The 72,089-nt window shown below is 43.5% G+C and overlaps 1 protein-coding gene across 1 annotated transcript; it reads left to right on the top strand.

The window, feature by feature from the left end:
• The first annotated feature begins 35,509 nt into the window (after positions 1 to 35,509).
• On the top strand, positions 35,510 to 71,621 carry LOC147718155 (lymphocyte antigen 6E-like). Its single transcript, XM_086919230.1, has 4 exons — positions 35,510 to 35,687; positions 46,421 to 46,540; positions 61,197 to 61,388; positions 71,373 to 71,621. The coding sequence occupies exons 1-3, from the start codon at positions 35,636 to 35,638 to the stop codon at positions 61,385 to 61,387; spliced, it is 363 nt and encodes a 120-aa protein (XP_086775356.1). The 5' UTR covers positions 35,510 to 35,635; the 3' UTR covers position 61,388; positions 71,373 to 71,621.
• Positions 71,622 to 72,089: the final 468 nt, after the last annotated feature.

Below are 72,089 nucleotides of genomic sequence, written 5' to 3'. Positions count from 1 at the left end.
TTTGTTAAAAAATGAGCAGAGAGTATGGGCACCATATTTATTACTGCTTTTTAATGAAATACTCCACGGCCTCCCAGTACCGTCAACATGGACAGGGGCGGAGATTGTCCCCATCTTCAAAAAAGGGTCACCGATTGAGCCTTCGAATTACAGGCCAATCAGTCTTATTGATGTCACGCAGAAAATCTATGGAAGGATATTATTGGGCAGATTACAGGAGTGGATTGAAGATCGAGATATATTAACTCCATTAAAAGCAGGATTTAGATCTAAAATGTCGACTACAGAATATTGTTTAGGCTCCAGTTAATTTACTGGAAGCACGTAGTCTTGGAAGGGGGGAGTTTGTATCTTACATTTGTGGATTTGAAGTCGGTGTTTGACATGGTGGATCGTGACCAGATGTGGAATATCCTGCTGGACATGGGAGTTCCGCCATATCTCTGTCAACAACTTAAACGCCTCCATGAGAATACATACGCTAGGGTAAGATACGGTAAGAATGGTCTATTAACAGCGGCTTTCCCCGTTGGAAAGGGGGTCAGGCAAGGCTGTGTATTAGCCCGACCCTCTTTTCTTTATTTTTAAATGGTCTAATAGATGATCTGCTTGCTGCTAAGGATCTGGACGCTCCAAGAATATTGTCATCTAAATTCCACGCACTAACGTTCGCGGACGACAACCTGCTCCTCTCAAAGTCATTGATGGGGATGCAGAGGGTGTTGAACGAGTTTGCCCAGTTCTGCAAAAAGCAAAAATTGGTAGTCAATATCAATAAAACAAAATATATGGGGGCATGTGTAGGTAATTTCCATTTTGTGATTCTGAAATAGCGATTTTTAAGGAATCGCTATTTGAGAATAGCAAAATGGAATGTAGGTAGGAATTTGCAATTTTTTTGTGAATCTCTAACATTCCTTATTTACGATTAGCAAATTGCAAATCACAATTAAGGAATGAGTGTCCCATTCATTCCTATGGGCCAAAAGGCCCATGGGAATGAATGGGGATACATTCTCAGATTGCGATTTTCTGTGTGAAAATCGCAATTTGAGAATCGCAATTCCAAGGGTGCCAGGTTGTCCAAAGTTTGTACATGCAACACTGGTCCCAAGCATACGCGAAATTTGACAAGAATAAAATATAGACAGAGTCAATCTATATTAGGAGTGACATGTCCAGCCGGACAGTGGTCTTCAAAGTTTACTCAATTTACGCTTCGTTACACCAAGAGTACCTTCCACAAATCAGCCAGTGTGGAACACAAGCCTGTGCCCAGCACTTACAGAACGGGTACAGAGGGTGAGTATAGAGAGCAAAGAAGGGCTTTTTAAGGCAAAGCACGTTTTTCTGTCATGAATGCAAGTGTACAGAATATTTAAACAAAGCACCATAAACACACATAGTAATCACGTTTTGGCATTTGGTGCTTAACCCCTTCAGTGCTGATGACGAGCCCAGGCTCGTCATGCAGCACGGTGCTCGTGTGCTCATGACGAGCCTGGGCTCGTCATGAGCCGTGGAACGCTCACACGCGGGGCTAATTCCCCCGCTGTGCTGAGCGTTCCATTGCGTTTGCGGGTTCATGACAAGCCCAGGCTCGTCATGAGCACACGAGCACCGTGCTGCATGACGAGCCTGGGCTCGTCATGAGCACAGCGGCGCCGTGCACGGCCCCCCTCCCCCCCGCACCGCAGGGAAATTAGCCCCGCAGTGAAAGGGTTAAAAGGTCGACGGCGTTTCGGACCCCCTAGTAAATCACGGGGACCATCATCAGGACATTTCAATGAAAGCCTTAACAATAATTTAGCCTCTAAATGCCGGAATTCCTAAATCGGAATTGGCGGTCATTAATTGTGGAATACGAGCGCCCACGATCAGGCGCAAGATCCCGCGGTACACAATGGTATCCGTCGGAGCCAGGGGGAACGGGTGAGTCGGTGGGCAGTAGTGCTCCTCGAGGGAGCACTACTGCCCACCGACTCACCCGGTCCCCCTGGCTCCGACGGATACCATTGTGTACCGCGGGATCATGCGCCTGATCGTGGGCGCTCGTATTCCACAATTAATGACCGCCGATTCCGATTTAGGAATTCCGGCATTTAGAGGCTAAATTATTGTTAAGGCTTTCATTGAAATGTCCTGATGATGGTCCCCGTGATTTACTAGGGGGTCCGAAACGCCGTCGACCTTTTAAGCACCAAATGCCAAAACGTGATTACTATGTGTGTTTATGGTGCTTTGTTTAAATATTCTGTACAATTGCATTCATGACAGAAAAACGTGCTTTGCCTTAAAAAGCCCTTCTTTGCTCTCTATACCCACCCTCAGTACCCGTTCTGTAAGTGCTGGGCACAGGCTTGTGTTCCACACTGGCTGATTTGTGGAAGGTACTCTTGGTGTAACAAAGCGTAAATTGGGTAAACTTTGAAGACCACTGTCCGGCTGGACTTGTCACTCCTAATATAGATTGACTCTGTCTATATTTTATTCTTGTCAAATTTCGCGTATGCTTGGGACCAGTGTTGCATGTACAAAGAATGTTCCCCGAGGTCCCTGCTGACTAATTTGGGGCCCCTTGTTGTTGTAAACTTAGGTTGTCCAAAGAACACCTGTTGCACCCCTGGAATGTGCCTGTAAGTACGTGTGGTGCATATACATGCCCTAAGGGCATGTCTGTGCGCCACATGACACTTTGAATTAAAAAAAAAAAGCTTTTTTGTAGGAAATCGCAAAATACCATCTACTTGAAGTAGGTGGAATTTTGTGATTCCTTATGCAAAAATCACAATTTTTAAAGCACCCCTACATAGCATTTAAGGAATCGCAAAATTGCGATTCCTTAAATGCTATAAGCAAAATAAGCAATTTTTGCGATTCCTTATTTTGATAAGTGGCACCTACATATCAAAAAGCCGTTTGCGATTCGCAAATGCCGAAATTCGCCAAATTTCGGCGTTTGCGAAACGCAAACGGCTGCCTACATATGCCCCATGGTCTTTACTGCCACTACCACTAAATGCCCACATCCTTTGATGGATGATAGACCACTAGAGCAAGTCAAATTATTTGATTATCTGGGCCTATCATTAAACGATAAGATGGGATGGGCCCCCAAATTGGGAAGGCCAATTTGAAACTGACCCAGGCAATAGGGGGACTAATGAAGGTTCACAAGTCTTGTGTGGCAAAGACCATAAGCACGTTGCTTGAGATTTATGAAGTCCAACCTTTACGGGGCAGAGCTGTGGGGACATTGTTCCCCTAATGCCCTACAACTTACGGAAAATAAGCTTTTCAGAAATATTCTAGCTCTCCCAGTAAGTACACCCCTCGTGCCATTATGAATGGATCCGGATATTCTCCCAATAGAGGACTTAACTTCGGCAAGGCCGCTGTTATATTGGCGGCGGGTGTGGAGTACACCAGAGTAGAGACACTATAGGGATGAATTGAAAGCGGTACTGTTATTAATGGGGGCTGTAGGCCGAATACCCTGGCTGTCGTTCGTCAGGGACTCCTTTCGTGCCATGGGCAGGGAGGTCTTATGGCCCACCCCTGGGGAATCGTGTTTAGCTATTTCCAAAAGTCAATTAGCTAAAGCTGTGAAAGTCCATAAACTTACTAGCTTAATTCAGGGAGTAGCAACGACCAGTCTAACATACGGGTTCCTTGATTTTCAGTCACTGTATCAATTCGAACAGGTTTTTGATCAGATCCAGCCACCTCTAGCTAGGAAGCTGTATCTGCAAATTAGATACGGGACACTCCCGCTCTATGCAGTAACTAATAATTGGGCTGGGGGTGTAAAGTCTTTCTGCCCAGAATGCATGGTGGAGGAGGAAACAGTGACGCATGTAATGTTATTTTGCTCAGCATACAAGTTGACTAAGGCAAATTGGATCATTCACTTGTGCAGAAATATGGGCATTAGAAATTATCGAGACTTTTTAAGGATCTTAAATTCTTTTACTCCATTGTTACATGTTGTGGTGTGTTCAAAATTTATTTTCGCCATGTTAAAGAAAGTTATTTAGCCACTAGTGACTGTTTTTTTTTGGACACCATTTTTAGCTCATCAAAGTGGGATGTCTTTTTTTTAAATAATGTTTGTTAGCTTTTTAAAGATTTTATATGGTCTTAACCTTAAATTGTTTCATATTAACTTTTAATTACTAAAATTGACCCCCTTCCTATTCTATCTTGATCCCTGTGTAAACTGTTTGAGTCAATAATGTAATGAAACTGCGATCCCTCATGCTGCTATTGACTATATTTTATTGTATTGTTCAAATTTACATGTGCTTTTATGGCTGAAATAGCCGCAATAAAGTTTGATGATGATGAGATGTCAACTCGTGAATTGGTATAGTCAAAATTAGTGGAGGGGCAGTATGACAAACAAAGTCAAAGAATTTGTTGTTCAGAAGGATTAAGATCCATATCAGTGAGATTGATGACGGTAGTATTATGACTGACTGTCCTTTCAATTTCTGTAGCCCCCTAATTATCCTGCTCTAGGGGTGTTATCTTTTCCTCCATTGTCCCCATCCTCTCACCTTTCTCTGGCTGCCCTCCTTCGTTGCCGCCTGTTCTTGGTCCTTCCTTTTTTGACGTTTTAGTGGCCCTGAGTCTGAGATTATCCCTGAGACTCATTCTGAGGCAGTTCAGTTCTTGACCCAAAGATGGTTTAGTTGCCCCTGGGGCAGGTCTGCCCCTCATGTTTTCCATCTCAGTTTCGCTCTCGACAGCAGAACTCAAATCCAACGCTGAGGTTGATAATGCACCTCTATTTCGTTCTTGCTGTGATTTGTTGCCTCTCATAGATTTATTTTTGTATACATCATATTTGCGAGCAAAAGTGAATATCTGTCAGTTGGCGAAATCATCTTTGTCTCTTTGAAAATTTTTCTTTGTTTAATTTTCTCTTCTTCTTTATTGAGCCTGATTGTCATTTCTTCATGATATTTTTCCTCAACTGTGTGTCTCCTTGTTGTTCTATTTTTTCACTGAGAACTTCGATTTTTTGCTGTTGCTCCAACCTGTCTACCTCCACATACTTTACCAGTATTTCCACCAATCTGCAGGAGGAGTCCAGTTGCACTCTGCCCACTCAGCCATCATACTTGGGTTAGGAGTATCATAGCTTGAGGCTAGAATGATTCTTAGCCCACTTGGGTTTCTGCCTGCCTCTAAATAGTTCTGGAGGGACTTTGCCTCCCACCACTTGGCAGTTTCCTGTTTCATTAGCTTCTCAAGTGTGCAGTATTTATCCTTCAATCCTTTAACAACTGTTGATGTTGCCGCAGCCCCTTGCTTTGCTGTTTCTGAGAAGGGTTGTCTGTAAAAATGTCTCCGCTGCACTCTCTCGATCTCTAAGAACTGCATCAGACATGATGATTACTAAGTTGTACACTGCAGTAGATTGCTAGAACCCACAGTCCCAAATGCTAATGTCCCTGGGACTAGAGTTTAGGCTGACACCTCCCCGCCTGTGCCATGCTGTTACGCTTGTGTGAAAAGAAATTACCTCGCTCTTCGGGCATCTGCTGGGGGCAGGGGGTTTAGGATATCCCTACCCTGCCCCTCTTAATACTTTGTTTTAGGAATAGGGACTGAATGTATATATATATATATACTAGCAACCCGTCCCGACCTTGTCCGGGAGCATTCAGGCTTCCCCTACCCTGGCCTCCCCCGACATTGCCCAGCAGCCCCTGGCCCCGCCCGCCCCATCCCCCGCCTGCCCCAACATTGCCTTTTCTCAGCCGATCTGTTTTCCCGCCTGGCCCGACCCCCGCCTGTCCTGAGTCAATGGAGGTCAGACCAAATGTTCCACCCGTCACCTTGTTAGTCCCAGTCCCCCGCCTGCCCCGACCCCCACCTTCCCCGACATTGCCTTTCCTCAGCCGATCTGTATTCCCGCCTGGCCCGACCCCCGCCTGTCCTAAGTCAATGGAGGTCCGACAGTAGTACGTGGAAAATGTTCCACCCGTCACCTTGTTAGTCCCCTTCCCCCGCCTGCCCCGACCCCCGCCTGCCCCGACATTGCCTTTCCTCAGCCGATCTGTTCTGTTGTAACTCAACTCCCCGTGGACAGTAGTAAGTGCAAAATGGTCCACCCGTCACCTTGTTAGTCCCGTTCCCTCGCCTGCCCCGACATTGCCTTTCCTCAGCCGATCTGTTGTGTTGTAACTCCCCGTCCTCCACCTGGCCCCACACCCGCCTGCCCCAACATTATCCCTGGAGCCTTACCTCAGCCGCCGCTCCTCAGTTCACCGCTCCTCGCTGCTCTGCTCCTCACCGACTGTCCGCCGCCGCTTTTCGCACCGCCGCCGCTCCTCCCCCGCACCATGTCCGCCTCTCCGCTGCTCACACCGCCGCTGGCCTGTCCGCTGCTCCTCAGGTCACCGCTCCTCCCCAGCGCGATGTCCGCCGCTCCTCGGACACCGCTCCTCCCCGTGCTCCTGACATCGTGGCCTGTGCTACTCTGGAGGGACTACTTTTTTTTTAATATAAAGTTTGTAAATAACATTTATTTTTTATATTCATATAGGCCCAGATCTCTGTACTGGGGTGAATGTATGACTGTATTTGCATTTGTCACCCCTAGTGGGACGGGTATGCTCAGACGTGAGTCCCGTGTTCTCCACGCCACTGGAGTCAAGCTATCCTGGCTGATGACGGCTGATAGCCAGAAACCGGTCCTAGGATGCTTGATTCCGGTCCAGGGAAGACATGGTTTGGCAGTTTGGTCTGGACTGTTCCCATGAGGCACAGGGTCAAGGCTAATTTGCATATGGCCATGTCTGAACTGGGTGGCTTGGTGAGCAGAAAAACGATGGATTTAGGCCCAGATCTCTGTACTGGGGTGAATGTATGACTTTTTTCTGCATTCTGTCCATCAACTGTTGTTTTTGCATTAATCGCTGTGCAAAGCAAAGCAGAAATGCGGAATGTGAGCTAACGCGATACACAGCCTCTCAAGGTGACTGCGATCGTGCAGCGTGCATCTTTATGCAAAGAAGGGCTGAACTTTCCCAGTGTGGCATCTCTCCTAGTCGGCATGAGAATAGCTGGAAGTAGTGTCCCCCTCAAAGCCCCACCAGGCAATTCCCACAAATCACATACATTAAGTAACAACAGTTAAAATTGTTAAAAGCAAAGGTATTTTCTTTTGAAAAAAGAGAAAAACACAATAGCACTCTGCATTTGCTGGAGTGGAGCAACGTTGCATAAAGTGTAAAAAAGTTCTTTACTATGGAGAGTAATTGGTGGATGCTTTTGTGGTTGCTGTTAAAAACCACCATTGTTATTTTTTTAATTTTGCAATGACTTCCTAATTGAATAATGATTCCAAAGTTTACTTCGCTCATTCTGGTTTTTTTTTAAACACCAAAAAATACATAGAAATTATGAAATGAAAAAAAGAAGAAAAATAATGGTTCTTATGAAAAATAGACACATTTGTATGTGTTGTATGAATTGCGGCAAGTATAATATATGGAGAAGTGCTTGGCTAGTGCATATGTGATTGAATGAGTGCATGCATAGTGCCTGGGTGATTGGAAGAGTGCATGGGTACTGGCTGGGTGATTGCATGGATGCAGGGGCAGTGCCTGAGTGATTGAAGGAGTGTATGGGTAGTGCCCGGGTTATTGCATAAGTGCTTGAGTACTGGCTGGGTGATTGGATGAATGCATAGATAGCGCTTGGGTGATTGGAGGAGTACAAGGAAAGTGCCTGTGTGATTGGCGGAGTGCAGGGGTAGTGCCTGATTGACTATATAAATGCATGGGTAATGGTTGGCTGATTGAAGGCGTGAATGGGTAATGCTTGCATTTTTGCATGAGTGCAGGGATAATGTGTGGGTGATTGGAGGAGTCCATGGGTACTGCCTGAGTGTTTGAAGGAGTGCATGAGTGATGCCTGAGTGATTGCTTGTGTACAGGGGTAATGTCTGGGTGATTGGAGGAGTGAATGAATACAGCCTGTGTGTTTGGAGGAGTGCAAAGGTAGTGCCTGAGTGATTGGAAGAGTGCAGGGGTAATGTCTGGGTGACTAGAGGAGTGCATGGTTAGTGCTTGGGTGATTGTAGGAGTGCAGGGGTAGTGGTTGGGTTATTGCATGACTGCATAGGTAGTGCCTGGTTGATTGCATGAGTACAAGGGTAGTGCCTAGTTGATTATATAAGTGCATGGGTAGTGGCTGGGTGATTGAAGTAGTGCATGGATAATGCCTCAGTGATTAAATGAGTGCAGGTATACTGTGTGGGTTATTGGGGGGGTGTATGGGTAATGACTACTTAATTGAAAGAGTGCATGGGTAGTGCCTAGGTGATTGCATGAGTACAGGGGTAGTGCCTGAATGATTGGAGGACTGATAGGTAGTGCTTGGGTGATTGCATTAGTGCAGGGGTAGTGGCTGAGTGTATGTATAACTGCATGTGGACTGCCCGAGTGATTGCATCAGTGCATGGGTACTGCCTGGGTAATTCAAGAAATGCATGGTTAGTACCTGGGTGATTGGATGAGTGGATTGGTACTGCCTGGGTGGTTGTATGAGTGCTCAGGTAGCACCGGGATGATTTAGGGAGTGCACACATAGTGTCTGGGTGACTGCATGAATACTGGGAAGTGCCTGGATTATTGAAGGACTGCATGGGTAGTACCTGAGTGATTGAATGAGTGCAGGGGTAGTGCCTGGGTGATTGAAATACTGTATACATAGTGTGTCAGTGCACAGATGACTGCATGGGTAGTGACTGGGTAAGTGTTGACTTACAATTGAGACATGTGATGGGTCGCTGCTTTATATTTGACTAGGCCCACATCCTGAGCAGTCGCAGAATACTGAAATTGTAGCACAAAAGTGAGGTTTATGACAAGGTACACATTTTTGTACTACAGCTTCACCATTCTCTGGCTACTTAGGGTGTTGGGGCTACCCAAATATAAAGCATCAAACCTTCACATAAGTCTGTTATGAATCTCACCATATTTCTGAAAGCGTGTATAAATGTGTCTGTACCTTTTACCACTACTACTATATACATTGAAACATACAAATAGAGATATATATCTCTTTAATACATTTACCATCTTCAGGAGTATAATACATATAAAAATACATATGCAAGTAGAGCCATACATCAATCACAAGACCATGCAGACCTTAAAACTCAACAGACTACAGTTCAATCAATCAATCACGGAATTTGTAAAGCGCACTACTCACCCGTAGGGTCTCAAGGCGCTGGGGTGGGGGGGGGGGGGGGGGGGGGGGGTCCGCTATTGCTCGAAGAGCCAGGTCTTGAGCTGTTTCCTGAAGGAGAGATGGTTCTGGGTCAGTCGTAGGTGGGTGGGGAGGGAGTTCCATGTCTTGGCCGCCAGGTAGGAGAAGGATCTTCCTCCGGTGGTGGTCTTGTGGAGGCGTGGGACGGTGGCGAAGGCGAGGCTGGCGGAACGGAGCTGGCGGCTGGGCGCGTAGAATGTGAGGCAGTTGTTGAGGTATGTGGGACCCACGTCGTGGAGAGCCTTGTGTGCGTGGGTGAGGAATCGAACGTGATCCTCTTGCTGATGGGGAGCCAGTGCAGGTCTCTCAGCTGGGGCGAGATATGGCTGAAGCGGGGGGTGTCCAGGATAAGACGTGCTGAGGCTTCTGTATGCGTTGGAGTCTTTTCTGTAGTTTGGCTGTGGTACCAGCATAGAGGGTGTTACCGTAGTCCAGTCGGCTGGTGACGAGGGCATGGATGACCGTCTTCCTCGTGTCGGTGGGGATCCATCGGAAGATCTTTCTGAGCATGCGCAGGGTGTTGAAGCAGGATGACGTGACGGCGTTGACTTGCTTGGCCATAATGAGGGAGGAGTCCAGGATGAAGCCCAGGTTGCGTGCGTGGTCCATTGGCTTGGGTGCGGAGCCCAGGGCTGGGGGCCACCAGGAGTCGTCCCAGGCAGAGGGGGGTGTTCCCAAGATGAGGACTTCCGTTTTCTCAGAGTTCAGTTTCAGCTGGCTGAGCTTCATCCATTCTGCAACATCTCTCATCCCTTCCTGGAAGTTGGCTCTGGCGGTGGTGGGGTCGTTGGTGAGGGAGAGGATCAGCTGGGTGTTGTCAGCGTAGGAGATTATGTTAATGTTGTGTTGGCGTATGATGGCTGCGAGGGGGATCATGTAGACATTGAAGAGGGTGGGGATGAGTGAGGATCCTTGCGGGACGCCACAGATGACTTCGGTGGCCGTAGATCAGAACGGGGGGAGGCGGACTCTCTGGGTTGTTCCGGCGAGGAACGAGAGGATCCACTCCAAGGCCGACCCTTGGATTCCGGTGTTGCTGAGGCGCTGTATGAGGGTGCGGTGGCATACGGTGTCGAAGGCTGCCGACAGGTCCAGGAGGATGAGGGCCGCTGTTTCCCCGTGGTCGAGCAGGGACCTGATGTCGTCGATGGCTGCGATGAGGGCGGTCTCGGTGCTGTGGTTTGCTCGGAAGCCGTACTGCGAGGGGTCGAGGGATCCGTTGGTCTCGAAGAAGGCCGAGAGTTGTTGGTTGACGGTCTTTTCGATGACTTTGGCCGGAAAGGGGAGGAGAGAGATGGGGCGGAAGTTCTTGAGGTCCATTGGGTCTGCGGTGGTTTTCCTCAGGAGGGCGCTGAGCTCGGCGTGTTTCCAGCTCTCAGTGAAGGTGGCGGCTGGGAAAGAGCTGTTGATAATGTCCCGGAGTTGGGGTGCGATGATGGAGTCAGCTTTGTTAAAGATGTGATCTGGGCAGGGGTCAGTGGGGGAGCCGGAGTGGATGGTGTTCATTGTGCGTATGGTATCTTCAGTGCTGACTGGCGTCCAGGTGCAGAGGACGGTGGTGGGAGGCTCTGGAGTGGTGGTAGAGTGCGTGGTATGTGTGCCGAAGCTCTTGTTTATGTCGGCGATCTTGCGGTGAAAGAACGAGTTGAGGTGAGAGAGGGAGTGATGTTGTTGTTGCAGGCGCTGTGGCTGGAGAGCTCTTTGACGATGCTGAAGAGTTCTTTGCTGTTGTGGGAATTGTTGTCCAGTCGTTCTTTGAATGTGGTCCTTTTGGCGGCGCGGATCAGTTGGTGGTGCTTGCGGGTGGCATTCTTAAGGGCTGTCATGTTTTCTGTAGTCTAGTCATGATGCCAAGCTTTCTCGAGGGTGCGGCAGGTTTTCTCTGAGCTTTTGAGGTCGTTGGTAAACCAGGAGGCTTTCTTGCTGCCGTGTCTGTTGAGGGGGGTTCTTCAGTGGTGCAAGGGCTTCGGCGCAGTTGGTGAGCCACTGTGTGAGGTTGTGGGCTGCTTCGTTGGGGTCTGCCGTGTAGGTGGGGGGGTTTTGACTGAGGGAGGTGGTGAGATGGTCGGCGGTGATCTTGCTCCAGCTTCTGGGGGGGAACTGTTGAGGGTGGTGGCGGGTCGTGGTTCTTCTGAAGTTGAAGTGGACGCAGCTGTGGTCTGTCCAGTGTAGTCCTGTGGAGTGGCTGAAGGAGATGTGCTTGCTGGAGTAGAAGACGGGGTCAAGCGTGTGGCCAGCGTAGTGGGTGGGGGTGTTCACCAGTTGCTTGAGTCCGAGGTTGGCAAGGTTGTCCAGCAGGGTGGCGGTGTTGCAGTCATTGTTGTTCTCCAGGGGGAAGTTGAGGTCTCCTAGGAGGATGTAGTCGGAGGAGGTGAGGGCGTGCGGGCTGATGAAGTCTGCGATGGCTTTGCCGAATTGTGCACGTGGTCCCGGGGGTCTGTAGATGAGGGTGCCTCTGAGGGTGGTCTTGGGGTCGGTATGTATCTGGAAGTGAAGGTGTTCGGCGGCGGTGAGGGTGTCGTCGGAGTTGGTAGTGATTTGGATGGTGTTTCTGTGGACGATGGCGAAGCCTCCTCCGGTTTGGTTGGCGCGGTCCTTCCGGGCGATCTTGTATCCCTCCGGGATGGCTATCGCGATGTTAACATTTTAAACAGACTAGATGTATGTGGCATACTTAAAGTAAAGTTTTACACAGACTCTTGTAAAGCACCATAGCCACTAATTCCTCACACAACATATCTCAAACATCACTTTTCTGTTCCTGCTTCTTCACAATTCTACTACTACTCAGATGTAGACCCAAACAAAATACAAAGCAGCAACACTTCACATATCTCTTTTGTAAGTCTCCACATATTTCTAAAAGCATGGATGCATCTGTATATACCTTTCCCTAGTGCCATCATATATAAAAGAAATATACAAATATATATATATATATACATGTATTGTATACATCTAGCATCTTCTGATGCATAACACATATAAAACTACATCTGCAACTACAGACATGCCTCAGTCACAAGACCACACAGACCATAAAACTTAAGAAACAACACTTCTCATTTCAACTATAGACCTAAAATCATGTGGTGTATTTCAAGCATACCTTTCCACAGACAAATATAAAACTGCAACCCATCACATGTCTGTGCTGTTAGTCTCACCATATGCCTGAAAGCATACATGCATATGTTTGTACGCCGCTTAGATGTAAGTGTCTATGTAGATATTTGAGAAGTGAGGACAGCTTTATTTTTCATCCGCCTGGAGTAAGAGATGATCTTAAACTCATGGAAGCAGTCAAATCTGGGACTCGTTTTGATCTAATCCCCTCAATATTCGTACTGCTAGGGACAGAAGCAATTGCTCCGGTTCTCACCAATCTTTTGAAGTTGTCTTTCCGTTCGGATCAGGTTCCTAGCAATTGGAAACATGCCATGGTGGTACTCCTGCTAAAGAAACCTTCCTTAGACTGCTCTCCCAGAAAACCTGAGATCTGTATCTCTGCTACCCTATGCTGCTAAAATCGCAGAGAAACATTTAAACAGTAAACTGTCCATGTTTGTAGAAGAGAGACAGGTTCTTCAAGAAACCCAGTCGGGGTTTCTGCCACAACACAGTACCAAGTCGGCCCTTCTTCTAGCTTCAGAGGCCTTGAAAAACGCAGTGATGAATGAAGAACTACTGCACTGATCCTTCGGGACCTGAGTGCTGCATTTGCCATGGTCTCCCACGGCCTTCTGATGGAACGGTTGGGGGAGGCCTGGTTTGGTGGAGGGACATGGAAGTGGATTAAACATTTTCTGGAGAATAGATCCTTCCAGGTTCTACAACATCCTTTTAAATCCAGAGTCTGTCCTCTGTCTCATGGAGTGCCTCAGTGTTCGGCTCTCAGCCCTACCCTATTTAATATCTACATGCGCCCCCTGGCAGATATTGTACTGTGACATGGGGTAAAACTTGTGTCATATGCCAATGACACACAGTTGATCGTTACCCTGGAGCAAAAGGAGGCAGGAATGGCATCTGATTTCAAGGTCTGCCTGGGGGAGCTTGCCAATTGTATGAAGCTAAACTGTCTGCAGTTGAATGCGGAAAGACGGAGGTGATGGTAGTTGGTAAGCAGCCCTCTCTTTGGTCATATTTGTGGTGATGGAGGAACTGGGATTGACTCCGATCCCTAAGGCTAAACTAAGGTCAAGAATCTAGGAGTATTGTCAATGACACCCTCTCCTATTCAAAGCAGATATCAGCTGTGGCTGGTGCCTGCTTTGGCATTCTTAAAATGCTACGAAAAATCCTGGACCTACTCCCATTAAATGTCAGACGTACTGTTGTACAGGCCCTTGTTAAGTCCCATCTCGAATATTGCAACATCCTGTATTTAGGGTAGACCCAAAAAATTCTGAACATCCTGCAGCAGGTTCAGAATGCTGCAGCCCGGTTAATTCTGAATATTCCTAGGCGGGTCTCGGTGGGGTAGGCCTTAATAAAATTACACTGGCTCCCCATACAGGCTAGAGTCAACTTTAAGGCCTTGGGTTTTAGCCACAGGATCTTCAACAAGAAAGGTCCAAGCTTTTTGCACCCCGTCTTACCACGTATAGATCTGCATGTTACCTAAGGTCCTTGGGCACGGCAAAGTTGATTGTGCATAAGGTTTAGAAGGTCCGGGCTGGTGGGAGCTCTTTTGGCTTCCTTGCAGCTCAGGCCTGAAATGACCTACCTGTTGATTTAAGGATGTGCCGTCTGAGACTTTGTTCCGGAAAAAACTTAAGACATGGATCTTCCAGTATCCCACTGGTGGCCGGAAGTAGGCATCTGTAGCTGTTCCTTGGGGGACCTAGGCTGTAGGGCGGGTGGGTGGCTGGCTCTGGCCAGCTGTCAAGGTACTGTTGGTGTTCTAGTGCGGGAACACTAAACGTACACATGAGTCTGTTATAAATCACACCATATTCCTGAAAGCATGTTTGCATGTGTCTGTACCTTTTACTACTACTACCATATATAATTAAAACATACAAATAGAGATATATATCTCAATTATGCGTTTACCATCTTCAGATGCATTATACATATAAGAATACATATGCAAGTAAAGACATACACCAATCACAAGACCACGTAGACCTTAACATTTGAGAGACTGCACTTCACATTTCAAACAGACACCTACATTTATACGTCGTACTTTAAATTTACCATTTCACATACTCATACTAAATTGAGTAATCACTAATCTGTTACTAACAGGTCTTAAAACTCCCTTTTGTGCTGCAGCTTTAACCTTCTGCAACTACTTATGGTGTTGGGCCTAGCCAAATATAAAGCAGTAGTCTATTACATGACTCAAATGGAAGTCCCTCCATATTGTTGAAAGCATGCATGGATATGTCTCTACCTTTTGAAAGCATCATCATATCTAAAAGAATTATACAAATAGATGTACACCTATATTTTACATGTCTAGCATCTTTACATGCATAGCAGACATGAGAATACATGTGCAAGTATATACATACAGCAATCACAAAACCATGCTGACCTTAAACTTATACTTGACAGACTGCACTTTACATTTCAAAGAGAGACCTACATTTCTGCGGTGTACTTCAAGTGTGCATTTCTCCAGACTCATAGAAAGTACCCTAATCACTAGTCCCTCTGCCAACATATCTTAAAACTCACTTTTGTGCTGCAGCTTCATCATTCTACGAATACTCAGAATGTTGTGCCTTGCGAAATATAAAGCAGCAACCTATCATATATCTCTGCCATATGTCTCACCATAGTCATAAAACCATGCATGCTTGTATCTGTACCTATTGAAAAAAGCATAACAAGTAGAGGAATACCTCACTCACAAGAACATAAAGGCATTAGAACTTGACAGACTACACTTAACATTTCAACTACTCACCTAAATTTATGCAGCATACTTCAAGTGAAGTTGTACACAGACTCTAATAAAGTACCATGGGTCAGATGTAGCTATCCAAATACCGGTCGGTAACGGCCTAAAATACTGATTTTCGGTCGTTACCAACCGGTATTTGGATACTGAGATGTAGGGCATCTTAAAATACAGACTCTGTAATTTTACTGAATCTGTAAATTTACAGAATCGGTAAAAATACCGAATCTGTATTTTGAGATGTAGGTGGCACTGTAAACAGTGCCACAGGGCTCTAAGGATTCGTTATTTACCACCAACTATTAGTTGGTGGTAAATAACGAATACCTCTGTTTATGCAAATCTGTGCATGTACACCTGTGCCATACGGCACATATACATGCCCTTAGGGCATTAGGATACTTTTTATAAGTCTCCAGAGAGGTACAGTTGAAATATACCACATAATTTATGGTGTTTGCTTGAAACGGAAAGTGTGTTCTGTGAATCTGTGAGGTGTGCAAAGTGTTGTGATTGAAGAAAGTCTTTACATACATAACACACATCATATATCTCTTATTAAAGACTTTCTTCAATCACACCGCTTTCCACACCTCACAGATTCACAGAACACACTTTCCATTATAAGCAAACACCAAAAATGATATGGTATATTTCAACTGTACCTCTCTCGAGACTTATAAAAAGTATCCTAATCACTAATACCTTACGTTAACATGTTTTAATCCACACTTTTATGCTACAATTTCACCATCCTACTACTACTACTACTCACAGTCTTGAGCCTAGCCACATACAAAGCAACAACACCTCTTTGTTATACATCATGCATCTTCAAATGTATAAGACATATGAGAATATATATACAAGTAGAGACATACTTCAATCACAAGTCCATGCACAAGTCCATGCACACAAACATATAACACTGCAAATGCTTCTTTATAAAGTGCTATTCCTTTTATATTTCTTGCACTATTCCTCATAAGATGCTATGTTGTTAAAGTGTTCATACATAAAGTGCTCTAATGCTACAATTCCATTATATTGTGCTTTTTAATTTTTAATATTTTTAATATTGCACTATTTCCATTCTTTAAAGTGCAAATGCATATAGATACCATAAATGACTTCATCCTTGTATGTCTAAAAACCACATCATAAAAACCCGGCATCTATAGAAACCCGGTATCCAATCATATTCTAATGTGCTACAAATGGAAAAGAAATACCACATCCAATGAGCGAAGGAAGGAAGGCGGTAAATCAAAGTCAAGATATCACCAAGGCTTTCAGAGACTTGTCTCACAAATGAACATGTGATTCAGCATCCGGAGTATGTCCAAATGGAGCCTCAGTACCCATTTATATTAATAGTCTTGACTCCATTCTCCTTAAATTCAATTCCTGATTTCTCCATTGTTCTCCAACTTTAATGTTTTATCACAAAATATGTTACTTCTTGTGTTCTTTCCCTGTTTTTTTTCTGCAAAATGCTTGGCAATTGGATAAGTATGATCTGTTTTTTTGATTGCTCACAAGTGTTGTAGTATTCTCAATTTTACTTTGTTTGTTGTACTTCCAACCTAGAATTTTCCACTTGGGCACTGGAAAAGATAAATTGCAAAGCTTGTTTTACAGGTTACATGTTTCATTATGTTTTGTTAATTTCCATTACAATTTCTAAATACAGTTTTTTTTATACAATGTTCACAGTTTTGCAGCTTGTATTCTTCCAAAAGCCAGGCACATGTAATGAATTATTTATATTTTTCAACTGTTGGCAGATGGCTATGTACAAGTGTAACCTGTGAAGAAGTGACTTTTGGATACATTATTTTTCATCACAGGGATATTATGGTTAGGCTGACATTTCACTTGTACAAAACCACAAAAATTCAGTGGTTATAGTTACCCCAGCTAACAATAACTCACTCAACCCGCAATGCGCTACTTATGACCGCACACATCACATCACTCATGACATTGAAACTGACATTATTGATAACATCACTCATGAATGCTGAATTTCTGAAGTTTTCTATGAGTAAAATGTTAGCCTAATTATAACGTCCCTGTAACCTTTGGCTTTCTAAATGACTTCATTACATTTTTAAAAAAAAATTCCTAATTATAATATCCCTGAAAACATTGTGTTTTTCAGTGAATTTAAAAATGCATTTCCTCACTATAACTTCCATTTAATATTCATTTGATTGTTCCTTGTTTCCAGCAAATTTCAATCATTTTTATAAATGTTATTTTCAAAGTGAAATAAGTTCAAATTTGTTTATGTAAAATGAGGATTCTATTTGTAGAAATACTGCCTCTGCATTTATTTAAGACCACTCAACTGTTTTGTACAACACCACTATCAAACTGAACCCTGATTCTTAACAGCTAATTACTAAGTGGTAGCAGCTCATTTATTGTATAGTAAATCTACTACACTAAAATGGTATAGAGAACTCTAACAAAATGTGTTCACTGGTTTTGTGTGTGAAACTGTGCTATTGCGATTGTTCCTTACGAATCTTTAATTATTAGCTATACAAAATGCTACTGCTATAAAAACACACTTGCTGGTTTGTTATTTGTAGAGGTAAGTGCTTCTACATGTAGTGCTGATGTCAGTATTTTCCAAGCCATGAAGCCCACCTTTGTATTTTGAGAAACGTGCCAGAGAAGAGTTGAAGAAAGATATCGATTAATATTTGTTTGAATGAATGATAAATTAGTTTTTTTCCTCCTTTTTTATCATTGCAAAGTCTTTGCAATATCTGCAACATAGCAGTGAAAAGCATGTGTTTTTCAGAAAGTCTAAAATAAATAAGTTGCCATATTTTAATCATTGTTTGACAGCAATTTTTTAGAGATCTCCAGTTTAAAGTTGTCTGTCTATAATGGTTTTTGACCCAAACCATTTTTAGTTTGTGTATCTCATTTTCGCAGCGACAACGGAAGTCAAGGTGACATCACTAATCGTAATTAGTCTGTGTTTTCCAAAAATTCCGAAACACATGTAATACTATTCGATGTTTGACACAAGTAGTTTACTATTATGGTCCTTAAAATTACCTGTTTGTAATGATTTTTTAACAAAAGCACTTTTACTTGGTGTTTCTCATTTTCGCGGTGACAGCAGAAGTCACAGTAACTTCAAGTTTTGAAAACAGATTTTATTAAAGTAATTTCAAATAAAATAAGCACAGTCAATTGATAGAGATGTTACATAAGATCAAGCACTGATATAATAAAAAGAGAGAAACAAGAAAGAAAATAAAATAAAAAATAGTAATGTCAATAATAGCAAGCACCATAAAATTGAGTGACTTCAGACATCGAGAATCGCCATGTTTTTCGAAAACTCTGACACACATATATAAATATATTTTGAACAGGTTTTACTATAGCTGTTCACTACTGTACTCTACAAAATTGTGCTTATGTGATCCTTTTTAAAGAAAACTACTTTTAAATGTGATTTTCCTTTCCAGCGACTGCACGCTAATCGCAAATGCACCGCTCATCATGAAGATCATGTGACCAGGAAAAAAAGGAATATCATTGGATAATATACTTTTCAACTAAATGAATAGGAAGTACACACCCACTTCCCCTTCTTCAATCTTTCATAGAACATTTTTCTGAGCAGGTGGCAGATTGTAGTTGGAGGAGTTTTTTGGGCCCCCCCCCCCCCAAAATGACACTTAATCTGGAGAGTGGGATCAGCTGGAAGAGTAGCAGAACCTGGAAGTGGAGGAGGACAATACTAGAGATAGGAATGAAGAGAGCAAGTGTAGCTTTGGATTTTTTCCAAATTCCCTCCTGAGATTTGAGGACGATAGCACAATCTGTCACAAAACTCTTTCTAGTGGCACAAACAAACGATATTTATCTGGGACAACATCAATGCTGTACCATTTAAAAACCTATCATGGAAATCGTCTCGAGCTTGCAATAAAGCAGAGAGAACTGGATGACCTTCTACTTCAGTGGCAGCAGTAAGTATTCCAGGCCAGGAAGTCCCTTCACAGATGCACAGTGATGATAGAAATATGACTCCAGAGTTCTCAAGAATGGCCACATATTTTATGGACTGTGGGATTGTGTTGACTGCCCTTGATAATTTTTGCACAATTCTAAATGCTCACTTTTCCCATTTCTCCTCTCCTCTTGCCATTTTTGTTTGTATAAAAAAGAACAAAATAATTTTAAAAATGTATAAAACCTAAAAAAAGGAAAAATAAGTTCCTGTTGGAACAGCTTTCCACAGTTAAAAAAAGATAAATGGGTAGATTTACAAGCTCATTGCGCCACTTTTTCATCACTCTTAACATGGGAAAAGTGATGCAAAAGTGGCACAAGGGACTTGTAAATCTACCCGAAAGTATGCAGTATGAATGTATGTTTGCATACATGTGTAAGTGGGTGCCTGAATTTATCTATGGGATAGTAAGTGTGTATATATAGGTGCATGTATGGAAACGTCACTGGATACATCAGTGGTGTATGCATGATTGAATGAGTGCATGAGTTGTGCATGGAGGACTAAATGAGTGCATCAGTGGTGTATGGATTACTGAAGATTTTTAATGACTTTTGCATGGGTAATTGAATGAGTGCATTAGTGCGGCATACATTGTCATGCGTTCCGTGCATGACCCAGTGTTGTTTTCTTTAAGTTTGGTTTAACTATGCACGACATTGGACGCATTTGCTTTGCGCGCGTTACTAAATAAATACATTTGCATTTTATACCCACAAGGAACTTGTGGTTGTTTTCACATTCTGTTCTTTCCTGGGATTTAGTCTGAACACAGCAGACAAGGTCAAACAACAATTTCCCTTGTTATTTATTTCTGGTCAGGCACTTGCACCTAGACACAACACAAAAATGCAGTGGTTTAAGATCATGTACACTTTGTCATATAGGTATGTTCAGCAATGTAACACTCATATACTTGAGATGTAGAGAATCCATCTGCGTATGCTAAGATACAGAGTCCGCTACTAATCCCAGAGATCTTTGTTTTATAACCATTTTGCGTCTGTAGAAGGGGGAGGGTGTTAGGTTAATCTGTCTGATAATATGACTGGAATTTTCATGATATATGGCTTACTGACGATGTTGAGGTATGTTTATACGAGATTTGTTTTCTGATTGTAACACGTATACTGTGTTCTAGAGCACAATAGTTCAAAAGAACATTTCAAACTTCCTTTGTGTCTCTGTCATATCTTATTTTGGGTGAGTATGAGTGCATGAGCCAAAGGATGTGTCCTGCTACCGCGATCACTGAGAGGGTCGGAGTGTTGTGTTCTGGATGTCAATTTGCTAGTCTCTCTGGATATGGTTAGGAGGGCAAATGAGACACTATAGCTAGTTGGACTTGGGCTAATGGGTACTGAGGTGATATGCTGAATCAGTTCCTACCTACTGAGGTTCTATGGTTCCAATCATAGTTCTGTTCTAGGGCAGAATCCCTGCAACAGGACGTAAGGATGGATGCATGAGTGGGGTAATGATGAATGGCTAAGTGCATGAATGAAGGAGTACTTTATGCGTGATTGAATGAGGGCATAAATGGTGCATGGTGATTTAATGAGTGCATGTGTGGTGCTTGGATGATTGAATGAGTGCATCAGTGGTGTATGGATGATTGAATTATTGAATGAGTGTTGCATGAGTAATTAAATTAGTGCATTCGTGCTGCGTGGATTTAAAATGAGTAAATGAGTGGGTTATGGATGAATGAATGAATGTATGAGTGATGCATGGGTATTTGAATGAGGGCATGATGATATATAGATGATTGAATGAGTGTTTGAGTGATATATGGATGTTAGAATGAGTACATGAGTGGTGCATGGATGACTTAATGAGTGCATTAGTGTTGGATAGATGTAAGAATGAGCAGATGAGAGGGGTATGGATAAATGCATGAATGCATGAGTGGTGTATGGGTGATTAAATGAGTGCAGGAGTGCTACATGGTTGATTGAATGAGTTTATCAGTGGCGCATGAACGACTGAATGAGTGCATAAGAAATGCAAGTATATTAAAATGAGTGCATGAGTGCTGCATGGTTTATTGCATGAGTGCATGATTGGTGCATGGATGATTCAATGACTGCATGGATGTAAAATGAGTAGATGAGTGGGGTATGAATGAATGGATGCATGAGTGGTGCATGGATATTTAAAAGAGTGCATGATTAAGTATAGACAATTGAATGATGCTTATGGGATGTGTGGATGTAAGTATGAGTGCATGAGAGGTCCATGGATGTTAGAATGAGTGCTGCATGGCTGATTGAATGAGTGTGTGATTGGTGTATGGCTGAGTGAAATATTGAATGAGTGTTGCATGGGTATTTGAATGAGTGCATTAGTGCTGGACAGATGTAAGGATGAGTGGATGACTAGGGTATGGATGAATGCACGAGTGGTATATGGATGCTTGTATGCGTGCATCTGTAGTGCAAGAATGTTAGAATGAGTGCATGAGTAGTGCATGGATGATATTAGTGCATGGGTGGTGCATGGATGATTGAACGAGTGCATCAGTGGTATATGTATGATTGAATTATTAAATGGTCCTGCATTTGAAATTGAATGAGTGTGTTAGTGGTGCATGGATGTAAGAATTAGTGGATGAGTGGGGTATGGATGAATGCATGAATCCATGAATGGTGAATGAGTGCATATGAGGTGCTTTGATGATTAAATATGTGCATGAGTGGTCTATGTACGAGCAAATGAGTGCATGAGGGGTAAATGGATGCTAGAATTAGTATATATGTGGGGCATGGACGATTGACCAAGTGTATGAGTTGGGCATTGATGATTGAATGAGTGCATGATTGGGGTATTGATGAATGATAAATGCATGAGCGGTAAAAGGATGATCGAATGGGTGAGTGATATGTGTATGGATAGTAGAATCCATGGTGCATAGATGATTGAATTAGTGCATAAGCAGTGCATGAATATTAGAATGAGTGCATACATAGAGTATAGATTATTGATTGTTTACATGAGTGCTGATTGAATTGGCAACTAAATAGATGCAATAGTGGATATATAGCTGAGCAAATGTACATTTTAGTGCTTCTATGTGAAACTTAATTTGTATATGACTGCATACATGGTTGTAGTAGGTCATATATGAGCAAATTAATGGGTTCATCAGTGTTTATTTGGGTGAGTGAATTGGTGATTTTGTTTGTACAAGGGTGAGTGAAACAGTGGATAAAGGCCTGTATGGGTCAGTAATTTGCTGTGTGTGTACCTACATAAGTGAGTGAATGGGTGCATGTATGAGTGCATAGGTTTGTAAATGGGTGTATGAGGACCTGTATGTGTGAGTGAATGGCTGCATTAGTTTCCTCATAATGAATACATATGTCTATAGTAGAAAAGTAACTTGACACATATATTCTTGCTGAACTCCATGCATTCAGAAAGAAAAAAACAAAGAAAAAATATGTTAGTATTTGGCTTTATACCAATAATACTGTAACATTTTAATACAACATAACACAACATTATTTTTCTCTTTTTACTGTTCCCTGCTTTTACACTTGTTAAGAATAAACAGTTGTCTATATGAAGCATCATCAATGAACAGTTGGGAAAGAGATGGATTGTAATAAAAAAAGCTCAATGCTGCTTAGTACATATTCATAAATAACTACTATGCATAACTCATTACAATACACTAATTATTATTTTTTACAATAATTACTGATATAATCTCATTAAATGTTGGATTTAATTGTTTTTATATTGTTATATCTGCTACAATATGACATATTATTATGAAGCAGATGCTGTTGAAAACATTGTTTTCTCAAGCAAATTAATATGGAAAATGTTGTTGATCCATATACCCGAAATATCATACAGTATTTTGTAGAATTCTTTTGGGGAGAAACAAAAGGGTTATTTTATTTGTCAAGGCCGCTTTAGTTAAGACTGATGTAATCATAGTATATCCACTCAGTATTTGAGGATATAGAGTTTAGATGTTGCTTAGTATTTTGCTGAATGTAAAAGTGTTGTTGCATTTTCTGAATTTTGGAGACAGTACACCCAATAGGCTTTATAATGTCTAATAAACCATAACTACTATAATAAAAAATACTGTACACCATTCGTTATCTAGAAATAAACCTCAGAACTTAGGTTGAAGAAACAACATATAAGTGTTTGGTAATTTCTTAGGTGCTCTTGGTTTTAATTTTCGATTAGTATCATAGCATTCTGTCCATCCAGATTGGTATCTTAAATACACAGTATAATGTGCAGACATCGCATTTACTCCTTCAACTTTTGTTTTTGCATTGCATTTACTCCTTCATGAAAGATGATCTCAAACACAGTAAAGATTCTTCCTGAAGTTGATATTTGTCCAGCTACAAAGTTTGGGATTTCAGTATTTAACTTTGAACCATCTGACCTACATCATTGTAACAATATTATAATGTATTTTACTGTTCTTTGCAGAAATAATGTAGATATAAGGTCTGTTTGCAGTTTGAACAGGTAATATTTTCTGTGGCATTTTTGGTCTATTGCTGAAAAGGAACAGTTTTACAGTCTGTTACTGTAAAATACAGGAATGTTCTAAATTGATTATAGTAATGGAGATGAATTGACAATCTTCACATTTATGATACTATTTGTAACCTAATCCAAATAAGTTAATACTATTTACTTCTTCTTTCACCTATACTCCAAGCATCACCATGGCAAATTCTTGTGAATCTTTATGAATATTGAGATTAACTACTACTGATCTAGTGGACATATCTCTAAGAGGTCCTAAACCCAAATTCTAGTCTGTTGCTGTGTGAACATTGGAGCACACCATGGAGTGCAATACAAATCTCTTTTCTCTTCTTTGATTTCAGTGGAAAATGGAATGGTAAATTTACAACAACATCTGCATAGAATTTCACCCCTGTAGTGTCAAATTGGTAACCTACAATTTCTTTATCATTTACTAATTTCCTGTTCTTTTATTTTTGTGGACTTTCCTTCTGTACTTCCTTTTGTTCATCATCTTTCAATAAAAATCTTACTCTAATGTACTTTAGTATATTTCCATATTCCACATATGTTGCTTGGCACATATTTGTGACTAAATCTTTGTATTCAAAGCATTCCCAAATATTCACATTTTCAATCTTTCCAAGAGAATTTCTCGTTTCATCATCTAGATGTTTCTTGAAACCTGTTGTCCTTTTACAAGTGTGAGTGGTAGTAGGTCACCAAATACAAATAAATGTTTTGAACAAAAAGAACATCATAGTTCAATACCTGTTGTATTCTTAAATGTATGAAGGCACGCCTTAGATTTAACACCTTGCCCACTTCATCGATAATGAGAAGCCTCCATTTTTAACACTCTTGCTACCTCATGACAATTGTCACCTGATCATTTTTGAAATTGCAGTTGGTTGGCATGTTCCACAGGTAGTATTAGTAGCTGATGAAAAGTAATTCCTTTAATGTTATGTGCAGCTAATCCTGTTGGTGCAGTTAATAGACATGATCAATTTGAATCTGTAGTCTTTTGTAGGTAACTGGTGAGTACTCTACCGAGGAACACGTGTCCAGTACCACCTTTACCACTTGTTTACAGTAGAACTGGCTTAACCCCTTCGATGCGGATGATAAAGCCAGCTCGTCATGGGCGTTACCTGCGCTGCGCGCATGACGAGCTGGCTTTGTCACATTACCCGCGATTTTCAAATTTCAGCGCGCAGCGGGAAAACCCGCTAGCGCGCATGCGGTTAAATGAAGAACAGTGACACTCTTCTCATGCAGGAATTCAATCTGTATTTCATCTTTAACGTCATCAAAAATCTTTTTTCAATTGCTGCAGCAGCTGTTTTAGGTCCTCAGTGTTAGCTCTTTCATGCTGAATTGCACTACCCACTTCATTCATAGCTATAGCTGTTTAATTTTGAATATTTCCTTCTCCATAAGGATCTTGATTTCTTGGTGCTGAACCTTGACTACTCTGAGAACTGTCTTTGGCTATTTCAGCAGCAATTATATACTCCTGTGCAAGCTCATCTCTCAACATATAAAGATAATTTGGAAATACTGAGCACTCTTCAGTGTCTTTGATAGCATTGAAAGAATCTTCATAACAATCATATTGTCCAAGTAATTCTTATGCTGAACACAGTGACCTAAACAACTGCAAATTGCCAGGTAGAAAAAAATAAATGTCTCTGGTTTTTGGAAACTCAGCTTTCAGTTGTTGATTAGATTTCCCTTTTGTATGTCTTAACAAACATCCACCACATCCAAGAAGTGCATATCTTCTTTCTTTTATGTTTTCAGAAGCAATCCCTATATATGTGTAGTGCTGAAGTATTTTATATAAACAAATGTTTTCAAGATACCTACTTCTTCATGGGAGTATGTATTTAGCACGTACGTTTTCAGAATGTCTCAACTCTCAGGTTCAAATTCTGCAAGATATTTGATTTCTGGGAAGGACTGTAATACTCTGTTAAGACTTTTTGCAAGCCCTAGGCACACCCATAAAATTCCTCTTGACTTACAGAATATACTAGCTGAACTGAGCTTAACCTGTCCAAAGATTCATATGACCCTATTTGTCTGTGGGAAAGGATTTTCAAACTAAAACTTCACAATTCCTTTTTAGGACTTTTTTCAGCTGAAATCTCCTAACACATCTCGTTTACCTCTATCTTCTCTGACTTTGTTATATATGAAGTGACGTAGCGAGCAACATCAATAGAATTGTCTGCAACAAACTGTAGATCCATATTTGTATTCCACATATTCAGAATGACATGGTTGAAGTCATTAATGTACTTGGAGACCACTGTTTTTCTTAGGTTGTATGTTTTTAAGGGTGATTTAAATATAAGGGTGTGTCTAACTGCTAACAACAAGCTGTTTACTCTTCCTTGTGAGGTAAACGTTTGTGAGAATCCAAAACAACATCCCGTGTAAAATTTCCCTTTGGATTTGTATTCTCAATGACAGCATTTTCCACACGTATGATTTTGGAATCGTACAACTTGTTGTCTTAAGATCTTGTCACCAGTGTCCTTTGGAAATGCACAAGTTACTTATTGCTCCATGAAAGACAACACACTCATCCTTATCCGTTCCAAATGTTGAGGCTTTCTTTACTCATAGCAGCATGTGAATATGTGGAGTGCCTCGAGCTTGGTACATTTTGTGCCAAAATAAATCAGTCACTTCACCAAGAGGATTACTCTTGTTGCAGATAAAACCTTCATTACTCGAAGTCTGTGGCTTAAATATCTGCACACAGTTGCAGGGTCCAATGTGCAAAGTTCTCCTGATGTCTTCAAATGGATGTCTTTAAATCAGTTCATCTCAAGCATACTCAGCATAACCGAATTTTAGAAACCATATAGGTGAGGGTACATTTTTCAACATGCATTTCAACTAACCCTGATAAGAATACCAATATGTGTTGGTCCCACATTGACATGCCATGAGATTAATCAATTTTATTTCCAGCTGTTCATCCTTTTCATGTGTTTTCTCAACAAATTCTCTTGCTGATAGGTTTTGAAGATTTACAGCTGTTTTCAAAATGTGATTTATGGCGTAAGACAATGCAGACAAGTCACTTTGAAATAGTAAATGAAACACATAAGGACTACAAGGACAAAATCAAAGGTCCTCTGAATGAAGTCTTGTAGATCTGACTCAGTCCCTGATATTTACATAGGCTGATCATCATATCTACAGCCTTCTCCAGTAGGAAAGAAATGTGGGAAACAGTGAGCGTCTAAACTATTTTTTCCATACAAATAAGGGACATCCTTTTGCTTCTTTTTGCTGATATAGATCCATAGCATCACCACCAATTTCTTTAAAATGTAGGGGACTGATGCCATAATATTCATATATTTCTTCTACTCTAGATTCATCCACTGTTTCTATCTGACCTGTTGATGATGATGAGTTGTCCTCATAAGTGTGATTTCTTAAATATCTAAATTTTTGTAATTTTATACCAGAAATAAAGTTGCCTTTTTAACTTTAGTAACATATACTAACTCTTACTATATTCATTTTACTCTTAGTATGGACACAATTTACTAGAATTAAAAGTCCCTCTTCCAAATTTGACTATATTCCTACAGTTTCAATATTTTGCTTACAATCTAATGGCAAGCATACAACCCTACCTTTTCAGACCTTTCTAGAGCTCAGGTGGAGGTAATTTTCCAGTCTTCAGCTCCATAGGAACTATAGCTTGAAATGAATGTATTCATTGTATTAGTATTGGTTCATAAACATTCAAATATTCTGGGATAGGTACTACTTCTAAGGTTTTGGGTACAGCTCTAGCATTTTTTTCCCATTTAACTTATTATAATAGTAATTACATAATTTGTCCGTTGGTCAAATCAAACCATTCTTCTACAAATAAGTAAATAGCAAACTTATGCCACTCATCATTAGTCTTGTTTTCAATTTTAATGTACAAATCAACATTATGAATTTAACTTTAATAGTGAGTGTGTCAACAACGTATACAAACACATTTTAGTTGCTCAGAAGCCACTGTCTTAAAGTTTTTAATCTCTTTTTCAAAACTACCACCACTAATACCTATATCCTGTTCCTCAACTCCTATTGTTGCCAACTCTTAATTTTTCCTACACTCCTTTTCAGGACTATAAAAACAAAACTGTACATTATCACAAAGCTTTTCTACCTCTACGACAGTGGCATGCAAACAAGAAACAAGAAAAGCAGGAGTTTTAACATAGTAAACCTTTCTAACAAAAGTTCTACTGTTTGAGTGGTGTACACAACATTCTGAAATGGTGAAAGCTGCTTTGACACAATTTTTTTTTGATAAACAGGCCAGTGAGTGCCCTTGACGATTTTAATGCTTTCTTACTTTGCAAGGATCGAATCCTTGCAAAGTTGCTATGTTCTGCTTTAATCTTCTGCGAGGAAACATACAGAGGAAATGTCTCAATATATTATTTGAATATTTCAGAATACTACAAAAACTACTACAATTCTTTTCATACATAGGGGCTGGCTACGCATCCCATTCACCTCTTCAGCAATCACTTGCTCCACATTTCTAGGTATCATTACTTCAGGAGTACCATTTTTCATCTCATAATATCGTCCAGATTAATCAACAGCATGCATTTATCTGTTGTTTTGCAAGTAGCCCTCTTCATTAAAGAAAGGCTTAGTACTCAAATCATGTGTCTATTCACCACTAAAACTTTGAAAATGTTACTTCTATTATTGGAGTCTCTTCTTTTGAGTCCGTCTCTTCGTAGACAAGACTATTTTGCCCAGTGTCTTCCTTCTGTTTCAAATCAAGATAAATAGCGTCCTCTTCAGAGCAAATGCCTTACCAAGTATACCTTCAACATATTCATGTTGCCTGATAGTTTGTGTTCCTCATAAGTGCTCTGAAGTTGTGAAATACTCTAATGTGGTACATTCTAACTCTGACTTCCTTAAACTTTCTCTGCCTTCTGGTTGAAGTCTCTCTTATTTTATGACCATTTTTGTGTACTTGTTTTTGCACTGTTTCCAGTTGTGCACATACAAATTAGAATTTTAAGAAATGTCTTTGTCCTCTTACCAATAGTTCTTTTCTCTTGGGCCACTTTTTCTGCATTTTGCTTTTTATGTTTCTCAGTTCTGAGGAGATGGTATGTTTGTTGCTGCTTCTTTCTTCTCTGATGTTTTGTTGGCATTGTAACTCTCTATAGTTAACTAATATTTAAGTCAGAAAACAAAAAACAAAAAAAAGTGAAATACATCTACCTGATAATTTTGTAGTATGAGATTATATTTTTTAACTATTTAAACATTAGATTGTATGAGAGCATATAGCTCAAATGTTCAGACTACATGTGTTACCTTTTAATCACATATCAACGTCCAGTACCGCCTAGCTGCAGAGTACCTCAGTGGTAACTTATACGTGGTAGAAGATCACTTTATGCCTAGTATAGGAGTTTTAAATCTGACAGCTTGACTAGCTGTAAAACAACATGCACTGGCTCTAGTCTAGCAGGTCGGAAACATGGTAGCAGGGCAACTTGTCTACATGTTAGAGTAGAAAATGTAACACCTGATATAATAGGTCCTGTTCTTAAAAAAACTCCTATAGAACTGACCGGTGAACCCAACCGTGACACCATTTTATTCAATAACTTGGTCACATCCTCCCTTGACACTATAGCCCCTATAAAAACTTTGAAATTGACTAGAAACAAAACCACAGCCCCCTGGTTTACTCCTGAACTCTGTATTGAGAAAAGTTTATGCAAGAAGCTCAAGTGAATCTGGCGGAAAACCTATAATAGTCCAAAAATGCTTATAGAATAGCAATTAAACACTTTCATGAATCTAAGCTTCAGTCCATTAGGGACTACACCCCAATTCAAATTAAATCTACCAATAATTCTGCAAAATACATTTTTAAGTTTTCCATGATGTTAATAAACCTGAGTCAATGCATAGCAACATAGTACCTTCTTCCACTCTCTGCGATGGCCTTTCAGTTTTCTTTCAAGACAAAATACAAACCATTTACTCCTCCTTTGCCACAGGGGAACCACCTGCCTCACCTCTCCATCCTGTCCCCTTCTTCATACCTGGTCTGAATTCAGACCTCTTAGCCTGGAGGCTTCCCTCAGTCAGTTGGAAAAAATGCAATCCGGCTCTCTACTAGACCCTTGTCCAGCTAGGCTTTTTAAACTTCTGGCTCCACTATTGAACCTAAATCTCAATTTACTCTGGAATTCTTCTTTGATTACCGGTATCCCTTCTAGTCTGGAAAACAGAACTTGCTCAACCTATCCTCTAGAAGGAAGATGCAGATCCGACTGAATTGAAGAACTTCAGGTCCATCTACCTCTTGCCAGCAATGGCCAACATTCTGGAATTGGAAGTACAGAAACAGTTATCTGAACATCTTGAATCCAACAAACTGGCTTCAGGGCATTTTACAGCACTGAGACCGTGCTGCTGGAAATAACTTAGACTGTCCAGTAGAACTTAGACAAGGGCCACTGTGCTATGATTGTGCTGTTAGATCTGTGAGCAGCGTTCAATACTGTGTCACACATGATCCTGCTTGACAGACTAAGATAACGGGGAGTGACAGGGACCACTTTTTCATGGTTTGGCTCCTTTCTGGAAGACCGGTCCCAGAAAGTACTGCTGCATCCTCACATCCCATCTTCGTGCCCCTTCGTCTGTGGAGTTCCCCAGGGCTTGGCCTTGAGCCCGACTCTTTTTAATGTCTATCTTTCCCCACTGGCCCGCTCATTGAACAACATGGGGTAAGTCTCATATGCTGATGACAAGCAGCTTGTGTTCTCCTTTAGGGATATATCCAAGGCAGCATTCGCTAACCTCAGACATTGTCTGGGGGATATTTCAGCATGGGTGACGGAGAACTGTCTAAGGTTAAATACCGATAAAACTGAGGTTTTATTCTTCAATCAGCCATCTCCGCCTCACTTGGATTTATGGTGGCCACCTGAGCTCAACCCCAACCTCACCCTGTGCACTCTGCCAGGAACCTGAGGTTCAAGTTTGACTCCGCCCTCTCATGCAAGTATCAGATTAGTCATGTCTCCTCTACTTGTTTCTGGAAAATGAATTCACTTTGGAGATTCCTCAATTTTTTACCCATGGTCTACAGAAAGACAGTAGTTCCTGCACTCATTACATCTCAGTTAGACTACGCCAATTGTCTGTACTTGGGTCTACCTGACTACTTGATCAGAAAGTTACAGACTATACAAATTGCGCCCGCCAGGCTCATTAGAAATACACGACACCACATATCCCCTCATCTATGGATTCTACACTGGCTACCAGTAAAGAGGAGGGTAGAATTCAAGTTGCTAACTCTTGCCTACAGGGCAATTAAAGAAAGGGGCCACCTCTACTTGAGGAAAAGACTCCACAAAGACCATCAGTCGAGGGATCTAACATCTAACCACCAAGAACTACTTGTTACTCCTTGCATCAAAAGAGCCAGCTTAGGTGGCCGGTCCTTTACGGAAAGAACTGCCCAGCTATGCAATTCCTTACCCGAGTTCATAAGGAAGCCAAATTAGGAATCTGAATTCTGTAAACTCCTAAAAACCTGTGTTTTTAGTCTCCTCTAACACTTGTAACGCTCAGTAGCCTGCTTCCTCCTCTTGTACTCCGCACCTAGCGCCGGGACACCTCCGTTGGAGGTAGCTGTGCGCTCTATAAACTTCTAAATAAATAAATAAAATGTCAGTTCTTGAGCCCATAACCAAATTAATGTCACAGCCAGTATGTCAGGCTAAGATTACATCAGCATGAATGCTTGTGGATAAATTACTGCGTCTGTTATTAGCCTATCTGATCCTCTAAAACAGAATGAAATAGAATGCATGGTTTGGGTAGCGGGTGAGTTAGTGAGTATTGGGGTTTTGAAGTATGTGTACCAGCCTTAGCTCTAGATATATATTAGTTGTACATGTCTTGATGAGTGAATCTTTAGGTGCTTCTATCACTATTTGACTGATTGCTTTTGTGTCTTCTTGGTTTTGTAATTACACAAGACATATTAAGTGCTGACTTATATGTAGTTATGTCTTGTGTTACATGTTTAAAATAAGAATGTTGGCGTAGGGCTAAACCGTAAATGGCCTAAAACATGATACAATGGCTACTTCTCTTCATCTTAGACTCGAAACTTGTCAGTTCTTTAGCATATATGTGAATGAATATCCCACTTTGTATCTGCTACTGTCATTGCAAATGTATGTGAGTTTCTCTGTAAATGAATGCATATGTGGCTAACCTCTATAGGTCTCTAAATGTATCTCTAAGGAACTGCATGTTTGCATCCTGGATGTGTTAGTCAGTATTAGGTTTCTTACGTGTGTGTGCAACTGCTTAAGAGACAACTTATATACAGCACAACAACACTTTTTGTTTTGTGTAGACATGTGAAGGTTGGCTTAGCACTAAAACTATTTGCTAAGCCTAAACTGTATAAGGCCCACAAGAGCACTTCTCCACATTGTTGATAGAAAAGTATCAGTTCATTAGCAGATATGTGAATTAGTGTCTCAGTCCCTATACATTGTGTGATTGCATTTGTATGTTACTTTCATGTTAAATGACTATATGTTTTCATAATCTGTGTGATTCTCAGAACATGTCTATAAGGCATGCATGGTGTTCATGTAACTGCCTTCATTGGTGCTATATAGATATCATGTGTGCCTCTCTATAAAAGCGAATGTTTAGGTGCTTATATCACTATGTCAGTGGATTTTTACTACCAGTCGGCTTTCCTACTGAGTTGTGTCAAGGGAAGGCCTGGCTGGCAGGGTGATGAGTTTGTTTGAGCCCATATAGCTCAATGAATCTTCAGACTGCATGTGTTACCTTTTGAGCACATAACAGCCTGCACTATGGCCTAGCTACAGGATACCTCAGTACTGACTTATATATAGCAAAATATAAGTTTATACCCTTTGTAGGAGTTTAAAATATGAAGGATGGGCCACAACAAATACTGGATCCGGATTGTAAACACTACAAGGCACAAAACATGACGCAAGGGCTAGTTCTGTACATGTTAGACGTGAAAGAGTCAATTCTTTAGCAGATATGTGAATTAATATCTCAGTCATATCTGGGGCTGTCATTGCATGTGCATGTACGTTTATGGGTAAATTACTGCCTCTGTTTGTGAACTCAAAGGTTATCTAAATGTGTCTGTTAGGAGCTACATGGTCTGCCTCCTGGATGTGTTAGTGTGCATTAAGTTTTTAGGTGTGAGTGCAACTGTCTCCATTAGAGGTACATGCATGTCACTTGGGCCTGTCTATATCAGTGAATCTTTAAAGGCATTTGTCACTCTGTCAGCAGGTGTTTTACTGCCTGTCTACTTTCCTACTAAGGTGCGTCAGATTAAACTCTGATGAGCTCAGTCAATCTTCAGAGTACATATTTTACCTTTAAACACATACCAGCCTGCCCTATGGTGTAGGTGCAGCCAACCTCAGTACTGACTTATATGTGGTAGAAGATCAGTTTATACATTACGTACGACTTCAAAATATGAACATTGACCTAGGAGTAAAACTCCATTGATACGCTAAACCGTACAAGGCACAAGACAAGATGCACAAGCTACTTCTGTGCATTTAACGCTTGAAAGTGTCCGTTATTTACCAGATATGAAAATGAGTGTCTCATTCCTTGCATGTATATATAAGTTTGATTGTAAGCTGTATTGTTGTCTAAATCTGTCGTAAGGGGGGCATGCTGGGTAATTTAGTGTGTCTACCTTTCTATGTAGCCTTATCAGATTGAAGTCTGGGTAGCAATTCAATTCAAAAGTGCTTTATTCGAGTAATTACTCATAAAAGCAAGACATACAGACATATTAAAAAACAAGTCTGGGTAGCATAGTGCATGTATAATTGAGAACATGGGTATGCAGGACTACATATACCTCAGTGAATCTTCGGAGTACATGTATTCTAGCCAAGTCCCAAGATGGCTGCCAACACTTCCTGGTTGAAATGTTGCGAGCCAATCAAATTTTAGTAGGATTCGCAAATCCACCTCAAGGACTCGCGTCACCAGGTATCTCTATTTTTAAAGATAGATATCTCAAAAACCACTGGACGGATTTACACAAATTCACAAAAAACACACTTTCTGGACCAACATCTAGCTTTCTGCCAAACTTGGTTTCATTCTGTTCTGCAGTTCCAGCTGTAGTTGAGTTAAAAAAAAATGAAAAATCCATATAGACTTAAAATTGGGAAAACGCATTTTGGGACCACCCCTTTTATCTTGGCCCCTCCTTGACGGATCACCCCGAAACTTTCAACCCTGCAGCTGAACTTTTGTTTTGTGAAGATTTGGTGGAGATTCCTCAAGTGCTCCAAAGTTATTGGCAAGACAAAAACACTTTTCTTATAGAAACATTGGTTCTAACTATAACTACCGATTGGCCACCAGTAGGATGGACAGATGGATGAATGAATGGCAAACACAAGGAGATGATGGATGGTGAGCTGAAACCTTTCAGTCACTCACCTCCAGTCACTTTTAGATCTGGGTTGAATCCATTATCGTTCTCTAGCTCACTTCGTCACCCCAGTTCAGACCCAGCCATATGTAAATCAAACTTGAACCTGTTCATCATGGAAACAGTCCAACCGGAACTGTCAAGCCAGGACTTCCCTGGACCGGAAGCATGCATCCTGGGGCTGGTTTTGGGGTAACACCCCTCATCAGCCAGGCTAGCTTGAATACAGTGGCAAAGTGGGCAAGGGACCCATATCTGGGCATACCCTGCCAACTTAGGGTGAACAAAGCGAACACAAGGAGATGATGGGCGGAGCGCTGAAACTTTTCAGACACTCACCCTCAGTCACTGTTAAATCTGGGTTTAATCCATCATGATTCTTTAGCTCACTTTGCCAGCCCAGTGCAGACCCAGCCATATGCAAATCAGACTTTACCCTGCTCGTCATGGGAAAAGTCCAGCCCAAACTGGCGAGCCAGGTCTTTCCTGGACTGGTAGAAAAGCATCTTGGGTCTGGTGTCAGGGTAACTAAACTCATCAGCCAGGCCAGCTCCAATCCAGTGGCAAAGTGAGCAAGGGACCCATGTCTGGGCATATCCTGCCAACATAGGGTGAACAAAGCAAACACAAGAAGATGATGGAAGGAACGCAGAAACTTTTCAGACCCCCCAGCAAGAGTGGTGACCGGACACCCATAATCCCATCAGCTTCATCACCAAAAGCAAGAGCTCAGGTACATGTGCACAAAGTGTTTCTAAGTACTCGTGCTTGTACCCATGGCTACCTACTAAGTGGAAATGTGAATCTTTACTTAATTACAGGCCTAAATATCTCCTTCTTTGTTAAAGATAAGGAGAAATCTGAGTGGAACAGCATTTCCTTGTCATGGTATCGCATTCCCACACCTACTTTGTGTGCCTGAGTTTTTTTTGCACACAGAGGTAGTATGACAGTGAAGAAGAAATGTGACTTTTGTAATTAATATCTTTGGCGTTTTGTAAGATAAGACATTGTCTATGGGGGGCCATATGATTGAAAATGTGAACAATAGTGTCAAAGTAAGAAACGCGTGTGTTTTGTGAACATTCGTTGTCAAGAACTACATTTACACAACACTGTGATGCTATATAAAGGCAGCACAGATCTCCATCAGGCAGAGGCCCCATATGAGATATAGGCATCACATATAAAACTGATACACTGATATCACAAACAGGCATCACACAGAAACAACAAGCACAGGTAACACACAGACATCCAGCACCTTTTCTTCCCATTCACTGCTCCATCACTTTAAAGGATGAAGGCTGTCTTGGCGTGTCTTCTGGCTGCTGTCCTCCTTGTTGGCACAGGTAAGACTTCCAATAAAGGACACATTATGGATTTAAACCTGTGTGTGGCTTTAAATATCTGGTCACCTGTAGATCTTCTTGTTTGAGACTGTGCATGGCTGGTTACAAGTGAATGCACCTGTGTAGAGTAAACTGTGTACACCTGGGCATCTTTAAATCTACCTGTGTGAGGCTGTTCATGTTTGACCACCTTTCAGTCTACCTGGGTGGGGCTTTACATGTCTGATAATCTTTAGGTATTGCTGAACGGGGCTGTGTATGACTGGTTACATCTGAATGTGTGTGGCATGGTGTGAATAACCAGTCATTTTTAAATCTACCTGTGAGAGGCTGTTCATCAATGGCCATATTTTGATATTCCTATGTGAGTCTGTACATGCCTGGTCACCTTTTGATTAACATATATGGGGCAGAGAATGCCTAGTCAGCTTTGGATCTGCGTGAATGATGCTGTGCATGCATAAACATCTTTGGATCTACCTGTATGGGGCTGTGTATGACCGGTCATCTTTAGATCTACCTGTGTGAGCTATATATGCCTGATCATTTCTAGATGTACCTGTGTGGGGCTGTGCATGAGTGGTCATCTTTAGATCTACATATGGGGGCTGTACATGCATGATCACTTGTAGATCTAACTGTGCAGGGGGTTGTGCATGACTTGTCACATTTGACTGCACTTGTGTGGTGCTGTGTATGACTGGTCCTCTTTAAATCTACCTGTATGGGGAGTACATACATGGTCATTTGCAGATCTAACTGTGGGGGTGGGGGCTGTGCATGACTGGTTACCTTTGAATGATCCTGTGTGGGTCTGTGTATTGCTGGGCAGCTTTAGATCTGTCTGTATGGATGATGCAGAAATGTTCACTTGCAGGTCTAACTTTTGGGGAGATGTGCATGACTAGACATGTACTTGTGTGGGGTTGCACAGGCCTGATCATCTTCAGATCCACATAAGTGAGGCTGTGAATGACTGTTCTCCAGTAGATGCACCTGTGTGGGTTGTGCATGACTGATCACATTTGGATATTGTGTATGGGGAGCAGGGTCTATGCATTTATTTATTTTTTATTTATTTTATATGCTTATAAAGCGCCAGACTAGACCCCCGAAGGGGTATCTCCGCGCTATGACTGCAGATGGAAATGAGAGTAAAAATGTGTCCAGAGATAGAATGACAATTAATAGCTGGGAAACAGATGGGTTTTTAAGTTTTTTCTAAACATCATGTGGTTGGTGATTGACCTCAGTTCGGACGGCAGTGAGTTCCATAGGGTAGGTCCGGTGTGGGCCAGTGCATGACTTGTCAACTTTAGTTCAGGTAGTGAGTTTTGAGTGGAGCCCATCACTATGAGGGCGCTCAACCTGATATGTAAACAGCTCTTTTCCTCTTAACTCAAGTGTGAAGGAGGAATATATTATTAAGAGAAATAAAAGGTCTGTCAGAGAGCGAAACCAGAAAGAATGCATCACACAAAAGTTGAGATGTGGCTAGTGGGCACCATGCTTCCACGCTAAATATTGAATTTCCTTGTGTGGTAGAAAAGTGGCAAGCCATGTGTAGTGATGAAGAACAAGGTGAGGAGTTTAAGCAGGGTCCTCTTCTGCTCTGATAATTATCCTTCATAGAAAAGAGTAGGTCTGTGCATGTGCAGCACTGTCATGCCAGGATTGCAAAGAACATTACTCATGTTAAGTCAGAATCAAAGAGTTAAGGGGGCTTTGGCAGAGCCAGATTAGGGAGTCTAGACTGGTTTGCCCTGATGTCAGGAGTTAAAGGAGTTTTTCTGCCACCATGTTTGGAAGTAGATGTGGCTCATTAGTGTTGAAGCGTACACTTGGTTCAGGAGAAAGGGATATGAGGACAGGGACATAGAATGTGGTGTGCTGTGGTGAGGCATTTATGGATCAGATCGAGGCAATGCCAGTTGTCTGAAGACATTGAGATACTTCTTAGAGATTAGGTGGAGCAGAACACCAAGGGCTAGCTCAACCCCTGCTGGTCCAGGACTTTACATTAAAGAAAGGCTGTGGTAAAATTGTTACAGGAAGTGCCAACTTAACAACACTCTTCCAGCTTAATATCATATCAATTGAGGTGAAATATTTTGAAATGTGTACCTTATACAACAAGTGTTTGACCGCTTTTAGTGAGAAATATTTATTATCAAACATGCACTGTTCTGTAGTGTTAGAACTAAGTGCCAGATTTACAAAGCAGTTTTTCAGTCGCTCACGCTCAGATTTGCTGTTGGTGACAGAAAAACTGCTTATAGTGATGTACTAAACCCATTTAAGGAGTCTGTAACCTGTTTTCCAACTCCTAAAATTGGTTTGAAAATGGAAAGGGAATCGCTATTTGGAAGAGTGCTGTACGTGAGGCTTTCAAATAGGAATTTCTATCAATCCAGAACAATGATTTTGGACTCTATTAGCTGTTGTAAACCATTGAAACATTATTGACCTGAACCCACTCCCAAAACTGAAGGCGATCCCCCCACCCCACTTTGTGAATGTTAAAAAAAAGTTTGTCTGGGACCATTGGCACCACTGCAAACTCCGGAATAAAAAAACTAAAAAACATATATTTTTAAATGCAACCTGGAGTCCTTTAAGGAAAACAGGCCATAATATTTTTAAATAAAGTACTTTATTGAAATGTAGTTACAGACATGGTGGTCATAATGAGTTGTGATTTGTGACCAAACTCATTAATAATAATGAAGTAGGTTAGATTCTGACCCATGATTCACTCTTTTTTTTATTTTCTTCAAATTAAGAGTTTTTGGCACATCTAGCAATTAAATACTCATGCACATTCCTACAATTATTTTTATTAATAAACAAATATGTACATTATCACTTTGGTAGAAGGGATGACTTAGATTATGAATGAATCAGGGGGTTTAAAATTAGCAATAGAAACCCTCTCCGTGTGGACAGTGTAGCCACATTGTGGCCTCACATCCTTGATTACCGCGCTAGAGAGGGCCTCTGTAGCTGAGGCTGAAGTTTCTACCCACACTCTAGACCCTCCAAGTTGTTCCTTGTCTTGCACTCGGAAATACCCAACTAAGAGGCATATTATCAAGAACAGCGTTAATATTATCACCGCTTTAGCGCCAGGAAACTGCTGCTAAAGCGCAATAATAGGCTTGATAATATGCCCTTGTGAATTCCCATAGAAGGCACTGTTCTGGTGTCAACATGGGCTTCTATGGGAATTCACAAGAGCATATTATCAAGCCCATTATCGCCGCTTTAGCGGCAGTTTCCTGCCGCTAAAGCGGCGATAATTTTAATGCCGAGATAATGGGCTTGATAACATGCCCTTGTGAATTCCCATAGAAGCCTATGTTTTGGTGGGAACCTGGGCTTCTATGGGAGTTCACAAGGGCATATTATCAAGCCCATTATTGACGCTTTAGCTGCAGTTTCTGCCACTAAAGCGGCGATAATTTTAACACCGTTCTTGATAATATGCTCTTTATCTCCCTGTGCTGGCAGTGTTTTGGCAGCCTAGCACCAATGTAAGCACCATTGCACCATGGTGCAAGGGTGCCTCCATTGCATGCACAAAAGCAATCCTAAGAGACATTTTCAGAATGCAGCACACATAAAAAGAGGAAAAATCGAGGAGAAATAAGCAGATTTCACCTCATTGTGCCTCACCTCGGAAGGCGTATGGATTTAGCACTTCCACAGATTTACATCACTATGTAATTCTGGGATGGCATCGAATTCCTTAGGTGTTGCATGGAAAAACCCATTGAAACACCCTTGGAATGTTTCCCAGGAGCAGAGTAAGGCAACGCAGCGATTTGCACTGCGCCGCCTTATTCATGATTTATGAGGCCACTCAAAGCCATGGACTGTGGTTTTTTTGGCTTCAGAAATCTAAATGAGAGCCCTGCATGAAGCATGCACCACTTTATGTGGTGCAAAAACTATATGGGGCTCCCATAAATAAGCTCCTGAGTATCTTGTTCCACTTAATTAATAAAGGCCCATGGGAATGAATGGGAAGCATTTGCAATTTGTGATTACCAAATGGATTTTCAAGGGTGATAGGGGGCCAAACGGCCACCCTGATACACCCCCAAAAATGTCATGTGTGTACAAGTGGCGCAAACACAGGCTCAAAGGGCATGTGTATGCGCCACATGACACTTGGAAAAATGCAATTATGTGCATTTTTTTAAGGATTTACAAATTACCACCAACTTGAAGTTGGTGGGAATTTACGACCCCTTAATGCAAAGTTGCATTCCCTAACTTCACTCGCAAAATTGGTAATCGCAATTGTGATTACCTATTTTGTGAATGCCTTTTGGGATGATACATCCCAAAAGGCAGCGTGCACAGGCTCTAAGGGCCTTGATACATCTGGCCCTTAGAGCCTGCATTCATCAAGGAGGAAAATCTACCCTTATCCTCCTTGACTTATCGGCGGCTTTCGACAAAGTTAACCCCAAAGTACTGCTAAATCACCTAAAGAGCATGGAAATAAAGGACACCCCCGCTGGCTACACTCAAAGCATTCCTTTACAGGCAGAGAACAAGCAGTACTCCTTAACGGATGCCTTTCCACCCCCTTCTCCCTGCCTTGTGGTGTCCCGCAGGTACCATCACTCAGCCCGACTCTTCTTAACACTAATGTTGCACCCCTTGCTAGTCTGATGAGATCCTTTGGCTTCTCCTTGGTTTCATTTGCCGATGACACACAAATCATTGCATTAATGTCCAGTGACCTCTATAAAACAGTTGTTGGATGCCATGGCTGCATGGAGGAAGTGGGGAGGTGGATGAAGCAAAACAGCCTGAAATTAAATGTTGGAAGTTTGGTGATGGGTTTGCCGATCTCTTCCTCTGCGATTTTGTCCTCTAGGAGTTGTTTGCCATCTTCAGACAGGTACAGCAGGTGGAGCCAGTTGAGCAATCTATCCTTCTCTGTGTGGTCTCTTCTCACTGATGCTGTGACTATAAAATACTAAACACATGTTTTAAAGCAATGAGAGCCTCCTATAGACTCTTATCTTAATTGTTTTTAAATTGTTCCAACCAAGATTTGTAGGGCTACACAAGTCGGTGACCCGCTTATCATCACAAGAGTACATGCTACTATTTAACGTCATCAATGTCTCCATTTGTCTCCCCAGAGTTTGACAACAGGGGGTCCATCCCATTAAATCGCCAGTTTAAGCATTGCTTTTGATGAAACTCTGTGAGTTGTTTTTTCACTGCACAGCATGTGTGTGCGCATCAATGGTACATTGAACTTCGGTCCAACAAAGTACGATTCTCTGCGTGAGTCTACAGATAAAATATCCCATTACTGTATGGCACGTTTACATTTTTGGACATGTTGATATTAATGATAAACCGTTTGGTTCATGGTATATACCTAGGTGGTATTTAAAAAATATTGCATGTGGAATCCTATGAGAGGGAACCACGAATGTCTGAACAAAATCACACATGAGCTACCTCAGCATGACTAATCCTACACCTATGTGTCTGTGCTTTCCCCTACAGATAAACAAATGTACGTTGCTTAGGAAAACCCTCCTCTTAAAAATTCCAAATTCCAAATATAACCTACTCTGGTACAGAGGGTAAACAATAATTGGGATCTGATTGGTCCTGAAAAATGCTGGTGTGATCCAACAGTGTGGGCAGTTTTAGCACGGCTGAAACGCGTCGACACTTAGGCAGTAGGAAGGGGTGAAGTGACTCCTAAATTTCTCCTATCACCACCATCCTTCATGTTTTTAGACCTGGACGGTGGGTCCAGGAATAAATTGTTGCACAGAGACACCACTGAGCTAGTTTTAAACCTTTGCTGCATATTTGTTGCATATTGACATATACTTTCTTTTTTATGTGTGTATTGTCTTCCCCTTCCTTTAGCTCCACCCCAGGTGTTGGTCTGCACATGGCTGTATTGTAAGCAAGCCCAATGATGAAGCATGTCACAATTTTGTGAGTGAGGGCAGTATTTTCACACAGAGCATGTGACACCTTTTAATCACTTCTCGCTACTCCTCCTTGTGTGTTATATTTCTTTTTGTTTCTCAGCAACAAACCCCAAAGCAGGGGTTGATTACTAATAAATTCCACACTGCCAGCTGTGATGCCTAAGAGGGTATCCCCCTGCATGTATGGCCCACTGATGATTTTTTGTAAGGGGATCCAATGTGCCTCATACTGGACGAGCTGGGCATAGAAAATCAGCATAGGGAGGCCATCTCTGATATGGCATCCATTCCAACTCTGTTACTCCTGAGAATTATGTCAGATGGACCAATGGGTGAAGGGTTGAGGTCAGATCAACCTAAGCCATCGTAACCTGTATTTTGATGCAATTGGACACTTAATAGTTCCTAGAGGGTGCCTCGCTCCCCCATGTCTCAAATGAAATCAATTATATATTGTAAAATATTTTCTTTGTCTTTTTACAACATTTCTTTTTAAATGTTCAACATCTGAAACACTACGGTGCATTTATGCCATGTTCTTTCTATATAAAACTTTATAAAGTAAAGTAAAAAACATGAATGATAAATAAATATATTAATAAAAATGACAGCAACTTTCATTTGTGATGTACAGTACCCCAAAATAATATTTTCTTCTCATTCTATTCCTTCCATTGTTCTTGGGTCATCCACCCTCCTACATCAATACAAGAAGTCCAGCTAGTACCGGGGAAAGCTTCTATTTCAAAAGATAGACTACATTTTAAATGACCCCTAACAGTATTCAAACCACATTGCAAACCTTTGCTAAAATACTAGCATTTCTCAAAAGGAAAGTTTTCAGACTTCTGTTTTTCAAATCTAACATTTCAAACTTTATCAATGGGAACAGGTTTCATACTATCGGTTTTATTTCAAAATCCCAATTCTGTGTGGGTTGTAGTCAGTCCTACCTAATTCATATTTATTAGAGAGCTCACAAATTGCAACTCACAGCACAGGGAAAGAAGTCTCTAAGGGTCCGTAGACCACAGTGACTGTGAATGCTATTAAATAAAAAACAAAGATTTTGTAATAGCAGCCTGTTTTAAAAAAAAATATTTTACAACCCTAACTTGGGAGTTGGCAACTTTTCAGAGGCTTGCATCAGTGATTCTGGCTGCAGCTCATACCAAAGGGAAATTTAGAAGAAACAGTGACAATATGCCCCTTCAAAACTGCCAACAAGGCACACACCCATCATGGACATCTTTTCTCCTATCATTGTGAATAATATTCTTTTCAGACCGAATGTTTCTAACTATGTGAAACTTTCATGAACACAGGCTCAGGGAAGGCCCACAGGAGAAGCATCACAGCTTGAGCAGAGGTGGCGAGCCCAGCTGCACGAGGCTCTTATATGTTTATATCACTTAACATTAAAACAGGGTCGGATGACCCAGAGCAGAAGAACCACAAAGAGCACCATGCGTCTCTTATATGTAATATCACATACAATTCATATAGGCTGAGGGGGGACCCACAGCAGAAGCACCACAGAGAGCACCATGCGTCTCTTATATGTTAATATCACGCAGTATTCATACAGGCTGAGGGAGGGCCCAGAGCAGAAGCACCACAGAGAGCATCATGCGTCTCTTATATGTAATATCAAATACAATTCATATAGGCTGAGGGGGGACCCACAGCAGAAGCACCACAGAGAGCACCATGCGTCTCTTATATGTTAATATCACATACAATTCATATAGGCTGAGGGGGGACCCACAGCAGAAGCACCACAGAGAGCACCATGCGTCTCTTATATGTTAATATCACGCAGTATTCATACAGGCTGAGGGAGGGCCCAGAGCAGAAGCACCACAGAGAGCATCATGCGTCTCTTATATGTAATATCAAATACAATTCATACAGGCTGAGGGTGGCGCATAGCAGAAGCACCACAGAGAGCACCATGTGTCTCTTATATGTAATATCAAATACAATTCATATAGGCTGAGGGGGGACACACAGCAGAAGCACAACAGAGAGCACCATGCGTCTCTTATATGTAATATCTCATGCAATTCATATAGGCTGAGAGGGGACACACAGAAGAAGCACTACAGAGAGCATCATGCGTCTCTTATATGTTAATATCACATACAATTCATACAGGCTGAGGAAGGACCCACAGCAGAAGCACCACAGAGAGCACCATGAGTCTCTTATATGTTAATATCACATACAATTCATACAGGCTGAGGGAGGCCCCACAGCAGAAGCACCACAGAGAGCACCATGCGTCTCTTATATGTGAATATCACATACAATTCATACAGGCTGAAGGAGGACACAGAGCAGAAGCACCACAGAGAGCACCATGTGTCTCTGGTATGTTAATATCACATACAATTCATACAGGCTGAGGGGGGACCCACAGCAGAAGCACCACAGAGAGCACCATGTGTCTCTGATATGTTAATATCACATACAATGCATACAGGCTGAGGCGGGACCCACAGCAGAAGCACCACAGAGAGCACCATGTGTCTCTGATATGTTAATATCACATACACTTCATACAGGCTGAGGGAGGGGCGACAGCAGAAGCACCACAGATAGCACCATGTGTCTCTTATATGTTAATTTCACATACAGTTCATACAGGCTGAGGTAGGACCCACAGCAGAAGCACCACAGAGAGCACAAAGCGTGTCTTATATGTTAATATCACATGCAATTCATACATGCTGAGGGAGGACCCACAGCAGAAGCACCACAGAGAGCACCGTGCATCTCTTATATGTTAATATCACATACAATTCATACATGCTGAGGGAGGACCCACAGCAGAAGCACCACAGAGAGCACCATGCGTCTCTTATATGTAGTATCACATGCAATTCATACAGCCTGAGGGGGGACCCACGGAAGAAGCACCACAGAGAGCATCATGCCTCTCTTATATGTAATATCACATACAATTCATACAGGCTGAGGGGGGACCCACAGCAGAAGCACCACAGAGAGCACTGTGTGTGGTTTAAATGTTAATGTCACATACATTTCATACAGGCTGAGGGAGGACCCACAGCAGAAGCACCACAGAGAGCATCATGTGAGGTTTATATGTTAATATCACATACAGTTCATACAGGCTGAGGGAGGACCCACAGCAGAAGCACCACAGAGAGCACCATGCGTCTCTAATATGTGAATATCACATACAATTCATGCAGGCTGAGGGAGGGCCCACAGCAGACGCACCACAGAGAGCACCATGAGTCTCTTATATGTTAATATCACATACAGTTCATACAGGCTGAGGGAGGACCCACAGCAGAAGCACCACAGAGAGCACCATGCGTCTCTAATATGTGAATATCACATACAATTCATACAGGCTGAGGGAGGAGCACAGCAGAAGCACCACAGAGAGCACCATGCGTCTCTAATATGTGAATATCACATACAGTTCATACAGGCTGAGGGAGGACCCACAGCAGAAGCACCACAGAGAGCATCATGTGAGGTTTATATGTTAATATCACATACAGTTCATACAGGCTGAGGGAGGACCCACAGCAGAAGCACCACAGAGAGCATCATGTGAGGTTTATATGTGAATATCACATACAATTCATACAGGCTGAGGGAGGAGCACAGCAGAAGCACCACAGAGAGCGCCATGCGTCTCTAATATGTGAATATCACATACAATTCATACAGGCTGACGGAGGACCCACAGCAGAAGCACCACAGAGAGCACCATGCGTCTCTAATATGTGAATATCACATACAGTTCATACAGGCTGAGGGAGGACCCACAGCAGAAGCACCACAGAGAGCGCCATGCGTCTCTAATATGTGAATATCACATACAATTCATACAGGCTGACGGAGGACCCACAGCAGAAGCACCACAGAGAGCACCATGCGTCTCTAATATGTGAATATCACATACAGTTCATACAGGCTGAGGGAGGACCCACAGCAGAAGCACCACAGAGAGCACCATGCATCTCTAATATGTGAATATCACATACAATTCATACAGGCTGAGGGAGGAGCACAGCAGAAGCACCACAGAGAGCACCATGCGTCTCTAATATGTGAATATCACATACAGTTCATACAGGCTGAGGGAGGACCCACAGCAGAAGCACCACAGAGAGCACCATGTGTCTCTTATATGTTAATATCACATACAATTCATACAGGCTGAGGGGGGGACCCACAGCAGAAGCACCACAGAGAGCGCCATGTGTCTCTTATATGTTAATATCACTTACAATTCATACAGGCTGAGGGGGGACCCACAGCAGAAGCACCACAGAGAGCACCATGTGTCTCTTATATGTTAATATCACATACAATTCATACAGGCTGAGGGAGGACCCACAGCAGAAGCACCACAGAGAGCATCATGTGAGGTTTATATGTTAATATCACATACAGTTCATACAGGCTGAGGGACGACCCACAGCAGAAGCACCACAGAGAGCGCCATGCGTCTCTAATATGTGAATATCACATACAATTCATACAGGCTGAGGGAGGAGCACAGCAGAAGCACCACAGAGAGCACCATGCGTCTCTTATATGTGAATATCAGGTACAGATCATAGAGCCTGAGGGAGGACCCAGAGCTGAAATACCAGCCTGTGAAAGGCTCAGATGGAACATACAGACACTCTTTCACGGCCTTAGAGTGAGAGAAAGTGATCAGTGAATGGGATCTGCCTCTTACCAGTTGTTTTTCTTCCTCAGGTCATGCCTTGAAATGTTTCCAATGTTCTGGGTCAGTGACCAACGCAAACTGCAAGACGTCCTCCACGTGCCCCACTGGATCAGCCTCTTACTGCAAGAGCGTCTACGCATCTGGCGCAGGTAAGGAAGGCTGTCCTCTCGGGTGCAAACGCTGTTCTTAGATGAGGCATTCCACCCCACTCAGGTATTTCCATCAAAACCCAGCCTTGCATCTGTATACAGATTCCAGGCAATTCGGAAATATTCAATGTGATGTTAATGCAAAAAATGTGTTTTGTATGCAAGGGAGTATCTTTTTAAATAATGTGAGTGGGGGGGTGTAAGTCAGAGAATTTCAAACAAGCAACATTTGGTACCCAACTGAACGGACAGACTGAGGGGTGGGGGGAGCTAAATGGCAAATTGGACCACATTACTTGTGAGTATGTGTGTTTGACATGTGTGACTACTTTCACAAGTGGAGGTCACAATGACCACAGCTGGGCAGTGAGTGACAGACCAGGGCCCATCAGCATCCCAGCCTGGGACACATGACCCATCTGCGAAGATGGTGGGGGCATAAAAGGGAAATATAAAACTGTGTCATTCATTTCATAAATCGTCACCTGCTAAAAGATGTCAGCATTTACCAAGTGCCAATGCATGCTTACTGTTGGGATTACTTATTTCTCAATGACGGCACATACAAAAAAAAATAGAACAAAGGTGTCTTTCTAGAAAAAATATAATGAATGAACACTCTATGCTCTGTCGTTGCTACATGTTGAAGCCCAGCATAAACCTTCAACAATAACTGTTACCCAGTCGGTGTCATTAGAGAGCCACTCACATGAAGTCTGAGCTTACATAATCATAAAAAATATGGACTTGTGTGCAAGAAATTGGATTAATATTTGGGGTGGGAAACTATTGAGAAATAGTCACAACACTGGTCATGATGAACCCTCAGGTCACTAAATTAATCTGAGCTCAGCCCCCTAGTAGCTAAGGCACAGTGCCAACAGAGGTAATGTAGAGCAAGGTCTAAAATATTTATGCAATACCCAAACTGTAATACATTAAAAATACAAAACAATAAAAATCTCAAACTGAAATAGAAAAATAGAGTAATATTTAATAAACAGAATCACAGAAAGGCAACAGAGGCAACAGTAGATATGAATTTTAAGTGGCAATTTCAGCGACACAAAGTAAAGCGCCAGTGATACTCTGAAATTGTGGGAGATCGGGAACAAGGTGTCATTTCTGGCCAACCACAATGGAGAAAGTATTGGACATACCAAGTGTACTTGTCCCAGTGAATTCCTGGAAGTAACAAAGTTAGAAAAAGTCCCATTGGTCTGAAGGAAAGGTTTTGACAAGTTTCACAACTTTCTTCTGCTGTCCAAACAACCACGGTGTCCTCAGAGGAGGCAAATAGAGAGACACAGAGTGTTAGGCATAGGTCAACAGCAGGGTTCAGTCCAGGGCCAGTTGCCACTGGTCAGCGGCTTAATTTGAAGAAAAAAACTTCTCTCCCTGTAGCCACAGAGGAGGTCAGCCAATTGACCTTGTAGCCCATTGCTTTATAAAGGGTACAAAAGGGAGCAGGTCCAATCCTAAAAGGCTCCTTTCAGGTCACATACAGCATGTGCTCTCTTCTTCTGCTCTTCGGCAGGTCCAGTAAGTGTTCTGTCCAGGTACCTTGGAGCGCCCCATCTATGTCTGTCACCAGCTATGCGGTGGAGATGACTCATGGGCACTCCCTCACCAATGGGGAAATGTTCTCAGGGCCAACCTTGCCCAATTGTTCTTAGTTCCTGTTTCCCTTATTGCAATCAGGCCCAAAATGCCATGTTCCTGAGCATTTTCAAGATGGCAAAAGTCTTCACCAGACTCTATTTGAGCTCTGAGCTCTGATGGCTGGGGGTGTCGGGGGAACTGTACCATGGTAAATCCACAACAAAGCCCTAGACTGAAGTCCGGTAGGAGAAAATGAGAACAGAACTGAGCAGGGTCTGACAATGTGGTGTCACAAGATGCACACAGACCCCAACCTGACTATTCCCTGTCATTCAGAGGAGTCTCTGCCCATTGAGAGGCATGTAACATTTTTTTCTCTTATTCAAAGTAGACCACAGGTTAGGAGGAGCTGGAGAGCTAATTAGCCACCTGGATCTTTGGATAGGGAAAAGGTGACTTTTTAAAAGTCTCTTTTCAAATATTTATTAGAAATCCAACTTCACAGTTGAATTAGATTTTTAATAACTAATAAAAATAGTTATGTATATATTTTTTCAAGCTGGTCCCATTCCCAAGATGCAGAATTAATATTTTAATGTGTACACATGTTTTCTACATAGCTATACCTGCCAGAGTGAAAGTAGCTTTTGGGGCCTTATGTCTGTAGCGACATGGTAACATTAATTTTCTACATATCTCACTTTTAAATACATTGCACCCTACCTTTTGTCTGAAGGCTCACAGAAAAGTTAAATAAACAATTCAAGGAATAGCCAACATGCCCGGTTACTGGACAGCACTGCCACAGGGTGCAGAGCCTAAAATCCATCAACAAAATTTGGTCGAACAAGGGCAAAGCATCTTGAGTGTTGTGGCTACTCACCTGAAAGGCAATAATGTCTGCAGTGGCAATAAATGCTCCCCTGACTTCAAGCTATACATCTTTACACTACTAGGTGGTATAGGAGTCTTGGGAGGTGTCCTCAAAGGGAAAGGGGATTGGAAGAGAGAAACACTTCTACACCATACCGCCTAGACCAGCCGGGCAACAAATTCTCCAGGATACACTGGGGCAGTGGTCCGCCAGTCTGGATTCTATGGAAGTTAATACAAAACACACTATTAGTTTGAACTCACTCTCGGGGGCTTGATGCAACACTATGCAACACTAGAAGGTCTGTGCTCCTTGTTCTCATGTAATCAAACTTCAGCAAATGGGTAAAAAATGATTAATCCGCTACAGGCTACAATAAATCAATGCAGCTTTTCATGGGTTCTTGTCCAACGTTACTTGGCAAGTATGAGATTAGACAAAAACGTTACAAGTTAACACAATACGAAAAACCAGCCTTAACATTGAAATATTGATCTAGCCATGTTGTCAGGTGAGGAAATAGCTCAGTGAGTTGCTGTACTGTCAGCAGCAGTAACATGGGAAACCCGAAGGTTTGATACGCACTTTACCCTCCCATATTGAATGGAAGCCGGGCATTGAGTTACATGAGAAAAGATTGTAGGAAAGTGTAGTATTATGTGGTAATGATAATAAGGCTTCAACATGTAATACTTTCACAAACCCCAAACAACGGTTCTTGGATTCACAATAATAAACCCTTAGCTCTGTCCTGGTAGCGTGGAAAAGAGCAGTCAAGATTTACTAGAGGAACATGTGTTAAGTATTTCAGAGTACCAACATGGGCAATACGTAATTGATGGGACTCGAAAGAAATCTGACACCATTTTATAAAAGTAAAGCAGATTTATTTTTTAATTTAGTATTAAATCTTTTTATTGAGCAGAAAATAAGCACAATGCACCTCTCAAAATCATCACCGCCGGCCTTGAGAGGAGGCAGTCTAGGCCAGTGTCACTGCTTATACCCAACATGCCGATACAGGGGCCTACTTGGTTAACACAGCAAGCCGCCTACAACCCATCTGGGCCGGCCGCGTCAAAAGAGGTGCCATAGAGGTGCAAGCGGAGCCAATAATAATGCGAGAATTAACAGGAATCCCCAACACAGAACAAAACAACCCCTGGGCCCCCCCCCCCTCCCGCTCCCTCCCCTCTCCTTGTCCATTAGTCAAGCATGGGGTAACAAGTCATCACTGCCTCTCTACGAGCCAGTCGGTGCCGCACGCGCTGGGCCTCTGCGTTTGTGTGTGTGTGACTTGGGTTCCGGGACTGGGGTATCTGCAAGTCGCAGCAGCCGCTGGTATCGGGGGCAGCTCACTTCCCTAAATTCCCCGGTCAGCAGGGTGAGGAAGGGTTGCCATAGTGCTGCAAAGTCCGCTCCCCTCCCTGCTGCGGCCAACAACAGCTTCTCCATTCCCAGAATCGCCCATAGACGATGCAGCCAACCTAGTTGCTGCGGGGCCTGGACCGCCCTCCAGTGGGCTACTATATTCTGCACTGCTGCCCCCAGTGCCAGTGCGATCAGTTTCCCCCTCCAAGATTTCAGGGGGTACATAAGAGCATTAGGGAGGCCCAGTATAATGTAGGCTGGGAATCGAGGTAGTTGCGTGTCTAGGTGAGAGTCAATTAGATCCAGAATGGGAGTCCAGTATGGACGGAGTCTGTCACAGCCCCACAATAAATGTTCCAATGTCCCCAGTTCTCCGCAGCCCCTCCAGCAGCGGTCGCTCACCTGGGGATCCCACCGATGCAGCCTCTCGGTGTATGATACCAGTATGTGGCGACTTTGGTCATCGTCTCAGTGAGACCCGCGTGATGTGCCGAATGTCTGGCTCTGTAGTAAACCCCCTCCCATTCCTTCAATGTGAGTTGGCGCACCAGGTCCCTCTCCCATCTAGCCCTTCCTGCGTTGTATGTGTGAATGTTGGTGAGGAGTAACTGTTGGTAGAGATCTGAGATAAATTTTTTGTCTGATGTGCGGGTCACTAGCCACCTCTCGTAGGGTGTGAGATGTCATTGGGCGCCTGGCTGGATCGAGGGGTGAAGGCCCAGTGTCGCACCTGCAGATACTGTAAGCGATCCGTCTCGGCAATGCCATAGTCCTCTTTCACTTTGTGGAACGGAAGGATACCCTTGAGGTCAAACATGTGTCCCACATCTCTGCAAGGGGTCGCTCTCCATGCCGCGTATGCCCTAGTGTCCAAGCCCGGTGTGAAATCTGGGTTATCGAAGATTGGAGTCATCGGCGATGGAAAGGAGGTCAGCCCTTTAGCCACGGCCACCCTGTCCCACACCCCGAGGACTGTGCTCGTGATTTTTGAGGGATACAGGTTGGGGGGTCTGTGGCACCGTGGGAGGAATGGGATACCTTGCAGTGGGCGGCCGGCTACTGCCTGGTCCTGAAAGAGCCAGTGTTTGCCCGACTCTAGTTGATGCCACTCCACCAGCGTGCGCAGTTCTGTCGCTTGAAAGTATAACGTGAGGTCGGGTATGCCAACTCCCCCGTGATCAGGGGGCAGGGTAGCAATAGTGTGCTTGAACCGCGGGTGTTGGCCATTCCAAATAAACCGTGTTAATTCCGATTGGGTCTTCTGAAGCCACCCGAGTGGAGGCCGTAAGGGAAGTGTCTGGAACAGGTATAGAATCTGGGGCAGCAACGTCATTTTAACAGCCGCGATCTGGCCAAGCCAGGACAGCGTGAGTGGTTTCCAACGCCGTAACTGATCTCGGATTTTCTTCGTTAGAGTCACGTAGTTGGTCTCCGTGGTGTCCTGCACCGTCGGGGTCAGGAGGACGCCCAAATAGGAGATGGTCGTTGCAGACCACTGCACTTTGAACTCCGCTTTGACCTCCTCCAGAGTGTCTGGGGGCAACGAGACATTCAAGGCCTCCGATTTCGCCTCATTTATCTTAAAGCCCGACGCCAGCGCGAAGGCGTGGAGTTCCACAAAGAGCACCCGCATTGACTGCATCGGATCAGTGAGGGACAACAGTATATCGTCCGCGTATAAACTAATTTTGTGCGTGTCTCCGCCAAAGGGAATGCCTGAGATGAGTTCATGGTGCTGCACTCTCTGCGCCATCGGCTCCATATAGAGTGTGAACAGGAAGGGGGAGAGTGGGCAGCCCTGCCGGGTGCCTCTGCCAATGTCAAATCTCGGAGAAGTATGGACATTAACTCGCACTGCAGCATTGGGTCGGCGGTAGCAGTTGAATATACGGTGGCGGAGGGTTTCTCCGAACCCGAAGTGCCGCAGTACCTGGTCAAGATAAGGCCAGTGCACCCTATTGAATGCCTTTTCTGCATCGATAGTGAGGAGCATACAACCCGGTCTCGTACGTGAGCCGGCCTCGATGAGGTGGAGGACTCGTCGGGTATTGTCGCTAGTCTGCCTTTGGGGGATGAAGCCCGACTGGTCAGGCTCTACTAATTGCTGCATGTCCGGCGATAGGCGACGTGCGAGGATGCCGGTGTAAAGCTTCAGATCTATGTTCAGCAAAGAGATAGGCCGGTAGGAGCCACAGTCGGTTGGGTCACGTCCGGATTTGGGGATCACCGATATGGCCGCCTCAAGCAAGTCAGGGGGGATGGCACCGGGTTGATCAAACGTGTTAAATAGGTCACTCAGGGCAACCTGTGGGCAAAATATCTTATAGAAGGCCGCCGTGTAGCCATCTGGCCCTGGGGATTTCCCCACTTTAAGGCGGGATATTGCCAAAATGACCTCCTCTAGGCCAATGGGCCGATCTAGGAAGTCCGCTTGCGCCTGGGTTAGGGAGGGAAGCGTCGCGCCCTGCAAATAATCCAGTCCCGCCTTCGGGTCGAGGCCGTCTGCATCGTAGAGGGCGGCGTAGAATTTACCGAAGGCCGCCGCTATAGCCACGTCCTTCGTGACCTGGGTGCCGAGAGTGGATTGGAGGGAGCATACGTGCCGCCTCTGATCCTGCGCCTGTAGCCTGCTCGCTAAGAGCTTCCCACAGCGGTCACCCCCGGTGTAGTATGCGTGCTTGAGGCGCATGGCAGCGTATTCGGCCACATCTTGATCCAGAACAGCCAGCATCTTTTGTTCGGTGCACAACTGGCGCCACGCCCGCGCGGCCCCGGTGCGTTGGTGCATCTGCTCCAGTTCAGCCACCCGTTGAGTGAGTTCGGCTCTCTTCACCGCCCTTTCCCTATTGTTAACGGCGGCGATAGATATGATCTCACCGCGTAGGACCGCCTTGAGTGCCGCCCATTGTGTGGCTTTAGTCGTGTCTCCATTCGCGTTGTGTGTCAAGAATTGAGCGATTGCGGTCTTGAGTCTTTCTTGTGTGGCTGGGGCCTGTATAAGCCCGTCTTGGAGCCGCCAGTGTCGCTGAGGTATCGGCGTGGGCGCCACCTGAAAGGTCGCCACCACTGGTGAGTGGTCAGACAAGGAGGCCGGAAGTATCTCTACGTCCTCGACTTGCGCTGTCAGATGGGAAGAGCACAAAAAATAGTCCAACCTCGCATAGGTCTTGTGGGCCGCTGAATAGTATGTGTATTCCGTCGTGTGTGGATGGGAGTGTCGCCATAGGTCAGTGAGACCTAGCTCTGAAATATGTGCATGTCCTGTTGCTGAGAGCGCCCCAACTTGTCCGAACCTCTGGCCTGTGCGGTCTGCTGTGTTGTGGAACACTAGGTTGAGATCTCCACCAAGTAGTAAGTGCGGGTGTGTGGTGGCCGTGGCTGCCTCTAGCGAGTAGGAACCTCTCCTGACGGTCGTTCGTTGCGTAAACCGTACCCACCAGTAATGTTTGGCCCGCAACCTGAAAACTGTGGACGAGGAGCCGCCCTTTGATCTCAGCTTCTTTCTGTATGACCATCCCCTCAAAGGATTTGGCTACTAGTATAGCTACCCCAGCTACCTTTTTCTGAGTGGAGGAGAAAAACTGCCAAGGGAAGGAGCACGACTTAAGTCTGTGATGGTCCTTAGATACAAGGTGCGTCTCTTGTAGGAGGCAAATGTCAGCTTTTGAGTGGTCCAGGAAGGATAATATCACCTTGCGCTTGACTGGGTTATTGAGGCCCCGCACATTAAGTGAAAGTATTCTCAATTGGCGTGTCATGGCGGGCGCAATGTGTAGGGAGCTATGGCCAGCGCTTGAGCTGCGGGCGCGCGTTGTAGGACGACCCCTCGTTCGACGCCGGTCTGTCTGCCAACCCCATCTGTAGTGTCAAAATCCCCTGGACAAGGAGAGCCCCCTCCCCGCTCCCTCCCCCCTCTCAACTCCCCCCCAACCCAAACATACGCAACACCCCCCTCCCATCCCGCCCCCCATCCCTTCGTCCCAACCATGAAAAAATCTCGGTCCAACATAGTCCCAGGTCCAGTTAGCAGTCCACTGGATCCGTGGTAAGGTATATCCTTAGTGTGTAGGCAATGGCAACGGTGTGTGTGAACCGACCCGTTCCCCCATCCACAAACGTAGATGAAGTATCAGGGTCTCCGTCGGGGAAGTGTGTGGAGTCCATAACCTCCGCCCCCGCCGCCGGCTCGAGCGGTCCCGGCCTTACAGTACTCATCTGGGCCATAACGCCATCAGCTCGGAGGTCAGCCGCTGTCTGATTTCACCAAGCCCTGTGCTATGGTTTCCACTGCAGCTCGTTGACCTTCCTCAATCTCCGTAGCTGCGGGGCGTCTCGGCCTGCGATGACGTTGCTGCTGTTTCCATCGCCCGGGGGTCTCCTCACCAGTAGCACCCTCCCCTATGGGTCCCTCGTCCACCGCCGGTTCCTCAATGCCTAGCAGGTTGCAGGCCTCCCTGAGGGAGCGCAGCTGGCGGAGGTTGATGCCTAGCCTAAACACCAGACGGAAGGGGTGACCCCAGCTGTAGGAGATATTACGCTTTCGCAATTCCGCCGTGACTGGCCGAAAGGTGCGTCGCTTCTCTAGGGTAAGGGCGGCAAGGTCCTGATACAGAGTCGGGGAGTGTGTACCATAGGCGATCGGTGCCGTCTGGCGCGCTTTGGCAAGGATCTCTTCTTTCGTCCTAAAGTCCTGCACACAGACCAGAATGTCCGCTGGGTGGGCTGCGTTGGTTCTAGGCGGGCCCGTCCGGTGGGCCCTGTCCAGTCGCAGCGGGGAGTCAGCTGGCCGGCCCAGAATGTGATTGAACAGTCCCTGAGTGAACTGAAAGAGATCTTCTGTGTCGGGGGACTGCTTTACTCCCCTGATCCTGATGTTGTGTCGCCGGGAGCGATTCTCCAAGTCTTCGGCATGCGTTTGGAGATCCACTTGCTGGTCATGTTTGCGAACGAACTCCTGTCTTAGCGCCTCCATCTCCGCATCCCGCACATCGCTTTTGGTCTCTAAGTCCGCCACTCTCTCACCAATGGCGTCGGTGTCTCGGCGTACCTCCTTTATTTCCTCCTGGAGCTCTTTCTTTAAGGCATGGATGTCCTCCCGTAGACCGGTGAAGAGGGACTCCAGGAAGGACCGCGTGACAGGGCCCTCGGGATCTGTCTGTCCCGAGGCCTTCTTCTCGGCGCGAACCCGGTGACTGGTTGTTGTGGCGTCTATCCGTTTCCCCATCGTGCTAGGGGTGAAGAGTTCCTTTATGGTGCGGTCCTTCCGGAACCTCCCAGTGGACATGTCCTCACTAGACCCCCCCCGGAGCGCTGATCGGCCGCCACCAGTGTCGGCGGCCCGCGGGTCCCAAAACCTCGAGTGTGCCAAGGTCCTGCAGCGCCAGGCAAGCAGGCAGCCCAGGGCCCACTGAGCCGTATGGGAGTGCAAGGCATAGGACTAGGCCCAGTCACAGAATGGCGATCCACCACCAAGGAACCCGTGCGGCCACGGGATGCTAGCCACTGCGGTGGCAGAAGGAGCTCTAGGCATAGGGGGCCCCACGATCACAGCACCCACGTGGGATCACTCTTCAGCCTCCCTCAGCCTGCAATTGTCCCCTGAGCAATTGGGCCTCTGCCACCTGTCGCCCGACCCACAGCCTGGGCCGGTGTATGGTGTTGCACTCGTTCTTGGCGGGCGCCGTGTAGTGGGGGCAGGGCCGCAGAAGAGGGCCAGTCAGTAGGGGATGCAGGGCTAGGCCCGGGCAGAGCGCGTTCTGTTGCTCGGCGCTGTGTCCCACAAAATGGCGGCCTCCCGCAACCTCTTATCACTGCTGGGGTCGATGGTGAATGCAGCCACCACACAGCATGCGAGGGGGCCCGGCGTAGTCACAGTTCCTTCCCCGCCGTCCCCGCTCTGCTGACTCTGTCCCGCCGGTTGCTGGGAGGCCGCTTGTCTACCCCTCGCTCCTCACCTCCGACCGTAAATCGGTCACTCCAGGCGCTTCTGCCCGCTTCGCCGGCGTTCACCGGCAATGTCCGCAGCCTTCAGGGCTGTGTAGCTAAGGTGCTGGGGAGGGGTGGCAGGCCTGCAGAATCCCCCGCTAAGGAACTGCGGGAGGCCTCGCGCACCGCAGCGCGGGTCGGACCTGCCATCGCTTCAGCCACCGGCCTGGGGTGCTTCAGAGGCGGCCTCTGGGCTCCGCCCACCACGGCCTCGCTCCCGCTGCTCCGCTTTCACCAGGCCCCAACGGCTGCGGCAACACCGGGTAGGCCTGGCGGGAAGTGTGTGCCGTCGGCCGGCAGCACCGACAGTCAGCACCTCTGCTGCAGCAGTGCCGATACCGGGCATGCCAGGAAATCACTCGGGCCGGGATGGATGCTGTAATTGTGCTATGAAACGGCGGCCGGCGGCGGGTGCTCAGCAAAGCACGTCCGCTCACACCGCCATCTTGGCCACGCCCCCTATTTTTTAATTTAAACACCAAAACAAACTTGATTAGATAGACATAACCGGAGTAATGAATTTTAGAAGCAACATAAAATCAGGGCAATTATAATACAGTAAAATATTACTATTGTGGTCAATAGTAAAAACAAATGAACACAAACTGCTGCTCACTTTTGTTTACTGACATGACTCAGGTCCTAAGTAGGGGCTTAATTTGGGTCCCTCACACCATCCATGGATGGGAAAAATAGTACCCCGTGATGTGATGACTGCCATAAATTGCACAATACAAATATTCTGATCACGCTACATTATATGTTAAGCCCTGATGAAGTTCCTAGGCATCTAGGAACGAAACACGTTGGCTGATTTTTGAGAACAAGTTTTTTCTTGTGCAACTTTTTTGATTAATAAAGGAAGATGATGGACTAAAAACTTTTTCTTTTACTGGTGCACCTTCCTTTTGAAGATTTTAATGGTTAAAAGCTCTACTGACAATTTGTGGTTCTGGCTTGCCTTTTGGACTGTGGAGAGGCAGCTGGAATTCTGACGAAGGAGCAGTTCAGTCTTTGTGAGTGGCTGGGCACAATAGAGCAATGCTTAAACCTGTACTTTCCGATAAGCAAGTACACCATTGCTAAGCAGGGCTTCACCTCTCCACCCTACTGTAGGGTTCCTGGGCTCCCGTTACGAAATCTGTACGATTGATACCACAATCTACAGTAGGGTGGAGAGGTGCCTGACCAACTGGTATGAGTGGACATGGCTGGTTAAGGTTTCCTGATTAAAAGATGTCCAACGCTGGTGCAGTGACAGAGTGCTAACTTTGATGAATCTGCCATAAAATGTATGGGACATTGAAACATGTTGGTTACAGGTAGTGGTATGCGGCAGTAAGCTACCAGCCTTTTTAATTCAACAGTGCATACCTTATTCAATAATAAAGTAGTATGGTTGGTGTGACTGTTGATTTTATTGTCACTCTGTATTGTTTGTCACGTTAGGGAGCTATTTTCTGAGCTCCGTGTTCAGCACCTTTTGTCTCACATTATTTGTTTCACTATTTTGTTTCTGGAAAAGGAATGGCAACCAATGATGAGAAAGGGGCAAAGTATTGGTAACATCTGCCAATTTCCCCGAGGGTGTTCGCCCGTGAGGTGCCTTCCTCTCCGCCACACATTTTTTCATTTTTGTTTGACGGTTTTTGGGTGGATGGATGTATTGTCCCAGTAGGGCAGACATCATAGGGCATGTCGAGTTGAACACACACTGAAATTTCCCATTAGTAGTCACAAACAGTGGATTGGCATTAGTAGGGCATTAGAGAATATATACCCAACCATAGAATTTCTAGGGGGTATGTTTTAAATCTGATGATTGAGGATTCTAACATATGATGTTCTCATGCTTGTTAGATGATTGCTAACTAAAGTCCCGGGTACAGGGGTTTCTTGTATTTGTATTGTATTGAGTGGAGGGCTTCCCCTGTGGTACCCGTCGCTTCCCTCTGAGCTCCTCTTGTTATTGTGCACATGTTCTTCAGGACAAGGTAAATATGAAAACATTACCTAATAAAACATGTCACGGATGTAAGAATATAGGAAAATCACATCCCTGACTAATATTCTATCACTGTCTGTGCCTTCTAAAAATGCTATCCAGCCTAAGATTTACAGCTCATATCCTGAACCTCTTTACATTTGCCATCAATGAGGTGAGTTAATTTGGGCCACTCCCTGGGAAAGAATGTGTATAGGACTCACAGGATGTGTCAGTAGAAAGGTTTTGTATTCTATGGTGAAAGGGGTTTTCCTTTAGATGTGGAATGTAGGTAATGTGTGTGAGACTGTGGATGAGAAGTGTTCAGTTTCCGAAGAGTCAGAACTATTCCTACGTTTGTTGAGAGCTAACTGAGGAGCACAGTGAATTGAGCTCGGATTTAGAGTGAGTGAGTGCTATATTTAGAGGTGAGTGAGACCACAGTGGTGTGTACTCACAGACTTTGAGTGGAAGAGCGCTCAGTCTAAGAAGGGTCTGAGCTGAATAGAGGTTTATTGAGAGATATTTGAGAGCCACAGCAATGTGACCTCTTATGTGTGAGGAAATGCTCAGTTGAATAAGGGTCTGAGCTGATTATTTGTAGGAGGTGATTGTGCCCAACAGTGGTGTGTACTCACAGACTTCGAGTCTAAGAAGAGTCTGAGCTGCATAGAGGTTCATTGAGAGACATTTGAGCGCCACAGCAATGTGACCTCTTACCTTGAGTGAGGAAACGCTCAGTTGAAGAAGTGTCTAATCTGAGTATTCATAGGAGGTGATTGTGCACAACAGTGGTGTGTTCACAGAGCTTTGATGGTGACATGCTCTGTCTACGAAGGGTGAGAACTGGGTGTATGTGTGTCGAGCAGTAGCTGAGGATTAGAATGGGTGCTCTTAGACAAGTGTAGCACAGAATTCAGGGAGTTCAGCCTTGCTGCTTACTTCTTTAGACATGGTCCTCATAATACATGCTCTTTTGCATCCCTGTAGGAAAACATTTCTCAAGCAGACTATTTATTTAAATACACAAACCATACCACAGTCTTAAAGAGACCCCTACACCATTATGAGTCAAAATGTGTTGCCTCATCGGAAAGACAATTATAGAAAAGAATGACCATTGAATGCAGGGACATGAAATACCACAAAGATTAAGGTGGGTCCTATTATATTTCACCATAGGCTCCTGTAAACTACCATTGCCCACCTTACCCCACAAAAAGGACCCATCATTTGTTTCTAAGGTTGTCCCTAACTAACTTTGATTTAATAGACCACAATCATTTCTTTTTAACCATGTAGCAGATTCTTAAATTTTTGTATTATTGAAGATTGGCTTTGTTTCCCTTTGATGTGCACTTATGCATGTCTATATCTGCCTCTGAAATGTACCTCTTCAAAGTGTATATAAGAGTTTAAATGTGATTCTGTTCTTTAAATCGTATGACTAGGGTGGTGCAAACTATCTACATATTCACTTGCATGGTGCAGCCCTTTTTAAGCCTTACAAGTGCTCCAGGGTTTACATAGGCCCCTAGGCAGAGTCAGAAGAGGTTGTGTCCAGCCCATGTGAGAAGGTGCAGTTTCTTAGTAGGTTTTAGATCAATAGAAGAGATGATCGTGAGACTGGACTGATCTGTTGACTGGTTCTCAAGGTCTCATCGTGAGTCCTTTCTAGAGACCACATCTCAAATAATTTCCCCATTTCTGGTGGGCTCGTCTAGGGCATCATGAAGAGTTCTAGACCACTGTGTACAGCTCTATAAGATGGCATCTCAGATTTTGTGTTTAGTTTGTGGTAACTCTTTTCAAATACTGTGTTCAGTTCTTGATGTCTCTTCTAGGGTAGAGTGTCCAATGCTGAAGGCCTTATTTGAAATATCTGTCTTTTCTGGATATTTCATCTACAGAAAGATAAAGAGAACTTTGGGATATTGTAGAGACAAGGTTTCAAAATTGTGAATGATTTGAGTCACTTCCTGTATGGGAAAGGGTCAAATATTCAACTATGTATACCTTGGAATATGTAGACACAGGTAAATGCCAACACTGTATTGGTTAGAAGTCACAGTGACAGCCAGCTTGGCTTTCAGGTGACAGAACTCTTCCTGTGTTAGAGGCCTCTGTATAAGTTAGTGTGGGAGTCATTTGATAAAAGAATCCTACAGTTGGGTGGGTCACATTATCATCTGGTTGGTGGCTCAGGTGATTGAAGACCCATAGTCTCACAAAAAGCACTTGCAGCAGGGGTCAGCTTATAGATTGCACCCAGTGTTAGAGGCCACACTTTCAGATGGCTGAATAGGTCAGTTGGTAGAATGCCCCCAGGATAAAAGACAGAGGTCACAAAAATGCCCCCAAGGTTAGAGGCCAGAGCCTGGGTAGGTCGAGTCACAGCACAGAGGCCGTGGACTCAGAAGTGGGTGCCTAGGAATGGAACACACATTAGAGGCTGCACCCAATTAGATCATGGCTCATGGTTACAGCCTGTGGTATCAGCTGAGGACTCAGGAGTGAAATCATATTGTATGTATTGTACAGAATGCAGTGAATGTATGCAGCTACTGACAGAATGTGTATAAGAGAAAAGGGACACTAGTGTTAAAACAGGCCTGGTTTGGAAATTGGAAACACCCACCAGAGAAATGTAGAAACAAAGGTGGCACTGGAGACCAAGCAGAATCTGTCTGATAACCAGAGATTAAGATATGGCACTGACTGTCTTCTATGGGTTCTCAGAGTCTCTCTACTTATTATGTTTCTCCATTAATTGACTCTCAATACTGAGACCAGGCGGGGTCTTTGAGTACATTTTGAATAATCCTTTTACTTCTTCACAGGAATTGCAAACATCTTCAAGAGTTGCGAGTCTTCCTGTTCGCCAGGAACGGACTCTTTTCTAGGTGTGACAACTACTACTACCTGCTGCTCCAGTGACGAGTGCAACGGAGCGAACAGTGTGAAGATCAGTTACACGCTGCTCTCCCTGGCAGCAGGCATCAGCGCCCTCGTGGTCAGATTTGTGCTTTGAGGTGAGGATCTTGGAATGGTGTACATTTCACAACCTCACCTGGGCTACAGGTGGGGCACAACCTCACCTGGGCTACAGGTGGGGCACCTAAACCACAGTGGTGTGTACTCACAGACTTTGAGTGGAAGAGCGCTCAGTCTAAGAAGGGTCTGACCTGAATAGAGGTTTATTGAGAGATATTTGAGAGCCACAGCAATGTGACCTCATATGAGTGAGAAAATGCTGAGTTGAAGAAGGGTCTGAGCTGGTTATTTGTAGGAGGTGATTGTGCCCAACAGTGGTGTGTACTCACAGACTTCGAGTCTAAGAAGAGTCTGAGCTGTAGAGAGGTTTGGACTTTCAGATATGTGGAGCCCTCCAGTAGTAGGTGGCTGGACCTTTTTTGTCAATATCCAAGAGGTGTAAGCTGCTTCTTTCCCCAAGTGGCAGCATCTTTAGTAATGGGTAATGAGTGTTTGATTCCCTAGTGACACACATGCCCCAGTTAGGAGCTGGTCATGTGGGCGCATGTGTCAATCCATATATGTGTGAGTAAATTGCCACTAAAAGCAGCAATATTAGAGTCATCTTAATAAAGGGATTGTTTCTCTGGGTTCTCCTCAATTAATACGGAAAGACAACAACCTACTGTCTCAGTGATATGCTCAGCTCTCTTTCTCATGCAGATGTGTTGAAGAGACACTAATCCTCCATGTCTGAGGCCGTGCTCTACTGCCCCTACAAACCTTAGAAAGCTCTACTGGTTCTAGAAGCCTCTTAAAGAAACACTAACCTTCTACATCTGAGCTCGGCTGAGCCTTGTTGATCCTAGAAACCTTCTAAAGAAACATTAACCTTATATATCTGAGATTGGCTGAGCTCTACAGATTCTAGACACCTTCTAAAGAAACACTAACCTTCCACATTTGAGCTTTATTGATCCTCGAAACCTCTTAAAGAAACACTAACCTTAGACATCAGAACTCGGCTGAGCTCCACAGATCATACAATCCTCTGAAAGATACACTGACTCATCTCAGAACTCTCCTCGGCCATGATAGATTCACCCACCTATCACTGAGCTCCGTTGTTCCCTCCTACTCCTACATGTCTCACAGTGACACATTCTATCTGTGAGCTCAGCTTAGCTTCCCTGCACTTTGAAACCTCTTAAAGTGATACTTATCATTTATCTCTCGAGTCTGCTCCGATCTCCTGCTCTTACAAACCTCTTAAGGGGACTCCCAGGGGCACATGCATCGAGGTAGGATTTTGCAAGTCCTTAGTTGTGAATATTGAGGAATCGCAATTAAGGACTCGCAAAAGCCTATGGATGTAGGAATCGCTATAAAAATAGTGATTCCTAAACATTCCTTAATTGCGACTCGCACTCCTACAGGGCCATAGGAATGAATGGTAAATTGCGCATGCAATTTCAAGGGTGCAGCGGTGCCAAAAGGACACCCTGTTGCACCCCTGAAATTGTAATTTGAACACATGTTTTGCACATACATGCCCCAAGGGCATGTGTGAGTGTAACCAGGAATTTTGAGAAATGCGCTTTAGTGCATTTCTCAAAGTTTTTGCAAATTACCATCAAGTTCAAAGTGATGGTAATATGTGACCCCTATTCACAATTTCATCATGCATTGCATTCAGGGAATCACAATTTGTGATTCCTTAAAGCAATTGCAATTAAGTAACCCCTATTTTTGCGATTTCGCTAATAGCGATTTTTTTCATTTGGGATAATGCATCCCAAACCCAAAAATATGAGTCCCAAAGGGAAGATTTTGTAAATCTATTCGTTTGCGACAGGTTTTTCGCTTGAAGCATGTGGCCCTAACTAATTTCAAAGCTCTCTTCTGCATTACTATTTCTGAGTTTTGGTGAGCTCTGCTTCTCCTCCAACTCTCTAATGGACGCTAACCCTCTGTCTCTCAGTTCTACTCTGAACACTGACTCCTATGCATCGCTTACTGAGTCAATAACCTTCAAATCAAGGGCTCTGTTCAGCTCTCCTCCTTTGATGAAATTCTTAAGGTGACAGTATTCTTTTAACTTTTAACTCTGCTCAGCCCTCTTACATCTACAAATCTCTCAAAGCGCCACTAATCCAAGCCCTTCTTTTTACATTGTTTGGTTCCCTTTCCCTTTATTCTCAAACCTTGGCTCAAGTCCTAACATGTACCTGTCAGTGCCAAGAAGGAGCTCCTTGAAGTCAACCTGAACTCCATGTCTGAGAGTTACCATTCATTTTTGCTTTGTGTTCAAAGTCCTTTACTCATTCTTGAAGTTTTTTTCATGTCTGTACTTGGAATTGAAAATAATTCTTATCACCACAATGAGGTAGTGTGAGGACATGGTGTAGTAATGCAACCTCACTCTTTAAGAACGACATCTAGCACTATTCTGCCCCCTCTCAACATAGCAGAACTCTTCTCTCAGTGTTGAGCTCCCAAGCCCAACCAGAGGTGTGGCTACCTGGGGGTTCACTCCCCTTGAGAAACCGGTTTGACAATGACGTCTCCCTCTCTGTCCAAGATGCCTGCCAGTCTGCCTTTTCAAAAGAGCAGCCTCTCCTTAGTGTCAATTCCATTTGCCTTTGAAAGGTTGCTTCCCCTTTGAAGCTCACCTTTTGAGCTCACACCCACTCTACCCATCCTACCAAGAGGAGGAGATCACACCTCCCACCCCAGCAGGCATCTTGTTCCACTTCCTGTTGGTCGTTCACACCTCTCCTCAGGAGGGCAGAAGGCTGCCTAGGACAGCAACTGGGTTCAAACTAAGAACATTGGGAAACAAAGTGGCAACTTCTAAAGTTGCCCTTTGTAAAATAGATACCATAAATTTGACATGAGGAACAAGGTTTAAGACAATGATTCGTTTAATACTTTGGAGTATCAAATATAGTATTACCATCTGGAAGTAAGCATTGCTGAGGTGCCAGCATGTAACTCCGCACTCGCCTATGGGCTGCCAGCCTTGCCACACTAAACACTGCAATGCAGGGGTTTTACTGAGAGGACATGTAAAGTTAATAAAATGCATCTTTCTTTTTAATATAATGCACTCCGCCTGTAGGGCTCGATAGGCTTGCCGTAGAGGTGATTTACAACTATTACAAAGGAATGTCTGGACCTTGATTGAAATGGCAAAGTTGAGTTAGCAGTTTAAATACCAATCAGACAGACTGTAATGGCGGCTGAGGGTCATTGTCTCACTCGTGGTGGCACTATCAGTACTTCGGTTCATGAGGAACACTTAACATACAGGGCCTAGGTACCCCCGGTACCATTTACTGTGGACTTATAAGTAACTTAACTTATACCGATTAGGTGAAGTCAATCAACCATACACCTCATAAGGGTCAGAGCAGTAGCTCTGAGGCCTGCATAGCAGGTGTCCACACATCTCAGAGTCGATCAGCACCTGATAGTCAAAATGTGAGGGCAAAAAGCTTATGCATATTTTTAACACACTAATCAAATGTAAATATATTTGGTTTTTACAGCACAAAAGCTCATAGACTTGGTTACATATGGAAAAGATGCACTCCTGAGGTCAAACCACCTGACAGTCCCTCCATCCTTCTGATCCAAGCATCTTCATATTTACTCTTGGTGACCAGTCCCATCACTCTCATGACCCTGTGCCACCTGTCCATACTGCAAACCACTGCCCTGCTAAAATGTTGTTCACTCTGAAACTATACCTGAACATTGATAACATTCTCCCACAGAGGTTTCTTCAATACACACATACACCTTCTATAGGTAGGCTCCTGCTACACCCCTCTCCATTTGCAACATAAACTCTATGGCTATTGTGCCGATGGGGAAAGTAGGATTGTATATTGATAATACAGGTATTTGGGCACACAATGTTTGACATTCTGTGCACCTTGGGTGCTTTTGGTAGGTAGGTAGGGATATGCACCTTCCCTTCACTTTAGACTTTGCTTTTATATCATATATAATTATGGAATTGTTAATATTTCAGACCATTGAATTGTTGAGCTTGGATGGCTTTGGTCGCGATACATGTTCTCTACATGGCGCCCTGATGAAGCTTGCATTATCCATCTAAGTGTGTCATGTTTAACAGAATCAGTGCCGGCGCAACTTTGCTCTATTTCTTCTCTTTTTGAGCGTTAATATAATTTTCAGAGTCAATTGACAAAGTACTGTCCTTTAAACAAAAAAAGAAAATATCAATTTATATGCATATCTATGTTCTTTCATGTCAATAGAATATTGGCCAAGTGATAATATATCTGATCACTCTTGTTTTTTTTGTGTTCAAATCATTTTTATTGAAAAACAGAAAAACGAAGGAAAATACATACATAAAATAAAGAGGAAGAGAAGAAATGAAATAACAATAATAATGGGGTCTGAACCAAAACTACAAGATAATCAATATATACATACTAACGAAAAGATACATAATAACGTGCTCAAGTGCCTATTAATTGCAGCCATTGTTCTCCTGTGGGTCTTAGGATTAGAAAATAACATTGAGCATAGAAAACTACCAAGCGTGACCAATTGAGTAAGCAATATGATGACATATAAAGTAATTAGATACAATCACAGCATACACCTTCATAGCAGTGGTGATACAATGTAGAACTATATATTTCCACGATAGGTTAAGTTCACGGGGATCAAATGACAATGATGAGGCGTCTAGGGATTTCCAAAGTTTCTGGTGAGTCTTGCGACATGGAGAGGAATGAAGTGCCGGGTTGTCCGCACCTCTCAGAAAGGACAGCCACTCTTGCCAGATTTTAAAGGACACGTCATTAGCATTTTTCCATTTGCACAATATAACCTTACAGGCTAGGGTAAGCAAGAGGTCCATCACTCTTGTTTTTAATGTCTGGAATGCATGGTTTCTCTTACTACCTGTGGCCATGACTGACTTGAACTCTGAGGAGATGGCTGTGTTGTTTCAGTTCTGATTTCGACTATGTAGGGAGCTCATATAATAGCTGTATATTTGAGTGAAAATAGATCAATGTAAAATCTCATTAATCTATAGTACGAAAATAATATATAAACAGTACTGGTCCTACTAATGGCTCTAAATATTTAAGGAATTTTCCTTGTTTAAAATCTTTTGGCTAAGCCATTGTCGTATTTTATTGTGAATATTATTTTCCCTGGGTTGCTTCTCCTCATTCAATTTTCAGGGGCCCTCTCCTGTCCTGGTTTTGCAAACACTTCTTGGACCATAGAACTTTCCCTTGAGGCTCAGCTGTCCATGAAACCTAATAGTGAGGAAGGGAGTACCTAAGATAGAAATGTTGCCCCTGCTGAAGACAGCATGGGCACTGGATGTAGGGGTGCTGGGTGTGCCACAGCACCCCCAACATACCCATACTGGAGTTTCAGAAGGTGAATAAGCAACAGAGATGTCTTTAAATGATTTTTTTGTCTTCCCACATTTCCTGAATGTTCAAAGACAGTGGTAGACTAAAGCGGGGTAGCCTCACAAACAGATCCTTGGTGGCAGATTGGAAATAATCCTGAAAAACGTATAGAAAGTGATGAGTAGGCTTCTCACGTGCTCGATCACATTAAAGAACTAGTGGTGCCCCATAAGTGCAACGCAAGGATAGGATCAAATGAAATGGGGCGTCTGGCATACAGCGGCTAGCCGAGTCCTAGGAGCTGAGAAAGGTGTTAGCCATCTCACGGAGGGGCGGACAAGAGGGGTGAATATAAGAAAATGTAGATCAGACCAAACGCACCTACAAATTGATTTCAATTTCAAGGTATGAGGGCTGAGTGATTAGTGGTATTGTTCGCTACCATACCAATGTGTACCCATTGACACTTCTGAATTGATCCCAGAAGCCCGGCTCACTGCTGCCCGGAAGTGCCAGTGTGAGAGGGAGGTAAACATAACCCCTCACCCGCTTATTTATATCCACACTGTTGCACTGACTGATATTAGCTCCACCAACAGCATTATCCATCCAAGGTGTGCCTTCAATCCACCTGTTTAATTAGTTTGCTTTGGAAATGATAACAACTGATGTAATGTTGGTGAGTGTCAGTCCCATTGGTAGCATTTTAGGAGGCTAGTCAGTCTGGACTCTGCTGGAGCAAATACTAATAAATAACTTGGTCAGTATTCTCTACTGTCTGACCGACTCTTCATTTGTGTGGAAGGCTGAGAGGTGGTCGCAAGTGACCCGGGGAACCATAATCGGGTCACTTCCTTCTAAAAAAGGACGATTGGAACATAGGGCAAGATTTACTAAGCCCCTGGATTGCCCTTGAGTCATGCAAGGCGACGCGAGGCATAGATGTAAGGTGTGCAGAGTCACCGATGTGTGGCTATGTGTGGTTTAGTTGATCCAGAGTAATGCATGGTAGTGCAAACCACTGTCTTGAGTTAGTCTGCTTTGGGAAGGCGTTCTAGGACTGAAGCATGACGTTCCTATGCATCCACCCATGGATTTTGCCGCATTCACAGATTTATGAAGACTTGTGAACCTGGGAATGAGTCAAAATGCTGCACTGTCATGTAGTTCTTATAAAAACTTTTATAGGATCTGCAGGTTCGGACATCATACACTGTATGACTGGTGTCAGACTGATTCAAAACACCCCCACCGGATATGTTGGCCTTCTGTATCAGGTAGTTCACAGTGCCACTAGAATCTCCTCTTATCAAGGAGAGAATAGTTCTTGGCAACCATTGAACCTGACAACTCTGATCCCTCAGGATCGTGAAAACAATATATTACCTTTCACTCAGTCACTCGTGCTTACTTAGTCGGTCTCAGAGATATACACAGAATAAACAGTCTGGGCAATTTCAATAAGTATTTATTGAACAGTTGTTATTCTGGTGTAAAATAAATGAGTTGCCACAACTGGTAAATAGTAATAGTTATAAATTATTAGAATCAGTATGAAAGTAAAAGGATAGAGGTCTACCATCTTACGATAATCATGAATACATACGAGTATATAAAATACATGACAATAAAAGTGCATACTCCTACGATGCCTCCCTAACTAGATGAACTACGTGTACCTACAATTTGTGTAGATGTTCAGCCAAGACTCCCTCTAGGATAAAGTCAACCCCATTACCTGAATTGAGAGACTGTGGGACCCATCTTGGTCTCGGGTTGGACACCCCATGAGCGACGTTAGACCACCACAAGCTGGAGTGTCTGCATGAAAGCTCAGCGTCTCGCGTCAGTGTGTCGGCCGGTAAGATGTGATGTATATATACCCATAGGACTCCCCGGGGGTTCTACCTCACTGTATTACTTTGTTGTACTTAGGACGACATTGGGAATGGACTTTGTACATAGATATTATACAGGAGATGTTAGCCCTGCTGTGCTTCCAATAATCCTCATGCATAATATATGAGGATTTTGCCAGGGAAAATCCTGCGTTCTGAATGCAGTGTCATATCTAGGCAGAGGTCAGTCTCTAAGAACCATTATGTACGTAATGTATGGAAGAATAACGGTGAAGAGTTACAATGTTACCTGAGCCTATTTTAGGGTACCTATTCGGAATATAACAGCGCCTTCTCAACAGAGATGTGATGGACAGAAATATCTCTATTTCTCCTTATTATTTCTTCTTTGTAAATGCACCACATTCAGCAGCACACGTAGAAAGAGGAAAAGGCCTCACAGGATTCTGCACCTTCCTGCACAAAAACAATGTTGTCTGTAAGGCAGGGACCCATGCATTGGTGCACAGGTGTCTGCATTGCAGCACGACAGCACACAGTTCACGAGGGCAAGGGGATAGCAGGAACGTGTCATTTCTTAGTGGATATGGCACTTTCCTGCTTTCTCTCTGTCATATAGTTTAGCAAGTTGTCTGCTGTGTTTTGTGACATTTTGATAAACCTGACCCATAGAATATTAAACATTTCTACCTCTTGGTCATGGCTCAGTGCTAGTAGTAAGAGCCAGTCCAGTGCTCATCGATCAGAGCCAGGCCTACAGCGATAGACTCCACTTTCAGGCTGCATCTGCTCTGGTGCACAAGAGGGCCTGAAAACCCCAACAAGCTGACCTCTGTGACAGTGATGATATCAATGGGGTTCAGCAAGGCTCAGAATGAGGGTGCATGCGCGTACCACCCTTATGACTCTTGGGGACTGTTTATACCATACAAAGGCATTTGTATATGGTTTGGACTTCCCTCTTTCTCAAAACATGAGTCAACATCTATCTAGGAGCCTCTTTCTTACTTTTTAGTGGCTTAAGACGCTGGAATAAGTGTGGTGAGTTACTAATCCCACCAGGCACCATTTCGGACCTGAGGGCTGTATATTGCTGGAGCAGGGTGTGTTACACTGGCACTGGTCAAGGATCTCCAGGTTGATGGAATGAACCCATAAATATCTATGTCTCGTTAATTGTGTGAAGAGGTGTCAGGTGTGCTGATGAGGCATTCAAAGTACATACCTGCAGCAATGCAAGAAATGCAGGGGTTCTTTTCACAATTACTTTATAAATTCTGCAGCTGCTTTTGGATTTGGTGTTGAGGACCGGGGGAGTCAGTGGAGTTCCATCAGGATGGGGGTGATGTGGACATGTTCAACATAAGACATTAAGTGTAAGTACTAGGCTGGAAGAGTAGAAGGGACGAAACTGTTTCATTTCTTTAGAAGAGTGACCTGCTACCAGAAAGTACGAGGTTGGTGTAGAAGATGAACCCAAGTGTCTTGTCATTCAGTGAAACATTTGGATTTCATGATGTGCAGGCTGTGTTTGACTCCTTGGAGATATGAAAAGAGGAGACTGTTGTACGGAGTTGTGTATCATCTTAGTATTGATGAATCTTAATGCTCTGTGAGGACAACCCCAAAGTGCTCCCTCTAGAGGCTGAATATGCGAGGGAAAAGTCTGGAGCCCTAGGGACTCCACAGGTGATATGGATCTTGTGACACTTGGAGGTGCTCATGTGAACAAACTGGTATTGGTTGGAAAAAACAGAAAGAGGTCCTGTAAAAGCAAATGCCAGTAATTCTAATTTAGGACGCCAGAGTGTGTGTGAGGGTGGGATGGTTGACTGTGTTGAAGGCGGTGAGAGGTCCAGTAGTACCAGGAGGCAGGAGTCATCTACATATGAGCTTAGGAGGGCATCATCTACAATGTGTACAGGAACAGTCTTGGTGCTGCGACATGAACAGAATCCAGATTCGTATTCAGGAAGGGGATATCTAGCACAGATGTCATCTGGAGTTGAGCATAGACTGCATTTTCAGTGATCAGGTGAAGTATGTGATGGGCTGGTAGTTTGAGAAGTCATCAAGGTTTAATGTAGAGTTTTCAGGAGTAGGAGGATCTGGTCTGTCCTGAGGGCTAGGATGACGTTCCCTAGACTTTGAAAGATTAATACAACCCAATGTGGTTATTCACAGTTCTACAAATTTAAGAAACTTCAATAACATGTTATACCCCCCAAGAATCAGCTCCACATGTTTTAAATATTTGAATGTATGTTTATTCCTTGTAAATTTCCTTTCTCCTCAATGTGGCAAAGCATTTTAATATTGTCATTGTGTTCATGTTTTAGAACAATCATGGCATTGTAATGAATATTGTTAAGTATATCCATCTGTGTCTAAATCCAAAAGTCCACTCCAGGAGTGTTACTGTATCCTCAGACATTTGGTCTGTATGTATAGCCGGCAACATTCATTGTTTGCTGTCTAGTGTGTAAAAATACCTAAAGAAGCGTTATCACCCCCTTTTAAAAAAAATGTTTGTATAAATGATAAAAATAGATATATTTCTATTAAACGCTTGGTACATTAAGTTGTTCCTTATAATTGTTCTATCTTAGGTCTGATTTGATCTACATCTCACCAGATTGTTGCCTAGTCATTCCATTGTGTCAATTGCTTTTATTAGAACAAAGTAAACATTTAGAGTGTTTTAAAAATCACCATTGAATTTAATTTTAGTCATTCAAAATATGACAATGTTATTACTTCTTTTCCCTAGGTGCAATGCAGCAGGTCAAAGGAGTCATAGTCACCAGCATTTATAAAGAAGGGACATTGAGGAGAAAAGCATCGTAAATAAGATTAAAGACCCCCGTTCTACACGTTTAAATATAAAAAATAAATGCTGACTACCTCACACACTAAATCAATATGAAAACAGACTTCATCTCACCTTGTATTTATACAATAAATGATAACATAAATGTATTCTAATTCTGAAATCGATGAATAAATATAAAGGCTTCCCAAGTTTGTGGTGTTTATTCAACTGCAAGGTCAGTGGGACTAAACCATGAGTTCCAGTCCTGCTCCTTCGGTGACAGTGCTGGGTTTACCAGTGCTGCTTTGATATCATCAAATGATCTCTGTGTGATCTTGCCCATAGTATTTACCACTTAAAGTGTGATTACTTTGTCCTACCATGACCATTTATATAGCTCACACTGAAGACTGAACTGTAACTAGGTACAATTGTTCATACGACCAATATTGTTGGTATTAGTTTTATCAGCCCTGGAAGGTTGAATGGCTGATTCAATCCCGCTGGGACTGAGGCTCTGATCTACAGTTCTCTCCATCTGGCAATTAAGAACTGAGAAACAGCTTCCTGGTCATTTTCCTCCTTGGTCTCCTGAAGACTCTACTGAAAATAGTATTGACAAAACCAGTAGTTCTTGCCTTGGCAAGCTAGAACTATGCTATTTTTTTTCTTTTT

Source organism: Lissotriton vulgaris, chromosome 4_2 (genome assembly GCF_964263255.1).
Source record: "Lissotriton vulgaris chromosome 4_2, aLisVul1.2, whole genome shotgun sequence".
NCBI classification, from domain to species: Eukaryota; Metazoa; Chordata; class Amphibia; order Caudata; family Salamandridae; genus Lissotriton; species Lissotriton vulgaris.
The sequence above is the reverse complement of the archived record's forward strand: the minus strand, read 5'-3'. Positions and strand labels throughout refer to the sequence as shown.

Excerpts from the sequence above, each read along its gene's own strand:
- LOC147718155 (XM_086919230.1), top strand. The coding sequence starts at position 35,636 with ATGAAGGCTGTCTTGGCGTGTCTTCTGGCTGCTGTCCTCCTTGTTGGC. Across the intron at positions 35,688-46,420 it reads TGTCCTCCTTGTTGGCACAG|GTCATGCCTTGAAATGTTTC; the intron begins GTAAGACTTCCA and ends TTTCTTCCTCAG. Across the intron at positions 46,541-61,196 it reads CGTCTACGCATCTGGCGCAG|GAATTGCAAACATCTTCAAG; the intron begins GTAAGGAAGGCT and ends ACTTCTTCACAG.